At 36.7% G+C, this 72,089-nt stretch overlaps 1 protein-coding gene across 2 annotated transcripts; it reads left to right on the top strand.

Annotated features, from left to right (window-relative positions):
* Positions 1 to 51,849: 51,849 nt before the first annotated feature.
* Positions 51,850 to 63,470, top strand: Etaa1 (ETAA1 activator of ATR kinase). 2 transcript variants are annotated; one of them, XM_070004502.1, is made up of 6 exons: positions 51,850 to 52,271; positions 53,347 to 53,475; positions 53,728 to 53,804; positions 57,581 to 57,693; positions 57,943 to 59,888; positions 61,025 to 63,470. In XM_070004502.1, the coding sequence occupies exons 1-6, from the start codon at positions 51,899 to 51,901 to the stop codon at positions 61,129 to 61,131; spliced, it is 2,745 nt and encodes a 914-aa protein (XP_069860603.1). In that variant the 5' UTR covers positions 51,850 to 51,898; the 3' UTR covers positions 61,132 to 63,470. The 2 variants fall into 2 exon arrangements, with proteins under 2 accessions (XP_069860603.1, XP_069860604.1); XM_070004503.1 differs by lacking the exon at positions 51,850 to 52,271 and adding an exon at positions 52,565 to 52,798.
* The last annotated feature ends 8,619 nt before the right edge of the window (positions 63,471 to 72,089 follow it).

Here is a 72,089-nt window from a genome sequence, read left to right as displayed (position 1 = left end):
TAATGCATTCTCAGGAAGAACAGACAACAAGAAGTTGCATTAGTTTTCAGTGCAGATGTTAAGGCTGCCAGTAGAAGCATATGCAGCTCTTCCAAACAGAGCAGAGGCCTAGGTTGAGCAATATTATAGAAGGACAGGAAGATAGCATGCATATATATATATATAGGCTCTACCTCATCAAAAGAGTGTCATTAGCCCTTACCTACCTGTGAGCCAGAAGATTTGACAAAGGCTCCATGAGAGAGATGAGCTACACTGGAGAAGAATGTGTAGGGATTCAAAAGATCATTCATATAAGATATGTCATGTGAATAAAGCTATTTTGGGAGTTCACAGGGTTTGTTTGAGGGCAAAGGATTATCTCTGAGGGGTAGAAGAAAAGAACTGATGCTGAGAATGAGGAATGGTGAATACCAAGTTTGGATGGACAACAGTGGCCTATGACTATAATCCTAGCTACTTAGGAGACTGAGAACATCAGATGGTGGTTCAAGGCCAGCCCAAGGTTTTAATTCCTGAAACCCCATCTAGAAAAATAGCAAGCAAATGGCTGGAGGTGTGACTCAAATGGTAGTCTAGTCCCTGAATTCAGTTCCAGGAAGGAAGAAAGGAAGGAAGGAAGGAAGGAAGGAAGGAAGGAAGGAAGGAAGGAAGGAAGGAAGGAAGGAAGGAAGGAAGGAAACAAGGAAGGAAGGAAGGAAGGGAGGGAGGGAGGGAGGGAGGGAGGGAGAAGAACTTAGCCTATGAATAGATCACTTTAAAAAATCCTCTTTCAGAAAGCCTGACAAGACCTATTGTCACTAACCAATGGAAAGATAATTGGCATCATCACTTAGAGACTGAATATTGGCAGTGAACCCAGTCATAATGCAGATAGTTTTCAAGGTATGGAGAATAACCTGGAGAATGGTTCAGGAAACTATATAAGAAGAGTTAGATAGAAAATAGTAAGACAGGCTTTCTGATAATAATTGGATAATAATACTCCTAATAATAATAATTCTGATAATAATTTTGGATGTTTTGAAGCAAGATTTTGTTAGGACAATCTCTTGGAACTGGCTCTAGACTAGAAAGGGCATTGGACACAAAGGAGGAGGCAACAATGCTTGATAAGAAATGTACTCATCATCTTGCCTATGTAATTGAAACCCCTCTATACGGTATTTTCACAATAAATTTTTTAAAAAGGGCATTGGACAACAAGAGATAGGGAACTTTAGATCTGGCATGGCCAATACCTGGCTCAAGACCCACTTCTCAGGGCTACAGTTACTGTACAGGGAAAACAATGGACTGCCTGCCTTCTGAGTGCCCTTTGAACAATGTGGACACACAATACTTCATCAAGGACTTAAATGATCTGCTGGTCAGACATTCCCTGAAGTCAGGGGCAACCATACTTAGAAACACATTTAATGGTCTGAGTATATTCAACAGCAAAACTAATACACAGCCTTTCCATTGAATTCTCAAAGACAACTAGGGATGAAGTATATGAAGATACTACCCAATTTTTTTCCACATTACAAGTGAGGAGAGGACATATAGTTTGCCTCAAAGTACCCAGGTAATTAGTGCCAGAACTGGTATTCAAAAGGGAGCTATAAGCTGCAAGAAAACTTTATACTTCCTGAAAGTCTTGCCTTTCTAACCACGATGGTGCTGTGCCAGAAAACCCATAGGAAGGCGTTAGATGGAGTATACTCTTTGAGGGAGCTGGTGGTAAGAGGCCCCCATCTCAATGAATGGTTGTAGGCCTTGTGTTATGAAGTTCTCTCAGAACTTGTTCAAGGTCATATATTTGATGGGAATGTGCTTGCAAATGACAGGCTTCAGAACCTTTCTATCTCTAGGACCTCTAGGCTATAGAGATTTTCCCTTTTGGTTTTTCCAGGTATTAATGGCTCATATCAGCTAACACACCTTAATTTTCTATTTCCCCTCCTCCACCCACTCCCTATTATCTACCCCCAGCCAAATCTAGCTTTGGGAAAGAACGTGAACAAGTAGATACAGCTAGCCTGCATGCTGAAATCAAGCCCAGTCTATCTGCTTTTAGCATACATTGACAAGCCAAGAACACTTTTACTTCCTGGATGTTTCACCTTGAAGATCCAGGAAAGAATCAAGAGTGATTCTTTAGGGATCATAATCGTGACCAAAGACCATCCCCCTCCCCAAAATGCTAATTCATTTTCTCTAATGCTTGCATGACAGTGTAAGGTCACTCCTAAAACATGTCAGCTGCTCTTCAAACTGATCGGGGTACGTGTCATTAGAGACTCTGCTTAAAAGCCCCAAGTACTTCTCACTCTGACCAGAGTGTCAGAGGTAAAAAGTCCACCAGGGTTTTTATGTGCTGATCCAGCCCCTCTGCAGCCCCCACACCCTCCAGATGGTGACTTGTCTATGTTTGAGACACTCTCAGAAGATGTTCAAATGCTTATTGCAAAGATGACATACTCTCCTTGCAGCTCATTTTGCTAAATTAAAAACATTAAACATTAGTGTCTCTTGAGGTGCTTTTTCCCCTTTCAAACGTTATTTCTCTGAATTAAAATGTGTTTATATAATTTTAGATAAGAATTAAACAGTCCTTTCGTTCTTTCTTTTTTTTTTTTCACCTGCCAGAGGATGTCTGAGTGCACCGACAGGCTTTCTGTGAGCTGGAGGTCCCCAGGGTTACCAGCGTAATTCTTTTTACTCTGGGGTACTCAAGCACAGAATTGCCTACAATCAATTTGCTTTCAGATCCTGGCATTAAACTCACTGTATATAAAAGTATCACAAGTATTTTCAATATAATTCTAAGTAGCAGTGATTTAAAAGGCTTTTTATTGTAATGAAAAAAATTACAAGGCATAGTAAAAGGCTGTACAGCTTGTTTGACTGAGTCTAATCAAACACATGTAAAGGTCTCCATAACCTCAAAAATGGGTAAAAATGACTTAAAAATTAAGAGGGCCAATTGATAAGAGTCATTTTGAAGCCTGACAAATGGAGCAATATACCAAACAATATTTTGACCTTCTAGCTTTTCACAATATAGAATAAGCCATAATTTAACTTAGTGTTGTAGGGAGAACATGCAGTTATAGATATAAAAATATAGGTATTGATATAACCATAATCTTCTAAGTATACAGCTACAAAAGGGCTTCTAATAGCGTATTCATCATTGGTTGTTGAGAGTAAAGATGATGTTTATTATTGTTGTTTGATTAGAAGGCAAGAAGATATCCATCTATACCATTAATATTGTGTAATCAGGGAATACACAATATACCCAGATATACTGTGCATATTATGTATACTCTGATATACACAACAACCCAAAACCTGAATATGACTAATAAACATTTATTGAATAAATGACAAAATACTGAATTCACACACAGTCTTTTATTCTATACTATTTGAATTGAATCTTTGTCACTTTGTTCTATAATAAAGCAAACAGAAAACAGGCAAGTGTCAATCAGTGGCTTGATCACTCTTTGATATCCTCAGTCCTCTCCACACTACAAAATCATCTCTCCCACCTTAGCCCTCAACCTTCAAAGTCCTCCAAGTGTCTATGCAAATACAAGACCTGTTTCCCACTACCAAATGCATATAATGGAACCTCAAAGACTTCACAAGATCAGTGCTGATTTCGTTATTTTATTCACTAATGGGGTGGAAGAAATAGAGTTGCTAGATAACATATATAAGAAGTTTCACATAAATCTTGAAGAATGCTTTAGTATAAGAATGTCCCAGGTATTGCAATGAGCACACTTATACTATAAGTTACTCATGGTTTCTCTGAAACTCTAATATGACTGGGCACCGTGTCTATTTTCCTTGATAAATTTGGCAATGAAAAGGAAAGAAAATGTGATAACTAACTACCAAATGGTTCTATGCTTGTATATACTGGTAAAATGGGCAAGAAGCAATGGCACAATTACCTTTTATCCAGTGGGGATCAACTTCTCATGGTTCACCAAAATAATGTTTTTAAAGAAGTTTAATCTTGTAGTTGTGATGCATGCAATGTACTTTTAGAGACAATGATACTTATTACATGTAGACAGAGAAAAGAGATAAAAAATGAAGCAAAGACAAAAAAAAAATCAGTGCATTTTTACATTAACAGCTCCGCTTAAGAAGTTATCTTATGCATGTACATAGCTGTAGACATATAATCATAGAAAACACAGATAAAGAATATTTCTCAGGGCTGGAAAGGTGGGTCAGTGGTAGAGTGCTTGCCTTGCAATGCATGAGGCCCTGGGTTCGATTCCTCAGCACCACATAAGCAAAAAAAAAAAAAAAAGCCGGCAGTGGCGCTGTGGCTCAAATGGTAGAGCGCTAGCCTTTTGCTGAAGAGCTGAGGGACAGCGCCCAGGCCCAGAGTTCAGACCCCATGACCAGACCCAAAAGAAAAAAGAAAAAAAAAAAAGAATATTTCTCAGAAAGGCTTGGCTTGGGATAAAATATCAACTCTGTTTCTGAAGTATGAAAGAAATTTAGTGCTTATGAAAGGTGGCAGATTGATTGAATGATTATTAATACTTACAAGGCTTTTGAACGCAGGCTGGGTCTTCATGGCCTAAGGGAGAAGTGACCTGTCTTGAAGCTTCAGGTTACAAGATGTTTAAGAACAAGACGACATATGAAGTTGCCAAGCAGTCAAATGAGATATGTATTCAATGACGTGTGACAAAACAAGATAGCACAAAAATTCATAATCTATAAAACAAAAATTAGATCTTTCTCTATTTTAAGGGTCTCCTTGATGTCCAGATCTCAGGAAAAGCCCTGCAGAGAAGAACGAGTTTCCCTGTGATTAGATTCTGGTCTGGCAGGGCTGTTTAGAGAGGGCTTTCTGTAAAGACACAATCACCGAAGCATGGTTGAGGACAAGAGTATAGGCCCTTTTTTCCCAATAAAGTGCCAAACTGTAAATATGATACTTCTAAAGTCCTTCTAAAGGAGCATAGACTACTTTTAGCCACGTATATTATAAATACAATCAAAGAGGCAGGAAAGGTAATATAGATTGAACCACTATGGATCAGAACTCTACTAGGAGAAATAGGTATGTTATTCATATTCACTCTAGTTCATACAATATCACGGTATATGATTGGCATTGAGTTTCTCATTTTATCAGTGACTAATTGCAGGGCCTAAAAGCAAGTAAATAATATTCCAAGAAGAAGTGGAGCTGTAGTACCAGCCTTAAGTGAATAAGCTGAGAAATTATGTCCAGGCCACAAGTTTAAGGCCCACAAAAAAGAAACATAACAATTATGCAAGATTACAAAATCCAAAGCTTGGTGAACCCAAGGTTTGATTCTGGTCTGGATAACTAGCATAACAACACTTCCAAATGGGGATTATGTCTTCACTACTAGGCAAAATACAGTATCTTGAGCTAGTCAAAGAAAAGTCTGGAAAGATAGTTGTTTTTTTTTTTTTTTAATTTTCATTAATGACATTTTCTTATACAAAATGTGAAAAAGTGATTCACAACCTGAAAGAAAACCAAGAAAAGATGTTTCTTACTCTCATGAAACTCTTTCCAGTAGCTCTTGGGGTATTGATATTTCCAAAATAAAGTATAAGACACAGTAATATGGAAGTTATATAGCCTGTTTTGTCACCCAAAGTAAAAGCAGTAAGTTAATAAAGGAAAAAAATAAATTCTGTTAAATTTAACTTCAAGGATTAGACTTTTCCTAAAATTTACAGCCAAATAAAAAGAAACCATAAAATAGAAATTTTGGGTCACAGCACAAAATTAACTTCAGAACAGATAGTCACAGGCTATAAAAGCTTGCCTTCCAAAGCCCAGTAACCCAGATAAAAATCACAACCTCCTCTCTTACTAGTTATGTGATCTTGGCAAACTCCATAGCTCCACTGTGCCACTCTCCTTCTCAATAAAATAAATATAATCATAGAATCTACCTCACGGGAGTGTTGTCAAGATTAAAATGTGAAACTCCATGTGACCTGTCAGACATACAGCTTGGCACCAAACAAGCTGTCAATACATATCCGCTACTATTTTTTATCATCATGGCTATGTTTGATTAAAAATGAATATGCTGATGAAAAATGAAAAGTTTCACAATCATTTCTCTATTTCTTCCAAAGTTAGGGTTCCTGCACACCAAATATCCTAAATTTTTCATTCTAAATAAATATTAAACCACTCACAGATTAAAAAGCTGCCTCTTAACACACTTTTCTGTGTTAAGACTAAGCATATTTGGACTATTCTGTTACATAAGATGCTGTGTGACAGCAAAGATATCAGCAGACTTGCAGATAAAGGAATCAAGAAAAGGATCTTGGTTGTGGTATTACAATCCTGTAATCTAACACTCAAGAAACCAAGGCAAATCTGCCAGGATTATCCTAGAGTATACTAATTATTACAAATGAGGGAAAACATGGGACTTATGTTTCTTTGGGTCTGGCTTACTTCACATAATATGATTTTTGTCAATTCTTCCCATTTCCTTACAAATGGGGTGGTATCATTCTTTCTTATGGAAGCATAGAGTCCTATTGTATGTATATAGATAGATAGATAGATAGATAGATAGATAGATAGATAGATAGATAGATAGATAGATAGATAGATAGATAGATAGATAGATAGATAGATAGATAGATAGATAGATATATTTTCTTCTACTGAGGGACAAAATGTCTTGGAGTTCCAAGACATGGATATAAGAGGTTTGCCTTTGTTGTTGTTGTTTTTAATGTACTATGTTATTTCTTTTTCCTTTTGTGTTTTCCCCTATGGTTTATCCCCTGTTGTTATTGTATTTGGTTTTTGGAACCCTAGGTGTTGTATATACATTTATCTAAATTAGGGAAGGGAAGTGGAACAACAACATGGTGAGACAAGGACAGAGCGGGAACCAACACAACAGTGAAACTCCCAAGACAATATGTTGGAAATGATCTGTACCACTTGGGTGGGGGGTTGGGGAAGGGAAAGTGGGAGAAAAACAAGGGAGGGGGTACTATGTTCGACAAGAAATGTACTCACTACCTTATTCATGTAACTGTTTCCCCTTTTAATTTTTTTTTCAAGAAAGAAACCAAGGCAGAGAGACTCGGAGGCATGGCTCAAGTGATAGAGAATTTATCTAGAGATAGGCCCTGAGTTCAGTCCCTAGTACTTCATTTTAGAAAAAGCAGGGGAAGGGAGGCAGGAAGGCAGGAAGGCAGGAAGGAAGGAAGGAAGGAAAGACGAGGAGAGGGAACAAGAGGCAGAGGGGAGGGGAGAGGGGAGGGAAGGGAGAAGAAAGAAAAAGAGGAAAAAAATCCTACTGTCACTAAAACCCTCTAATACAGATGAGTGGAGACTATTTGGGGGGTTATCAGTGTTATTCTGAAATGGAGTCTACAATTCTGTGTGTGAAAGTATACATGTGCAAGTGTGTGTGTGTGTGTGTGCATTTTTTCAGGAAAAATGCATGCGATCAATCTATAGAGGTATATGAAACATAATGTCTAAACTTAGATGTTTTAATACCCATTACTATTGAGTGTGCTGTGCTTCAGCCCTAAAAGGCAGGTGCTGATGTGATCTGGCGCAGCCCAGAACCACTGACACTCCTGTGTGGAAAGCAAAGCCCCTAGGGATCCCACTGCGCGAGCCACCAAGACCCAGACCCAGGCATGCTGCATTATTTCCTGCTATGGAAATTTACAGGCTATTTTCCCAACCTTCCCCTGAGCTCAGATATTGAGGTTAAAATGTACCTACTGAGTAGGTAATGCATTTGGTATTAAGGATCCATCACGTGCGTATGTCTTCTGAGCATAATGGCTCCTTTGGAGCTATTATAGGTATGCTGTGAATAGATATTAAGGATAATACACAAAGAGTAGCTGAAGGAAAGCCCATATTAACTACAGTCAGACTTTTAACATTATTCAAAACTAGGCTTTTTTTTTTAATTCCTTGGGTTTAATACCTCTATACTTTGTAAACTGAGCGCTTTTCAAAGTGAGATCCAAATTCCTACAGAGCTGTCTTTCCATGAGCTTTGATCTTTGCAGAGCACCTATCTTGTGTTTCCGTAATTGCTCTGGTTTAACAAGGCCTCCTAGCACGTGAAGGGAGAAAATCCTTTTATTAAGGCTATAAACCTAACTGACCACAGTGATGGAATGTGAAGTTTGGGGGTAGCCTTTAACTCCCCAGGAAAAAGGGGTAAAAAATTGTGAACTGGAGGGGAAAAAAATTCTTTATGTGAAGACAACATGAACTACTTCTTAAACATGTTTCTGGTATCCCAGGTGGTGGGAGATGACCCTGTGGTCTGCTGAAAGGTTTGATCTTTGTTATGTATTGTGAATACCCATTTCAATAGTGGGGTGAAAGCTGAGGAAGTTATGGCTGAAATTTTGTCTAAAGATGACAGCTCTAGGTTTCAAGTTGCACAAAGCAGTCTGAAGGATTAAACTAACAAAGCCTGCTCGAAAGTATTGAGTTTCCAAAAGTGTAATCTTCCTACCGGTGATTCACACTCCTAGGATGGGGAGGACTCCTCATTTATTCTGACTTTGCCGTATTAATCTTACTTTACAAATACATGTGGTGATTTATATCATGTTTAATTAACTGATGGAGGGCTCCAGTGGTAAAAATGGCATCACATTAAGCTGTGTCCGTATGGCAAATTCGCATCACATCCTTAGCCTTGCAAGAACAAAATATCCCGAGAGTCACTAATGACAGGATGTAGGAATTGAAATCAGGTCCCTCCTGTTGTTTGAGAATCCAGGGAGGGTGCCTGCCATATGCCTGTCACTTCCAGGGGGGGTGGAAATGACAGGATAAAAGAAAGGAAGGCTCCAGTTCCTCCAATATGTTCAAGTCTCCAATGAAATGATCATGCTGCAGTATTGTACAGAGGCCAAAATCCACATGAAAGTACGTCTCAAACTTCGAAGAGAGCTTAATGAGAGGGTTTTGTGGTGTTTCTTTGGGATGCACTTTGTGTTTTGTTCCTAAGATGGCTGTTCCAGCCTTTTGAGAAGAGATAGGTGAGAATGCTGTGGTTTTGAGATGAACTGAACCAGCAGAAAAATAAGTAAAAATAAAAGAGTACCTTTGCCTAATAAAATGTATGCATGCTGTGATGCCACAGGAAGCAAATTGGGTTTGACGGCTGAAAACCACACATTGGGATACTGGTTTCAAAGTAACATTTTTGGAAATGGGAGGTTGTCTAATTTTTCCCCTCCAAAAAAAAAAAAATGTCATGATTATTTATGACATTTGAAGAAAAAAAGATGGAAATCAATTACTGATTTCAATTGAAAATTTGAAATAGACTTAAAAGTGTATTAGTAAGATGGAAAGATAGAACCTTATTAGGAGAATTAAAAATCCAATTCTTTCCTTAATAAGATGATTAGCATATTTATGCAGGGTTTTTCAGTTTTTCATTATTTGCATGTTTTAAAGTATTATTAGCATATACCTTTATCTTATATCCTGACATTTTTTTCTACTTGTACTTTATCACAAATGAATCATGCTACGACATTTTTTTATTGACTGCATAATTTTTCATGAAATGAAGATGGTCATCTTTTTCTAACTATAATTTCATTGTAAACAATTAAAATACTTTGAAATACTCGCTACTATTAATCATATTTTATACATATGGCATACTCCATATTTTGAATTATTTCTTTCAGAAAGACTCTCCACACCTGTACATTTCTTTAAATAGTGTATCTGTAAGGAAAGTTTTCTTCTGAGGGAAAGCAGAAAGTAAAACACTCCATGAAAGTATCGCTGTCTAGGAAAACCTTACGTGACATCCACATACAACCAAACAGCAATGAGAAAAGCATTAGATTTTTACTGTTTTCTTCCTAAAAGGTGTATTCTTCTCTAAAATAGGCTCACAGTAATCGTGAAGTACATCCAGATTTTCCTCCTTTGTTTTACTCATCATTGCCATTTCAATCTGAAAGAAAAAGGTGCTTTCAATTAAAGTTTTAAAATTTACAATGGTTGTCTACAGAATATTACAGACATTCTACAAAGATGTCTGCAGAATATTATAAATAGACTATTAAGCCACATACAGTTCACTTTCTTAATGGTCCTAATAATAATAATTGTAGATGATTTCATGGCATTTCAGAATATGATGAATTGGAAACATTAGGCAATATATTTTAACCTGAACCATTTGGCTGTTTGCAAGGAATTCAAAGTTTTCAACGATGTTATGTAGCTACACACGCAGCTTGTAAAAGGAATAATCGTGCTTATTTTTTAACTTCCTGAAATCATTTAAATTACAGCCATTCAGAAATATTTCACTGGAGAATAGTAAGTGTTAAAACACAGTCTGCTGCGGTATTTTTTGATTATTGGGGTCACTTCTTAATGTTCTAGGTTTTCTTAATCTTTTTTAGTTTTCTGATATTATATAAAATTAAAATGATTATTTGCAGCCTAGTTTATCTGATTTATTCAACTTGCTCTATGATTTCTTGAACTCGAATTCAAGGTTGTATTCAGATTCAAATGAAATACTTTCAGGATTTGGGAAACCCAGAAGTGTATTTCTCTGGAGAATTTGTTCCAGATAATATTATTCTGGGGCTGAGATATCATAACATCTTTTGCTTTCCAAATATGTGCTTTCCAGTGAGATGTTTCCTTTGCAGAATTTAAAAGCATTCCCTATGAGGCATGGGAAGGCGATGCAATTAATGTGAATTTGTACTAGAGTGACAGTAAAAAGTCTAGGCTTGTTTGATTGTTGACTAGTTTTGTCTTTAAATAATGGTCTTCTTTTGGCATTTAATGTATATTTGTTCGCAGTAACCATAATTTATGAATATTTTAGCACATGTGTACTCAGTGGGGTGGATTATCATACTGATATAAATAGAATTAATGAGCAGTCAACCTGCCACATGCCATGACATACGACAGGGCAGTTAGATCACAGAAATAATTCTGTGGTTTCATAATAAAGCTTTTTCCTTTCTTCAACTTCTTAACACTACTAACAGTTTTATTTTCTCTTTCTTTTGGAGTATGGGTCTTTCACTGTGAAAGGAAACTCAGGTTTTACTGTAAGTGTCTACCTTTTGGCACTCAGCAACTATATTTCTTGCTTTCTTAAAACAAAGTAAATATATTTAGAGAAACCAACTGCATTCAGCCAAACTTGGGGGGGCTAAGTCAAGGATAGATAAGCATTTTATAGATCTCAACTAGAAAATAAATGCTATATTCTTTTCTTCTGTTCATTTTTCATGTCCAATTGCTGAAGATCCTTACAAGGAAAAATAAACTTCCTAAATGGTTCTATGTTATAAAACAGATCTGATGGGCATATTGCCTGGATAAAATTATTCAGGGGGAAAAAAAACATCTTCTTAGCCAGTTATCTGCTTTCCTCAAACACAAAGCAACAATCTGTTAAGCGTGTCTAATAAGATTATTTTTTAAAGGAATAAACACAGTGCTATAAAGGCACCTCTTCAAACTGTAGATATGGGAGTAGACATTGAGCATGCAAAATCTTCCATTTAACCCTGCTTCTATTTGACAAAGAATTATTTTTGTGAAGAGGCAAATTGAAATTTAAGTTCCACCTTTATTTTCTGTTATTCTTTTTGCAGCTTGATTATGGGCAAAAGTAGGGGGAAATAATAAAGCTGGCATGTGTATTCTCTTCTCCAGATGATCTGGCAGGAGGACAGACTTGGCAAAGAAATCCTACTATGACTTTTTTTTTTAACAAACACAGATGGCAAGGTTGCAGCCTTTAGTCTTGTATCTCTGTTTTCAAAGGGAATATGTTAAGTCTTTTGCCACTACCACCCTTCTACTGCTACCCTCATAGCTGTCTCCCTCCCAGATCCTATGCTCTGTCCTAGAAAAGGGCAATCACCAGGATGATCTAAGGAAGGGACAGAACAGGACACCAGGCTCCTGGTCATTTGTAAGAGGAGGGCACTACCCTGTGCAAGGATAGAGACTGATGAGCTTCCTTCCCGAGTGGTTCCCCTGGGGAAATGCAGCCCTTTCAGCGGCAAAGTCAATGGGCACCACCTAGTGCTCTTTCCATGCAAAGGCTGTGTGGTTGCAGACATGAACAGGCATGTGTGGGGTGGCTGACCTTTGCAAAAGAAAAAAAATGAAAGGAGTCAGTTGACTTCAACCTCTTTACCTCAAAAAGAGGGGGGAGGGGGGAGGAAAGGATAGGAAAGGAAAAGAAAAGAAAAAAGAAAAGATCAAGTGACAATCTTAAGACAAATGAATTCAATCCTTCCAGATTAAGAATGTTCTTGGAGCTACTTTCTTTTTCCTTCAGGAAAAAAAAAAAAAAAAGAATTGTTGATCTATTCATAGGAAACAACCTCTTTACTTATCACGATGTTGACTTTCTTCACATCATTCTGTGTCTCTTCATTTACTTTGTAGTTAATTTGTAAGAATTACTAAGAATTTTCATTTGGACCAAAGTGATGAGGGGACTGAACTACCAGTGTAACCCTACCCTCAAAATCTATTCTAACAAGGAGTCTCTCTGGAGTTTTCCAACACAACAAATAGCTTTTATGAAAAATGATGTGCAGCACAAAATCTTTTGCAGTGCAATAAGATCAAGTTAACCACTCATGCCTCTAGGAAAGAAAAAAAACTGGAAGTTTTATCTGATTGGCAAAATGGACCCAGATATCAGTTCAAGGATTGAGTACACTTTGATGAAATTTCACAGCAATGAAGTCTGATTATCTGAATGATTGCTTAAGCCTTTTAAAATATAACTCGAGAAGAACTAGAGGTTTTTGTTGTTTTGTTTTTTGTTTTTGCTTTTGATAACAGATGGTCTTCTAAAGAATAACACTAGCCATTTCATACTGTTTTCTTTTTCTATAACATTTTGCTCAGAATTACACGGTTGCTTTCTAAAGAAAACATAATGACATATTGCTTCAATGCTAAAAGCTAGATCATTCTGCAATAAAATTAGAGACCTCTGTGTAGGGAAGGTAGAAGACAGAAATAGGAAGAAGAGAAATGGGTTAACAAGGCTCTGCTGTTCCTCCAGACACAAGCTGACAGGTTTTGAGTTTATTATGGGACTGCTTATCTATTAGCTATCACACAGATTCCAGATAGAATACAGACTGTGAAGAAGCAGATAAAAACTATTATAACTACTCTTAATTGAGAGCAACTTGTACCAAACAACTTGGACATAAGAGAATAACGGAGACAAAGCTAAGATTCTGAACTTTTCTGTTGGCCTACAGCAAAAGACGGCCTGGACACCACTTACAGTACTTTGCAATTACATTATAGGCTGACTAAAGATCTGAAGCTGTTTGATTGCTCTAATTTAGGATAGTAAACAAATAATTTATTTAAATGAAATTTAAAATTCTTGGTGAAGGAGGAAAATAAATGTTACAAGGAAGCATTTTTTTGGTCTAGAAGAAAATAAATGTACAGGTAATAAAATATCCACCTCTAGGTCAAGATTAAACAGGAGATCTAGTTCTAACAGGTTGAAGATGCACACAAATTGATCAATCTACGTCATCAGGTGTGTTGAAGCCCATGTTTTGTTTTGTTTTCCCAAATACATACCCACAGAATGATGGGAAGAGTAGTTGTCTTAATTTCTTAATTACCTTTTAAATGAAAATAGTGTTATGTTCTGGATTCAAGTTTATTTCCCCAGTCCTTAATATCATCACCATTCTGGTTAGTTTGTTAAAGGGAAAAAGGAAATACTTTCTCTTCTTTCCCTTCCTGCCCTCTACTGCCAACCCTCCCCCTCTTTTTCCTCCTCCCTGCCTCTCTCTGAATGCAATAGTTCACAGTGAAACCCTGTGGTAATGACAGCCCTGAAGTGATAATGTACTTTCCTGCCTGCCTGTTAACAGTAACACTTGATCCCGCCATGGGTGCCAGCTCAGTGGCAGAAAGATGCTTTCATATTGTCTCAAGGGAAAAGGGCCCCGTTCAATTTACTGCCTTGACTACCTCAGCAGTTTTCCTAAGTTCTGGAACATCAAGGGACATTTCATTAAACAAGTGGAGGGTGGGCTGGGAAGGAAGAGGAAGAAGAAAGGAGAAAAGGAAAGAGGGAAAGCAGGGTGGGAGGGAGGGAGAGAAGGAGTCAAGCCAGTCTCTTTTTCTGCTCAATACCAGGTCTGCGAACTCAAACATGTTTTGTTGTTTTATGTCTGGGAATCATAGGAGCATTCTGCCCAGTAAATAGGAGGAGTAACATCAAATAAACACTGTGGACTTGGAGAACATCGAGCTACTCATTCTTAGGGAAACATGGACTGTCTGAAATAAGCAATGGATTATCACCTGGAAATAAATATAATTTCTTCTTCCCCTTAGTTCAGCTCTGACAGTTGACCTCCTCCAGTGACTTGTGCTCCAGTGGTGGGAGGGTACCTGAGTACCCAGCTACTCAGCATCCCGGGGTGTGGCCACTACCCTCATTTCCTGGCTTGGATGGATGGTCCCTCATCCTGCTGAGGTAACAATTGAAAACAATCAATAATTCCACCTAAATACCTGATTTTCTTTTTTGTTTGTTCTTTCTGATTTTCTTGAGAATAAGGCCAGAGTGATTTCTTGGCTGGGAGAAGGCCAGGAGACATTTTTTGTTGTAGCTTAAATAAAAGTGATTTTTCTTGCTTCAGAAGCTAGGTCATTTACTATTCTCTTGGTGTTTCAAGCTTGAATGAAGAGATAATATATGAGCTTATTTCTGATCATTTGATAATGTCAACATTGCTTCCCTCTATGGTCACTTAAGTTTAAGTCCACGCAGAGAAGGTGAGCAGCCTGTAGTCAAGGTTTGAAAGGATTTGTATTGAGCACCTGTTGTGTGAGAGAAACAGCTCTCTACAGTTTTTTTTTTGTTTGTTTTTTTTTTTGGGTCAGTCGTGGGGCTTGAACTCTGGGCCTGGGCCCTGTCCCTCAGCTCTTCAGTTCAAGGCTAGTGCTCTACCACTTGAGCAACGGTGCCACTTCCAGTTTACTGAGTGATTTATTGAAGACAAGAGTCTCACGGACTTTCCTGCCTGGGCGGGCTTTGAACCACAATCCTCAGATCTCAGCCTCCCGATTAGCTAAGATTACAAGTGTTAGCCACTGGCGCTTGGCTCAGTTGCTGCTTTCTGAGCTTTTTTCTTTCTTTCTTTGTTGGTCGTGGGGCCTGGGCCCTGTCCCTCAGCTCTTCAGCTCATGGCTAGCACTCTACCACTTAAGCCACAGTGCCACTTCTGGCTTTTTCTGCATATATGGTGCTGAGGATCAAACCCAGGGCCTCATGAATGCAGGGCAAGCACTTGACCACTGAGCTACCTTCCCAGCCCTGCTTTCTGAACTTTAAATATAATTCAGATAATTCTCATCTCACTTTATGAAATAGGTAAATATTGTTACTCCCACTTTACAGCCAGAATACCTTCATCTTCTTTATCACAAATTTCCCAGTCTGAAATGTTATTATATATCTCAGAGGATGAATGAGATTCCCACTATGACTCAGGAGATTTGCATTTCTATGGTTTGCCTAAATGAAATCTAAAAGCTTACATCATCTTATAGCATGGATTTGAAGAATCTGACTGGCTTTTCAGTAATCAATCATAGAATTTCAAATGTTTTTTGAAAACTTCCAGAATATCCAATGGCACATTGGCATGCATTTCTCTTCACATCAAAATCTAAAAATTAGCATTGATAGAATGTTCTTATTTAATTACTCTTATTTAATATACTTCATTCAAATCTCACCAAGTACTTCAATAATGTGTTTATGGTAAAAGGAAAAATGATGTTGTGGATTATGCATTTCATTCAGTTTTCATTTCCTTTTAGTTTGCTTTATTTGCAAGCAGTTTCTTAGTTTTTCCCTGACAGACTGCTTTTAGTGTTAGTCTTTAGCAAACATAACAAAGAGAATAAACATCATTCCAAAGCCAGTGCGTTTGCATGGATGATGTAAAGGTAAGGTTTCTGTTGCCCTTGAAGACTTTTTTTCTGTTCTCTTAGAAATTCTGGTCCACATTACAGAATATAAAGAATTCTTTGGGAAACCAGGTACATCATTGGTTTATTACCAATCAACTCATCAGTTGCTAATAAATAGCTAGAAAGACTATCCCAAAATACCCAAAACATTGCTAAGATCATTAAAAAAGAATTATTAGAGGAGGAGGAGGGAAGCCTACAAAAACACTAACTTCAGTAACTGCATACTTAGGTGCAAATCTTAGTACTTCAATGCAAACAATTAGAAGAAAAGTACTTAAAATTGGTTAAAGGTTCAATATTTTTGAGAAAATGTGCAAAACTTGATTAATAAGTAAGAAAATGAAGACATCCAGATCAATTCGCTTATCTTTTTTATTAACATTTAAATTAACCTATTAAAACAAACTACATATTTAAAATTCTACTGAAGCCTGGAAAATTCATTTTCTTTCACAAGGCACATTGCGGGGTTTTAATATTTTAATCTCTCTGATTGCATCTGAAGAGTGATAAGGTGATTTAACAAGGTTGAGTGATTCCAGAAAGGTGGGGGCAAGTGTATCTTAGGAGTTTATCTGTTTCTGGAGGGCCAGTAAAATACTTTCTGAAAGTTTTCAATGTGTTCTATCACACAAAGGAGAAGCTACCTGTCAGCAGGATTACTGGCCACCATTGAAGCCTAACTTGTCACTGATACTCCCTCCTCCTCTCTCTCTTGTTTTATGGGGGGGAAATGTAAGAGGAAGAAATTAGAAAAGAGAATATTTCCAAATGACCTGGGGCATGGAAGTAGGTATCTTCAAGCTTCAAAGTTTGCCTCATTTAAGAACCTCTTTCTTGAGTTGATGTGTGGGTGGGTGGGTGTGCACGTGTGCGTGGATGCCAGTCCTGGGCTTCAACTCAGGGACTGCTGGGCTCTTGTTAGCATTCCCTCCACCTCAGGTCCTCGGCCCTTCCCACTACACTCCCTGGAGCTGCTTCAGCTTTCCACCCAGACCTGAACTCCAACCCGGACTTTCCCAGGTGCTCCTGCCAGTTTCTCTGGGATAGAAGGGCCTTCCCTCTCTCCACCCAGACCTAGCTGCTCATGCAGAGTACCTCCCACCCCTAGCCCTGGTGTTACAAGGATGCCCCTGGATAGGGACAGGTGCCATTTTGCTCCCTCTCCATGGGAGAGATGGCCCCCCTGATAAACTTCCTTCTCCTGTATAAGACCACTGTAGTCTTCTGAGATGGCTGTTTACAGGCTCTGTTCCCAACCACTTGTTTGCTCAAGGCTAGCACTCTACCAGTTGAGCCACAGTTCCACTTCTAGCTTTTTTGGTAGTTTAGTGGAGATACAACTCTGCCCAGGATGGCTTTGAACCACCAGCCTCAGCTGTCTGCCTCCTAAGTAGATAGGTTTACAGACATGTGCCATCGGTGCCTGGTAAATTAATGTTTTTACACCTACTTAAAAATAAATTCCCCAGGACTGGGTATGTGGCTTAGTGGTAGCATGCATGAAGCCCTGGGTTAGATTCCTCAGTAACACATAAATAGAAAAAGCTGGAAGTGGCACTGTGACTCAAGAGGTAGAGTGCTAGCCTTGAGCAAAAAAAAAAAAAAAAAAAACTCAGAGGGACAGCGCCCAGGCCCTGAGTTTAAGTCCCAGGACTGGCAAAAATAAAATAAAATAAAATAAAAATAAATGCCCCAGTAGTACAATCACTAACTACAATTATTTCCCTGTTTTCAGTAGTGCAACAGATTAGAACTCTTCTTTTCCCACTATAGCATTATAATGCTACAGCAAGACAAAAATCACTTGTTCATTTGAATGCAGCTCTGATTATATGCCAGTCTGGTTGCAAAAGCCCATTCATATGGGAGAAGAATAAAAGGCCACCAGTTCTTCGGAAGGAGCATGAAAGGTTCGGTGTTTACCAGATGAAATGAAGGGGAAGATAAGGGAATAATTTGCTCCTGGGAAAGGATGATGACTTCTGGGGTCTTTCATAAGAAAAGTCATTTGCAGGATTATTGGTGGAGAGTTAAGAAGTTGAAATGGAAAGCCTCTTAAAATGGCAATGTGGTTAGACTACCTAGGGAGTTCTTAACGTGTAAATTCTCAGAAAAGGGTGGTACTTAAAGAAGAGATAGACTGACTGCTTGAAGCAATGAAACAGGAAGTAGGTGACAAAGAGTTGTAATTGCCTGTGCCTTTGGAGGAAAAGCATGAAGAAAACCAGTCATCCTCCAGCTTCAGAATAGAGATACAAAATCAAGAAATTCCCAAAAAGGAAACAGTCTTCTCTGTAGATTACTGAAAGGCTGAAACACACTAATAGTTAAAATGCTGATTAATACAAAGTCGCCCATTTTATCTAGTTTCAAATGATACTTTTGGCAAAATCAATACACATAGTAATGTAAGCATTAGACATGGCAGAAGTAATGTTTGTGCTTGGATCCTCATAATAAAAACTAACCTTTCTGTGTTTAAAGCACACAGAATGCAAAGTTCTCTGGAATATTTGGGTCACCCTAAAACTCACAGACTGAAATCCTAACTCCTAAAGTACTATATGAATAAATAGTACTATGAAGTGGGGCTTCTGGGACCCTCATAAGAGCGGGTCATGACTTCTCATGACTCATTAACAAAGGATGAGAAGGGAGTCCTCATGAATCATATTCGGCTTTGTAAGAAAGGACAGAAGAAAGGCTACTTTCCCTCACTATAGTGTGAGGTTACAACAAGAAATCAGACGCCTGTAAATGATGAAGAGGGTCCTCATCAAGAATCCAACTACAGCAAAATCTTTATCTCCAATTTCCTGTGTTGTTTAGGTATGTGTTGTTTATGTTACTCATGCTATAGTATTCTGCAGCCCAAACTGTCTAAGCCATTGAAATTATATTGTCAGTCCATAGAAAGGAAAGTTTTCTGTAACACACTTGCTAATGTCATGTGAAACAAAAACTCTGGTCTAAACCATAATAATGATAATAATAATAATAATAATAATAATAATAAAAGTTTGGGCCAGATGCTAGTTCATGCCTATAATCCTAGCAACTAGAGGCTGAGATCTGAGAACTGTGGTTTAAAGCCATCGCAGGCAGGACAGTCCATGAGGCTCTTATCTCTAATTAACCACAAAAAATTCTGGAAGTGAAGCTGTGACTCAAGTGGTAGAGGGCCAGCCTTGAGCAAAACTAGTTTAGGAACAGTGACCAGGCTCTGTGTTTGAACCCTAGGATCAGCATACACACACACACACACACACACACACACACACACAAACACACACACACACAAACACAAATCTATACAAGAGGTTTATTCATAATTACCCACACTGGAAAGAACCCAAATATTCCACATTCAGGGAATAAACTAACCATGGTCTGTCTATAAAATGGAATAGTTTCAAGAAAAAAATAAACTATTGACATGAAACAATGTGAGATGAATTCCATATGCATAAGCAAAAGGGGATAGATGAAAATCTACATAATGAATAACTCCATGTATATGGCATTCTGAAACTGTAGAATTAAAGTGCCAAACAATGGTTTGTCATAGTTGCCCTAAGTCAGAAGTATGGGAAGAATTGACTACAACAAAGTAATAAGAGGATATTGTGAGGGTGATAGAATTATTCTTGTCTATTCATTGGGTTGGTGAACTTCTTCAGTGTATTAATCAGCAAGTTGTTTATCAAGCATTTTGTCATAGCAACAAAAAAGGGATTAACACAAAGAAACTCTAGTGGAGAACCTGATCCTTGACTCCTCTAATTTCTGATGACTGTTGGCATCTCTTGGTTTATAAAAGCATTACCCTAATCACATTCCTTTCTTTTTTCTGGGTGAAATCTCCTTTGTCTCCCACTTATAATAGTGCCTGTGGTTATATTTGGATCATTTGTGAATAATCCAAAATAATCATATTTTAATATCTTTAAGTTCATCTCTCCTAAAATTATTTGCTTTATAAGCTAATATGCACTAACTCCAAGGGCTTTGATACAGATATTTGGGGAAAGGGAAGCCATCATTCAACCTACTATGTCAAATAGAATGTGTTGTCTGCACAGGAAACTCTAACTTACTGATATTGTTTAATTTTCTAAAGTCAGTGATTAACATATAGATGTTTGTATTTTGAGTATCAGAAAATTTAAAAAATAGAGTACTTATGGTAGAATGAGTAGCTTGCAGAAGGAGAAAAAAATACAAGGCAAATCTGGGCTGTGGTGTAAAGACCCAAATGCCTGGAATATTAGGTGTATTGAAGTGTATTGTGAAAAAAATGGGTTATAGCCAAATGATGAAGCACCTAGATTTCCTTATAGAGAGATTTGGCATTTTTTACGAGTTTTGGGGATCCAGCAAATTTTTTTGTGTAGTGAGAATTCAACTAGTATATTCAATACTTGTTTAAGGATGCATAGATGAGGTAGTATTTATATTAGGTCATGAATAATATAAGCACTTTATGTTAGATCATTTGATCTTTGTAGTAACTCTAAGGAATAGGCTTTGTTATTATAACTATTTCACAAAGGAGGAAACTGAGGCACAAATGGTATGCCCATGGTCAGGTCTTTCCAGAGGTTTTATTTTAACCATTTGTTGTACTACAGGAGAAAAATCAGTGTGAAAATGGAAATCAAGAATTCAGGCAAGAAGTGGTGCTGTGGCTCAAGTGATAGAACACTAGCCTTGAGTTGAAGAGCTCAGGTACAGCACCCAGGCCCAGAGTTCAAGCCCCACAACTGACAAAAAAAAAAAAAAAAAGAAAAAAGAATTCAGGCAAGAAATTTAAAAGAGAAAAATAAATGATAATGATGAAGAACAGAAAGCGAGGAGGAATATTCTGGAGAGTACAGAAGTGGTAGACTAGAGACCAATATTCCAAAAGGAAACACAGATACCTCCATGTGCTCCCTTCACAAACACAGTATAAAGTCTGATGTCACCACACAAAACAGATCCACTGATAGCTCAGCTTCTTTTAGATTCCCATCCTTTTGGGCAAAATACCCATCATTCAAATCACCTCGCAGACCAAAAGATAAATGTCAAAATTACACTCAAATAGTACAGTTCTGTTTCCCCCCCACAAACACATATTTTTCCTTTAAACAACACATCCATTTTATATAGTCCCTATGACACTTCTGAGAGTTAGAGACTTTTTTTTACTATTGCAATAAAGTAGGGTAATAAACATATATTTTTGAATTTTGCAGTATTATATATGATACCTGAGATTAGACTCGTGTCCCTTTTTTCATAAAAGTGGACCATTTTCTTTTGAGCCATTCCAAAGATACTGCTTTATATCACTGTAGTTGCAGATGATTATTTTTTATTATTGTAGTCAAAAAGTGGGAAACCAGACATAAGATTCTATACCCTTTCCCCAATGCAAACCTGCAACAATAGCAGTCCAGTTCCCCAAAACACTGTGTTTCCGTTCCAACTGGCTGTTAATTACTAACTCACAGTGAGAGCGTCACCCTGCTCTCCTTTCAGCACGCTGTTGGCCAAGTGTCTCTGGCAATAATCTCTCAACACATAAGCACCGTTCCCTTTCATCACATTATTTAATCAATAAAGTAATGTCCTCGCACCAGCCAGGCGCAGAGCCATCTTGTCACAAGTGCTAAATAAATGAAACAAACACCAATCCTGCTCTACAACCTCTCCATTAATAAACATGAATGGGGATGTCTTTAATACAAAATCCATTCACTCCGACGATTAAAACTGCACAGACAAGCACATTCAAGAAACTCAAAGAAGAATTTTTTATGGTGGAGAGATTAAACAGAATCCCACTAGGCCAGGGCCACCCTTGAGTGGGTGAGGGTATACCAGCCCTTCCACACTTCCTCAGTCCTCTGTTCCCAAAAGTAGTATCGCTTCATCCACTTGCAGGCTCTGCGGGAAGCAACTGTACCATGACAGTGTCTGTCTCCTGATCAGCCTATGCAAGAATATCAGGTGAGCTTTAGGATGACCCATTTCTATCTCTCTTTGCCAAGAGCTCTGTGCTATGGTAGTATTGGGGCTTCCAGTTATAAAATTTGGGTTGCAGCTCATCTTCTCCCGCCTCATTGTTATAAAGCTAGAGAAGAAAAAGGCAAGTTTTGTGTCCCACTCTCCCATAACTATAAATTACATGGGCCCATCAAGGAAAGGAGTCATGCATTTACTGTGTATCTCTACAGTCTAACAGATTCTGGCACCTTCTAGGTTTCTGAGGGAAGTTAAGGGGATAGATTGCCTCTTCATCCAGCATCAAGACTCACCATCTTAAGAAGCTAACACTGATTAAGCAGTGACCATGCACTCTTCTAATAGGAAGTCATTTAATCCTCTCCTTCTACAGATAAAGTAACTAAGGCTTGAAGAAGTGAAAGTCAGTTATGCAGAATTCCCAGAGGGATGACAGCAAAGATATCCTCCTTTGTGTCTTTTAAGACTTTTGTTTCCAATGCAAGTCTTGGAAGTTTCAAGGTTTGTTTTTTGTTTTGTCGATTTTTTTTTAATTTGGGAGAGATGGACTAAAGGAGAGGTATATAACTTTTTTTTTCTGGGCTGTGTTGGGTAAATCAATTCTCAGCAACAGCAGCAGCAGCAACATTGCTATCAGAATTTTAAGTGCAAACCAGGAAGTCCCAGACCCCTTGGTATTCCATGCCAGCAACCATGTATTTGCAATAAAAATCATTCAGTAAACATTCTACTTTTTCTAAAAAATAAAAAAAATCTCACCCCATTAATAATATTTCCATGGGTGGCTTCCTCTATCCAACTCCTCCTCCCTCGAAGCTCAACTCCAGGTGAGACCTTCCTACCTTGTCCCAAGTGCAGGAGAATTTCTCTTCCTGGGTCATACACAACACCATTGCATGAAGGGCTCCTGTATTAAAAAAATATGTATCAAGAATTATGAAAGAACTATGAAAGGAAGCTATAGTGTATCACCCCTTGAAGTGGAATATTTTAAATCATAAATGTACTCAGCCATTTCCACTATCCCTTCTCCTTTATGTCTTGGTTATGGGCCACATTATCTTCCTTCTAAGACCCTTTACCTCCATCTCTCCTTTCCTCTGAATACTGACCAATGCCTAAAAAAGCTTTGTTACCTTCTGAGATATCTAATTCTTGTTACTTAGTGATGGGTACCAGTCTTCCCAATATCCAGATGCCTTTGGGGGCATGGTCACTTAAAACAAAAACAAAAATCCTCTTTTGATTTGGGGTAGCCATTTTAAAACATGGTCACCTTCTGGCATAATGTTTTATTTATACTGCACAATTTCTACATTGTTAGAAGATGAACAGAGCATTATCAATACAATGCAAACCCTCAGCACTGTAGATGATAACCGCTATACTACCGTGAAACAAGGTCTAACAATGGGCTTGGAGGAAGTAAATATTCTTTCCCTAAAGAAAACACAAATAGTTCTTTCTAAACTATTTGATAAGTTAGTGTCACCTGGGATGAACATCACTCTTAGTTCTAATCACCAAATATTTGCCAAGTTAATTAATAATTACTGTTCCTTCCCAAAGGAAACAAAAGAAGACAAGAAAACCTCAGGTACAGTAAGATTACTTTATTTTCTCTTTAAGAGCAAAAACTTTAATAATTGCCCTGAGTCTGTTTTAGCAGAAATTAGGCACTTGGTTTTCATTAGCAAAGGCATTCAGAGATATTTCTCCTAATGAAAATCTAAAACCAGGCCTTTAAAAGGGCTTAGAGATAGTGATGATTCTTTAGTACTTCAGCCCTACGGGACATGTTGATCATTCATTTTATAGGTCAAGCACAAGTGCATTTATTAATGTATGCTCTGATCTAACCCACATTGCAGGATTCACTTCACAGTGGCTGATCAATGATACCAAAATTAATGGATTCATCAGGGCTGCCTGTGGAGACACCCTCGTCATTTATATTGCATTTCGTCCAAATAGTAATTGGGCATGTAATCTGTGCAGTCTCTAAGTGGACTCCCGAAAAGGAACCTACATCAGAAGGAAGTATGGAGATTTTTTTTATTATCTCGAAGACTTTGGTTCATCAGTTACTCCTGTACAGAATCTTGACAAGGATTTCTCCCATGCTCAAATCCCTTCTGTCCTTACAAACCTTTCAGTCAAAGGTTATCATCTGTATCATGCCTTTCTTTTCTTTGACCATAAAATTTTCCTTTACTACTCTATTGATCCAGTGCTCTGAAGTCTTCAACAGTCTGCTAGCTGCCAAATGTCACCACCTGCAGTAGAATGGGTAGCATCTGGTATCACTGACCAAGAGCTTCTACCTGAAACTATGCTAGACCAAAGGCATTGCCATTCCCAGATATTCTTCTTATCTTTCTGATAAGAATTTATAAGTTTTTATTGGATTTTTTTTTGCAACTCTGGGATTTGAACTCAGAGCCTCATGCTTGCTGGGCTAGCTTGCTCAGTTGTTACTGTATCAGTTGAGACACTCCTCCAGCCTTGCTTTTTGGTAGTTATTTTGCAGATAGAGTCCTATGGAATTTTCTTCCTCGGCTGGCTGTGCACCACAATCTTTCAGATCTCAACCTCCTGAGGATGAGCCCCCAGTGCCCAGCTTTTCTGTTGGGTCACTTTTTCCTGGCTTGATAAATCTTCCTCTGAGATTTTCCCTCTCTTCTCAGCTTTTTTACCCTCAATGTTGGCAATCTACTTCTTCTAGTAGCTTCTACAATCCTATCTATGAATATATTTCAAATGTAAACGCTACTAAAGATGAAAAGAATATCATAACGTAGTATAAATTATTACTCCAAGTCCATTAACAACACCAAATACAAAAGAACTAAATTCTCCACATGAAACAACTTTGTGAAGATAAAAATAGATTGATTATAATCTTTCAATTAGAATGAAGCAAAAACAAACAAAATCACCCACAAGTACTTAAAAGAAGGACATCTAATACATAGACATGGGAAGATTGAAAATAGAGGAAGTAAAAAAGATATCTGCCTCCCCCTCCCACCAGAAAAAGACTTGTTTTCAAATACAGCAGACAAAATGCAAGTTAGTGAAAAAGCTATCTTGAAATAAAGAAGCCATTATATTGCAAAGCATCCAAACTTACTATAAGACATAATTGCTGATTTGAATATATCTAGTAACATAAGCTCAAGAAAAATAAAAACAGAGCATGGTGTGGTGGTATCTGTTATCCTAATACTGTAGCAGCTGAGGCCAAAGTAACTGAGGCTAATCAAGGCCTCATCATGAGAGACAGTCTGAGAGAGAGAAAGAGTGTGTGTGTGTGTGTGTGTGTGTGTGAGTGAGAGAGAGAGAGAGAGAGAGAGAGAGAGAGAGAGAGAGAGAGTGAGAGAGAGAAAGAAAGAAAAAGAGAAAGAGAAAGAGAGGAGAGAGATAGACAGAACAAAAATCAATTGATTGGCAAAATAAATAATTGTATAATGCCTCAATCATAGTGAGAGATGTGTACTTTTAGTTAGTAAAAAGTCAAGGACAAAATACCTCACTATGTTGCATCAAATTTTGAAGATAAAATTGCATCTATCAATTAAAGAATATACATTTTTCTTCATAGGCCCATGGAAATATTTGCAGAAGTTGATCTACCTACTAGAACATAAAGATAATTTCAAGAAGATTGTAAATTCAAGACCAGCCTAGACTACATATGACTCTGGGACCAGCCTGTGCTACATAGAGAAAAGCTGCTTCAAAAGAAAGAGGAAAAACAACTTCCCCAAATTATGCAGCCCTTAAGCCAGAAGTCAAAAATTGTCAGAGAAATCCTGATTTTTAGACCAAATTATCAGCCATGACCCATGGACATTCCCAGGACCACCAGTTATCCATTCTTTACAAGATACATTTCACCAAAATTTATTTTAACACAATGTGGAATATTAAAAACAAAAGTACACATCTTCCCCTAAGATAATCATATTTAACATTACAGGTTGCATTTTTAAAAATTAAAGTTGGCATATTTCTGCTGGTATGATTTGATAGATTAAGTTAGACAAGGGCTTAGATCTTTAACTACACCAAACCTGTTTGTGAGTTTTGGCACTCTGCATTTTAGGTGTGTTATGAAGATGACAATGTGCCAGTCATCCAAGCTGTCAAAGGCTTGCTAAAAGCTGTTCAGAGCCAAACTCATTTGCACTCAGATGAACACCTCTAGAGAAGTAATCACTTAAATACCTACAGTTTCACGTGCCATTCATAGCTAGTAAAACAAATTTTACAAGCACAAAATAATTATTTTCCAAACTGCTCAACTAATTCCATAAAATAACTCAAGATAAAGAACTACAGGAGATATTAGTGTTATAATTGTAGTGCTACAAGCATTACCATTAAAGCATTGGCTTTGGACATGTATTCAATTACATGGTTTCAAACTTACTTCTCAAACAACTTAATATGTTTTTGAAACTCGGTATTTTAAAATATGTTCTCCTTTTGGCAGAAAAACAAACCACTATCACATATTTCTACTGAAAGTTTAATAAATGTTGAAATATATCAAAGATGTGTATCAAAATGGGGTGGGGTTTTTTGAGTGAAGTTTTTGTTTTGTTTTCATGTCCTGGGGCTTGAATTCGGGGCCTGGGTATTTTCCCCAAGCTTTTATTCTCAAGGTTGGCATTCTTCCACTTGAGCCAGACCTCTACTTCCAGCTTTTTGGTGGTTAATTGGGGATAAAAGTCTCTGGGACTTTCTGCCCAGGCTGGCTTCAAGGCAATTCTCGGATCTCAACCTTCTGAGAAGCTAAGCTTACAGGCATGAGCCACTTGCACCTAGCTTCAAAATGACTGAGTACCTGAGACTGGAGAGTATATTCTAACCAGAGAATAACCCAGTGATGATCATTTATGCAGTTATTCTCACTAGGGATTTGTGAGGCTATTTGTATTATATTTTGGTTATACTTTTCTGTATTTTTATGAGTGAATATATATGCTATGGTGTTCTTTTGAAATTTGGGGATCTGTGATGATCTTAGAGAGCATAAATAGCCTAAGCTAATTCAACATGGCAACATACATAGCGCACACACACACACACACACACACACACACACACACACACACACTTTGGACAGAAATAAAGGACCTTACAGGATAAAAGTATCTTTTTTTCAGTACTTGATATTGAAATTGGGTCTTTGCTCTTGCTAGATAAGCTTTCTACCACTTGACCCATATCCTCAGTCCTTTTGCTTTTGGTTTTTCAGATATAGTCCCATATTATTGTCTAGGATGATTTCAGATCATAATTCTTCTACCTATACCTCTCAAGTATCTGTGATTACAGGCACTTACCAACTCACCAAGCCATTTTAAATTTTTAATTAATTCATTAACCTTTACCACTTCTTAATATATTCATCAGTGCATACAAAACTGTACAGAGGAAGTCAACAATCAAAAAATGGCAGCTAAAACAACATTTTATATTTAACACTCATTCATAAAATACAATGTGCCACTCACTGGCTCTGAAAGCATCTGAATAAAAGTAATACATGTTTAGTCCATTTGTATTTTATTACCCAGAGAAAACTACCTGTCTCTTTCTTAGAGTATGTATGTTGGAATGTGGGGAGTTCATTCTCATTGAAGACCTCATTGTGGTTTTAGCATTTTGAAAATTTTTGCCTGCCTATAAAAAAAATCAATAAATAAATTGTAACCTAACATGGCCACATCGCCTGATAATTTAAAGGATCTCCAAAGTGTATATACAAGATAAAGAGTGCATATGGACTTACAGAAAAAGGGACAACTGATCTAGGAGCCAATGCTGTTAGTAAAGGTGCATATGGACCAGATAACAACTGGTAACCTCGATGTGGAGAACGTATGCCTCAGAGCACAGTTTTCTCGGTAAGGTTTTCACCTTATTGATCAGGCATGAGAAGGTAGAGATTGCTGCCACATTCTACTTTTTTAGCCTGAACATGGGCGCTAGGGAGTGCTTGTGGAAAAAGCAGCACATTGGGACAGATGTGGTTTTTTTTATCTCTGTCATGGAGGTTAGGTTGAAGACCAAGGGGAAAACGCATTTACTCTGGGATAGAGGTTTTATTGGCAGAGTGAAGAGTGTTATAAGAAGCAGAATAGTAACAGGCGGATGGAAAATGAGAAGGCACAGAAGAGAGAAAGCAATAGAAAGAACAGATGACCTGACAGGCTGCGTTTCAAGGACAGCTAAGTTTTTGAGAAGATAGAAGTTTGGTGCAATTGGCTGGCTTTGAGAGTCCACTTGGAATCTCATGGCAAAATGGAGCATCTCCTGCATAGGCTCAGGTATCAGATATTCTCATAAGCCTGATCTGAGTCATGCTAGTCCCAGCATAGACCTACTGTCTTGGCCTCATATAGGCCACATGACATTTTCCTACCACACAAACAAGGGAATAGACCTTTTAGGCACTCAACACACTCAAAGCAAAGTAAAGGCCTCAGCCAGGGAACTGTTCCCAATATTTTATTTCTTTTGATCTTTCATTCAATTGTACACATACTTCATCTTTACAAAAGAATTGTTTATGCATGTCTTATAAGTTTGAAAGAAAAAATTGTGTTTTATACCCAAGTGTAAGGTCCACACTGGGAAGGCTGGGCAGACTCCTCCCTCCTCTTGGCTAAGTCTCCAGCCAGTAACTGTGTCATCTAGGTAACTGGCACCTTCCCCCATTCATCCCCACACCCACCCCACCCTTATGCCTTCCTTCCAACTGGGGGAGAGTCCCAGGCCCTGCATTGGCATCCAGTGTGGCCACACCTCCTCCCCCTACACCTGGCTACTTAATTAAACCTACCCATTTAATTTAGCTTACACTAGGCAAGCCTTACTTTGAATGAATTGCAAAACTGTAAATATGACTATCAAGATGAAACTATACAAATCAATAATCAATAATCAATCATAAGTCAATAGGAAAAATTCCAATTGTTCTACAGCTTCAAAGTTTTTCTTGAAACTTTTACTAATACTTACAGATGTATAGGAAAATAAAGAATAATAAAACATTTATTTAGGGTATTTTAAAGCACTTAAAATATTAGAAAATTAGTGTGCTTTTTTAAAATATTTATCAAAAGTTATTTGAATAGTGGTTGCATTTTTCTTCTTGTCATATAGAATTCATTAATGAAAAAATGTCTTTTCATGCCTTGGTGAATTCCTATATCACAAAATACCTCTGAAAGTTTCTGCAATGTGAAATTATTCATGAATGTAACTTACTCTGGGACCTTTCTATCTTTGTAGCTACAACTCCTTTTTTCTATTTATGATGCTAAGTACCCCTGAATAAAGTCCTTCTAGCCTCTTAATATATAGTAGCATGAGTATTCAATGGATAGTGATTTCCTCTATAACCCTATCTACATTCATTTTGAGCTGCATCTCTAACCTTGTCATTTTTCATTTCATTGCCTCACTTTCTTCTTTATGGATCAGTTCCTTCTTCCAATCATCTATTTCTGTGAAGTGTAATATGGACTTATCACTAAGAAACAAGGAAGCAACACAATTGCACACTCTCCTGTCTGTGCATGAACAGAATAACAGATGTACAGACTTGTCTCTGATAGATTTGAAAGATGACACGTTATTGGTCACTGGTTATGAGGTACATATATTATACTTACGACAAAGAGGTAGAAGTAAAGTTTTTATTTTGTTTAGTTACTCAGTCAATATATTGGGTAACTGAAATTTGAATCATGTCATTAGTTAGCTGATACCACCTAAATCATAGCAACTGAAATCTAGCTCTATCAGACTGCAATGAAAAGACTTTATTTGGAAAGCAGAGATGATAGAACTTTTGGAGAAATGGGATAGAGGGAGTAAAAATGTCTTCTCTTTCAGAAAACATATCATATATGAAATTTTACACTTGTTATTGACATAGATTACTCAATGCTGCCTGCCTCTCCTGGATAAATAACTTCCATGAAGGCAAACACCACCACACTTATCTTGATTTGCTATTGTACAATTGAAGCCTCACTTTTCTAAGTAGTATTTCTTTATGTCTCACAGCAACCTTAGGAGATACATATTACTAAACTCATTTTGCAGACAAGAAATCCAAAGCTGAGAGAAGTCATTTATCCTTGCTTCAAACAATACATGACAGATCAAGATTCAAGTTGTTACGGTCTGATTTCAAACCAGAACTCTTTTGTTGAGCCATTGAATTTACCCTAACAGAGTCTAGTCTATAAAGCATAGGCTATAAAGCCTTGCCCTATGCAGCCTAGCACAATGGTTTTATTAATGTGATAAAAATATAAATGAGCGGGGCGCCGGTGGCTCACGCTTGTAATCCTAGCTACTCAGGAGGCTGAGATCTGAGGATCAAAGTTCAAAGCTAGCCCAAGCAGGAAAGTCTGTGAAACTCTTATCTCCAATAAACAACTCAAAAACCAGAAGTGACACTGTGGCTCAAGCAGTAGAGGCTGCCCTAAGCTGAAGAGCTCAGGGACAACACTCAAGCCCAGAGTTCAAGGTCACAACTGACCAAAAAATAAAAAATAAAAATAAAAAAATATATGTATATATATATATATAAATTAAAGGAAGAATGAAACAAATTTGATACGTTTAAAACTATTGTCCACATAAATATCTTGTTTCCATTTAAGCTTTAGGACATTTTTTTATTGCTACTACTTTATCCAACAAAATACTTTACCCCAGTTTCATGGAGATGGTTGGCCATGTCAATGACCAACTCTACCTCTAAATTGGCATTGATTTCTGACCTACCCCAAACCTAGGTATTCCTGCAAATCTGTAGGTGAATGTTGACTCTCTTCTTGTGAGATTTGCATGCCACTCATCACTCAGACCTCTGTGCACAGGTCTACCAGTCTTGGCACCACTGAAAGTGGCACATAATCTTGACAAGTTTATTTATGAATTATTGAAGACTTTTGTTACTATAGCAATAAGGTAAGAAATATCAAATTAATCTGTTCCAGTCTTCTATTTCAAGTAGGTACTAAACTCAAAAAAAAAAAAACAAAAAACACAAAGCCTGATAACTACAATGATTAAAGCTAAAAACATACCCTACGCTTGAGGGAAATTCCTAATATCTCCATGAAGAAGGACCAATTAAAAGGAAATTTTTAATTTTTTTTATTGTGAAGATACTGTACAGAGAGGTTACAGTTACATGAGCAAGATAATGAGTACATTTCTTATCAAGCATTGTTGCCTCCTGCTTTGTTTTTCCCCTACCATCCCTTCCCTCCCACCTCCTCAACTACACCTTCCTCTCTCTCCCCACCCTCCCCCCCGCCACCTCTGCCTAAATAGAAAAGTTCATTTTTCAACATACCATCTTGTACATCTCATTGATGCAATGGGTCAACCTGTATCCCTATTTAAACAATTTGTTTTTTCCCTTTCCCTCCACAAATGATACAAACATCAAATACAGTGAAAACAGGGGCTATACCGTGGGGGAGGGACATACAAAGCAACAAAAAAATCACATGGTACCTTATAAATACATTAGAAACAATAGCAAGAAAGAAAAAAAAACACTTGTGTCCTTATCTTGGGGTTCATTTTGCTTAACATCATCTTATCTGGCCTTTTCTGCTTGTCATATATATATATATATATATATATATATATATATATATATATATATATATATATACACACACTAGTTATTGCAAATAAGGGAAACCATGGGACCTATGTTTCTTTGGGCCTGGCCTACTTCACTTAATATAATGCCCCTCAGTAGATGAATGGATCAAGAAAAAAAAAAAAATATATATATATATATAATGGAATTCTATGCTTCTATCAGAAAGAATGACATCGTCCCATTTGTTAGGAAATGGAAAGACTTGGAAATTTTAAATTTCTCAAGCTGTCATCTATGAACCAGATCCTTAAGGAAAGGCACCTGGAAGAAAAGACCAATGCACATCACTGACCACACCCTACTTAATGTATACCAGTGCACTTATCAGAAATCCACCTCCAAAAGAATTATTTTCTCATCTATTAACAACTTTCTTATCCTTCCAAACTTACAAACCTTTTTTTTATACATAGTATCTAGTCAACACTTTCTTAGAATGCTTTAGCACCAATAATCAAAAGGACAAGGAAAATTTGGGGCAAATGTGTTAATCCCATTGAAATAATGAAGGCTGTTTTGACATTTAAAATAGTCTAGCAGAATACAAAGTCATTGCTATGTTATTATCCTACTAATCAAAAAATGCACTTAGAAGACAACAGCCAACCATCTCAATTATGGGACATTTTCACCTTCTACTTTTCCACATTTTGATATGATGTATGTTTTTACAAGTGTATATTTTCTTGAAAACTAAAAATATGTTTAAACATTATAACTTGGTCATCTTCAAAGGATGTGCCACCAGACTCTAAATCATTATATCTATATATATCTTATTATTATTATAGCCTAAAGTATCTTTACAAATATCTGTATAATACTGTCCTCTAAAGCAACTAAAAAATGTGATTATTCTTAATCTTGAGGTGAGCATAAAACTACAGTCATAACATCAATTATTTTATAGTCATTTTATAACAAAGAATCAAAATTAAAACTCTCAACAAGAGTAAACAAATTTATAATACTTTGGAATGAAAACAAAAGAAGATACTTCCTTCTAAGGAGGAGATTTCTCCTATTTATATTGTCTATAAGATATATTTTAAAATTAATTTTAGAGTTGTTCTAAATCTGTTTGAGGCATAGTAATCAAGAAGCCTGTCAAAAACAGAGGTTCCTTTATATTTTCCAATAAGAAATATGTGTTCTCAATATTAGCTGAGAAGTACATGTATTATATAAACCTAAATGAGTATGATGATTGTTCACTTAGTAAGATTTGAGAGGATTTACTATGTGCATATTACAGAACCCAGTGTATTCCTAGAGAATGAGCATGTATTTTGTTCAGAGTTCTTAAAAATCTTTGTGATTAAATAGACACATGACTCTACACTGTGGTTTTCTCAGGAGTGTGGCTATACTAGACTCATCCCTCTCTCTCTCTCTCTCTCTCTCTCTCTCTCTCTCTTTCTCTCTCTCTCTCTCTCTCACTCGCTCGCTCGCTTGCTCTCTACATATATATATATATATATATATATATATATATATATATATATATATATATATATATATATATATAAAATCTCCAGCCAACCCCCAAACTCTTGTATCCTTTACCTTTCCCAAACTCATGTCATTCTTCAGGAGTTGGAGTTCTCTGGTATAGGATGAGGATATTCATTCTAACACCACTTAGAATTTTCCTTTAAAAGTAAAAGAGTTGTTTGTTCCTTCATGCAATTCAGCACTAAAAACAATCCTGCCTTCAAAATGTTTGTGCTGGTTATATGTACAAAGATGACAGATGAACAGCTTTATCTTCAAGGAAAAATTTGCTCCTTTCCACTGGAATGCAGTAAAGGGATTTTTGCTTTTAAAGATCTAAATTCTTAAGTATGGACAGAAGAAGAGAGAAAGCAATTTCAACACTATGGAAGAGGGAAAGCAGATGGAATTGTGGCAAACCATTCAGAGGAGTAGAAAGAGATAGGTCCTAAATTGGCAAAAGGGAAGCTAGTGTATTTGTAGAACCTCCCACAGATTCAGGTGTCAGAAGGTCCAAGTATTTTCAGAAATGGGGGCCTAGTATTAAGAAAGTAGTAAGAGCAGTGTCAGAAACAGAGACCAGATCTTCTCCTTTCTTTGTGTCATCAGTCAGAACATTGGCAGTTTGTTCTCTGAAGATTTACATTAGTCTGATACTCTCTCAAACATACCAAGATTCCCAGACAGCTTGAAGAAACTTTATAACATGAATAACTGAGACCAGGAAAACAGGAAAAACACTTGGACCAGAAAGTAAAGGCTATAGGGGAAAGAACAATAATTCTAGAGAGACAAGAGCAATTAATAAGACAATATGAGAAAGAACATTGAAAGGATAAAGGAATGATTTTAAATAAAAAATTATGGTGAAATAAACTTTAGAAACTATTTAGAAAATATTAGAAAGGGGAGAAAAATGAAAAAGAGAAAGAAAGGAGAGTGCTTTGTGTTTGAAGACTATTTTCATTAATAAATGATGGTACATTTATAAAGTGTAAATTGCACTACAAGGCTTACAAAATAACCATTAACAATTGTTCCATGCACTTTTTCCTACCGCTTCTTAGTGATTTCATCAGCAATCATTTTGTTTATAAAAACTATTTTGTTAACTAGGAATCCATGGAACATTCCTAGATATAATAAAGACTGTGCATGACAAACCTACAGCCAGCATTATACTTAATGGTGAAAAACTAAAGCCATTTCCTCTAAATTCAGGAATGAGACAAGGATGTCCACTGTCTCCACTCCTCTTCAATTTAGTATTAGAATGCCTAGCTACAGCAATAAGACAAGATGCAAACATAAAAGGGATCCAAATAGGGAAAGATGAAGTAAAATTCTCCCTCTTTGCAGATGACATGATCTTGTATTTAAGGAACCCCATGGACTCCACTGCCAAGTCACTCGAGCTGATCTGAAACTTTGGCAAAGTAGCAAGGTATAAAATTAACAATCAAAAATCAATGGCTTTCATGTATGTCAATAAGGAGAAGTGCATGGGCTGAAATCAGGAAAACAAGTCCTTTTGTAATAGCCCCACAAAAAATAAAATGCCTAAAAGTTAACATAACTAAAGAAGTGAAGGACCTCTATGATGAAAACTTAAAAATTCTGAAAAAGGAAATTAAAGCAGAACTAAAGAAGTAGAAAAACCTCCCATGCTCCTGGACTGAGAGGAATAACATCATGAAAATGCAATACTGCCAAAGGCTATCTACAAATTCAATGCGATATCAATCAATATCCCAACCTCATTCTTCAAGGAAATAGAAGATGCAATCCAAAAATTCATATGCAACAATAAAAGACCCTGAATAGTAAAAACAATCCTTAGCAGAAAGAACAGTGCTGGAGGAATATCAATGCCAAATTTCAAACTCTACTACAAAGCCATAGTAATCAAAACAGCTTGGTACTGGCACAAGAACAGACCTGAGGACCAATGGAATAGAACTGAAGATCCAGAAATGAACACACAGACCTATTGCCACCTAATCTTCAACAAGAGGGCTAAAAAATAGAATGGAAGAAAAACAGTCTCTTCAGTAAATGGTGCTGGCAAAATTGGCTAATCACCTGTAGAAAACTAAAGCTAGATCCTTATTTATCACCCTGCACCAAAATCAACTTCAAATGGATCAAAGACCTTAAAGTCAAAACAGATACCCTGAAAGCATTACAGGAAGGAATAGGAGAAACTCTGGGGCTTCTTGGCACAGGCTAAAATTTTCTTAACAAAGACCCAGAATTACAACAAATCAAAGAAAGGTTGGACAAATGGGATTTCATGAAGCTGCAGAGCTTCTGCATGGCAAAGGATATAACTAGTAAGATCAATAGAAAGCCCATGGATTAGGAGACTATCTTTACTAGCCATATAACAGACAAAGGCCTTATATCTAAAATATACTTAGAACTCAAAAAATTAAACCCTCCAACAACAAATCCTCAAAGAAACAACCACCTGATTAATAAGTGGGCTAAATACTTAAAGAGAGACTTCTCTGAATGGCCAATAAGACACATGAAGAAATGATCAACTTCTCAAGCCATACAAGAAATGCAAATCAAAACAACATTGAGATTCCACCTCACCCTAATTAGAGTGGTTACAATCAAGAAATCTAATTACAAAAGACACTGGAGGGGATGTGGCCAAAAGGGAACCCTACTGCATTGTTGGTGGGAGGGTAAACTTGTTCAACCACTTTGGAAAGCAGTCTGGAAGTTCCTCAAAAGACTCCACTTAGAGCTCCCCTATGACCTAGCAATCCCACTTTTGGGCACTTACCCAAATGATCACAAACAAGCTACCAACACAACTATGTTTATTGCACCATTATTCACCATAGCTAAGATATGGAACCAATCCAGATGACCCTCAGTAGATGAATGGATCAAGAAAATGTGATGTGTGTGTGTGTGTGTGTGTGTGTGTGTGTGTGTGTGTGTGTGTGTGTGTGTGTGTGTGTATGTATGTATTAGAATTCTATGCCTCCATCAGAAAGAATGACACCTCCCCATTTGTTAGGAAATGGAAAGACTTGGAAAAAATTATATTAAGTGAAGTAAGCCAGACCCAAAGAAACATAGGTCCCATGGTTTCCTTATTTTCAATAACTAGTATATGTCTAGAATAATCTTACCAGACAAGCAAAAAAGGTCAAAAGTTAAGTACATATGACCATATAAGATGATGCTAAGGGAAATGAACCCCAAGATAGGGACACAGAGGTTTTTTTCTTTGAGGCTGTTGTTTTCAATATACTATGTGATTTTTTTTGTTTCTTTTGTATGCTTTTCCCCCATGCTATAACCACCCCCCACCCCATTGTCACTGTATTTGATTCTGGTGCCCTGCATCTTGTATATACATTTATTTAATTTGGGGAAGGGAAACAAGGATACAGGTTGACCCATTGTAACAATGAGATGTAGAAGACACTATGTTGAAAACTTTACAACTTGGGGCAAGAGGGGGAGGGAGGAGTTGGGGAGGTTGGGAGGGAAGGGATAGTAGGGGAAAAACAAAGGAGGGGGTAACTGCTGGATAGGAAATGTACTCATTACCTTATTCATGTAACTGTAACCCCTCTGTATAGTATGTTTACAATAAAAACTAGTTTGTTAGACATTTAACTGACTATACATTTAAGCAAAGTTTATGTTATGTTTAGATACATCATTTGGAGTATTATTTGATTATCTCCTCTTATGAAGTTGAGCACCTTACTTTTTTATGTTCATGCTTTTCCTTCTCAATGATTCCAATATAGTAATCTTTATTTTTAGTTTCAATTAATACTCATATCTTTGGAAATATCACTCACAACTGAACTGTCCATTGTGCTATGATTATATTTCCTTTCTTATTTTTTCACCTAAGATAGTTATTGCCATCTTTTTTGTTGAGGTCAGTTTATACACTGTAATATATACTTGTCCTCATGAGTGTAAGATTTGTGAATTGACAGAACCACACAGCTATCACCACAAAGCCAGTTTTTTGGAAATTTTCCATCATCCCCAAGAGCTCCCTTGTGCCTGTGTGAAGTCAATCTTGCTTTCATGCCTAGCCCCAGGCAATCTCATCTGTTTTCTGTCTCTATAAATATGCCTTTTCTGCAAAGTTCATATCAATGAAATCATGCAATATGTAGTCTTCTGTGTCTGGATTCTTTCACTTAGCATAATATTTTGAGATTCATCATGTCATAGTGTGTATCTGTAGTTTGTTCCTTTTTACTGATGAAAAGTGTTCTATTTTATGAATATACAACACTTTGTTAATCCATTTGTTAGTTGCTAGATGTTTGTTGCGATGTTTTCCACCTTCTATAAACATTACTGCTCTGAAGATAAGTGTGCAAGTGTTTATGTAGACATAAGTTTATATAGACATGAGTTTTCATTTCCTTTGTGAAGATATGTAACTGTGGATTATCTAAGTTGTGTCAGTCCGTTTATGTTTAACTTTTCTAATAAGCTGCTACCTCATTTTCTAAAGTACTTGTCTCACTTTATAGTCACACAAACAAGCTGAGAGTTCCAGTTGCTCCACATTTTTGCACATTTGACATTGTCAGTTTGTCAATCTGAAACCATTTGTGATGGTTCATTTTTTGCCATGACAACAGAATGCTGCAGAATGAATAATGTAAAAGCAATAGAATTTTACTTTGCTCACAGTTGCATAAGTTAGGAAGTCTAAGAACTTCATGCCAGTCCCTAGTGAGGGCCTTCTGGCTTCATTGCAACATGGTCATAGAGCAAGGAAAAAGAAAAAAAAAATGGATCCAAACCTCCCTTTGCTATAGCTAAACAATTCCTATGATAACTACCTCATAACCCAAGATAATGGCATTAATACATTCACAAAGACAAAGGCATAAGACAAATAGGGTCTTTAGTCCTTAATTTACTCTTTTGCTTTTGGCCAGGCACCAGTGGCTCATACCTGCAATCCTAGCTATTCAGAAGGCTGAGATCTGATGACTGTGATTCAAAGCCAGCCTAGAAAGGAAAGTCTGTGAAACTCATATCTCCACTTAATCACCAAAAGAGTTGAAAGTAGGGGCTCAAGTACTAGCCTTAGGAAAAAAGCTTAGGGACAGTGTCAAGGCCCAGATTGAAGCCAGGGCCTAGCAAAGGCCAAGTATTTCCTCTATGAGTGCGTTCTACCTCTGGCCCATAAAATAAGACAAAGATGGGGCTGGGAAGGTGGCTCAAGTGGTAGAGCACTAGCCTTGAGCTGAAGAGCTGAGGGACAGCGCCCAGGCCCAGAGTTCAGGCCCCACTACTGGACCCAAAAATTAAAAAGATAAGACAAAAATATAAAGATGGTATAAAGAAAATCAAGCAGAATTTCTGGAGCCAAATAAAAGTAAAACCAAAATTGAAATTTAGAAAATACCTTCAGAATTTCAAAAGCAGGCTTAGGTAGAGAGAAATTAGCAAATTTTAAGACAAGCAATTTGAAATGACACAGACAAAAAAATAGTGAAGATTTTTTTAAAAAGCCTGTAGGAATTACATGGTACCATCAATGACACCTGCGAACACACACAAAGAAGAAGAGTAGGAAAAAAGCATAAAGAAATTATGGTATAAAATTTTTTACAAATTACAAGAGGGAAATGAATATCTAGATTTATGAAGTTTTTAAAGGATCTCAACTAGGGATACCAAAGATTCTTTGATTTCAAAAAATATTATGCATGATCAATTTATTTATATAAATTTATTGATTATATCAATTTATTATATTATAAAATATATAATAATTTTATCTCTCTCCTTCTCTCCCTCCCTCCCCCTCTCTCTTTCTCAATCTCATTTAGCTCATGTAATGTTTTCTTGATTTCATTTAATTACCTATGTTCTTTGAATTTACTTATCTTTATAACAGTTGTTTTGAATCCTTTGTTAGGAAATTCATGGATCTCTTTCCCTAAGGAAAGACTGATGGGATTTGTTCTTCTGATTGTGTCATGATTTTGTGATTCTTCGGGTTCTTTGTAGCTTTATGTTAGTGTCTGACTATAAGACAGAGCTATGTCTTCCTGTCTTTATGGGGAAAGACTTTTAACTATCAGTTGAGCTAGAAATCCTGGACCTTTGTTTCTGACTGCCTTAAGTGGCTTATCTCTATTCCCCACTTTTAAGAATCTATTATCTCTTCTTCCCTCTGGCTCCTAATGATGTTACTTCATTTAGAGCAATGGATGTGATAAGGTGGAAACTGATCCCTCAGAGAGTTCACTAAAAGCCTCAGGATGCTGAATGCCCACTTTTCCATCTCTACTTGAAGAGAGACCTCATTTCTATGCCTTCTCTAGGATTCAATGGACCAAGCCTGTTGCAGGAAGGCATCTGTCCTCTTGGTACCTGCCATCTCCTCACTATATCAATTCTTTCAGCTTTCTGTGTGAAGAGACAAAATATGGTCCTCAAGAAGCATACTGAAAAATCACAAAGAGCTCGAATAACCAGGACTTTGGACATTCACCTCATTTCCCATGGTCACCACAGTGAGATGTTACAACACATTCCAGTGCTGAGTTGTATTATCCTGGGAAGAATGATTGATATGGATAAGCTCAAAGTGATCTTTTCAACGATTTCAACATGTCTGAGCTGAGGTTTTGCTTATCCAGGTTACTACAACCCCTTAACTGGATTCTGGAATTCTCATAAAAGTACACCATGTTTCCTATATCACTGTTAAAGTATTTCTCTGAGAGAAGAAAGCCTGAATTTTCCTCTTGAAGAAACTCAAGTCTTCGTTTAAATGTTTCAAAGTAACAAAAAGTAAAAGAACATAGACTACTTTTAAGATATTGCATAAATAACCACTTTAGTAATGTAAGAAAAGCAGGAAATAGAAAGTAATGATCTCTGAGGTTTTTTGGTTTTTTTTTTTTTTTTTTTCAGGTAAGGGGTAGGTTTATTCATCATTCAGGCTGGTACCAGGACATCTTGGTCCTCCACGTGGTGGGGAAAGGCCTGGGAAAGAGAGAGAGCTGGGGAAAAGAGCTAAGAGAGAGCTAGAAAAGAGAGAAAATAGCTAGAAAAGAGAAGAGCTAGAGAAGAGCTAGAAAAGAGCAGAGAGAGGGAGTCTGGGCCTGGGCTAGGCCTTATGTAGGGTATGGGCGGAGAAAGGTGTGGCCACATCAAATTCAGATGTGACCAATCTTTGAGTTTTTTAAGACATGGACTAGAAAATAAAAAGAGAAATCAGATCAAGCCATGGTAGTTATTTTGAGTACCCCTCAGACCAGAGGTTCCTGAAACTGGTGGAAATATTTGTTGTGTTACTATGATTACAAATCATCACTCTTGATTCCTCCTTTTTTTTTTTTTTTTTTAATGAGTTGTGGGACTTGAACTCTGGGGATGGGCCCTGTTTCTGAGCTCTTCATCTCAAAGCTAGGGCTCTACCACTTGAGCCACAGCACCACTTCCGGTTTTCTGAGTGGCTTATTAGAGATCAGAGTCTCACGGACTTTTCTACACAGGCTGGCTTTGAACCCTGATCCTCAGATCTCAGCCCCCTGAGTAGCTAGGATTACAGTCATGAGCCACCAGTGGCCTGCCATGATTCCTCCTTCATAGAGAACTGGAAGGAGAGTAACTCTGGGATGGGTGTTATCGAGGCCAAATCGGGGAACTGGCTGTGTTTGCCTTGGTAGTGCCATCACTGAGTGAGTAGAACTGAGGATTCCAAGGGAGATTGCAGTGACAGGCATGGGAACTGAGAGGCATGGGTTAACTATACACTCTTTCTGAGTATGGGTGGGGCCATGTGCCTGTGGAGTCCTGTTACCCCATTTTCTACTATGCTCCAGCAAGACTCCTTCATCTTATTCATGGTTATATCCCTGGGCAGAGCCAGAGCCCGGCAGAAAACAGATAAGGCTATAATGCAATTACTGTCCTTTAATAAATCTAATAAAAAGAGATTGTGACAAATATAGAGGTGATATTCATGTGTGTATTCTATGCTCAATTCTATGCTAATAAATTTGACAATCTCAATGACAAGGAAGAAATTGAAAATCTATAAAGAAAATTTTAAGTTATCACAAAATAACTTCCCCCAAAAGACTACAGAATCAGATAATAGGTAACTAGATTCATATTATGGATAAAATATTTAAATCTTTGGAACCTCCATAACTTCCACACAGCACAAACTATTCTATGATATAACAAAAGAAGGAAATCTTCCATGTGTACTAAGTATTAGTCTAGGGAATAAGAATCTTAGAGTTTCCTAAATTTGATGTCCTTTTTCCAAACCTAGTTCTCTCACAGATAAAAAGAGAATAAAGTACAAATTTAATTCAATTGTTATGAAACTTAAATGGGGTAATATGTGTAAATCTCATTCTAGTAGAGTTCCAGAGATCCACAATATATACACAGCAAGATTATTTTTAAGCTAGAATAATAATGATATTTTGAAAGTTGTTAAATATGCCAGATGCCAGTGGCTGACACCTGTAATCCTGGCTACTCAGTGGGGTTAAATCTGAAGATTGTGATGAAGGTAGCCTGGGCAGAAAAGTTCATATACTTTTAATTCCAATAATCTGCAAAATGTCAGATTGGAGGCATTATTCACATAGTAGAGTGACAGCTGAGAAAGTGAGCTGAATATTAGTCCCTGTTTCAAAACTTTCTACCAGAAAAATAAACTGTTAAATGTAACTCTGAAATTGATTATGTATCATTTTAACAAAAATGACATAAAATCTAGAAAACATATGCGATCAAATTCAGTACTCTATAAAAAGGCATATATGCAATGGCAATTTAGTATTAGAAGCTCTGCCAGTGCAATGAGTCCAGTCATATCAGTCACCAAGTCAGAAAAATCATGCCATATTTAAAGTATCTTGCTCCTAATATTCACTTGTTAGTGGGCAGGGGAATAAGATATCCCCTTCTATTGTCAGAGGAAAATGCAGAACTGGAAAACAGTTAAAGCAAACAATAAAAAATATGTTTTGTCAACATTTACAATATTATAAAAGGGACCTCAATATAAAACTCAACACAATTCTACAAACAACATAGTTGAGTGAATTTATAATAGTGGATAGGAAATTTCTAAGAGAAATATCAATGGTGAGGAAGAAAAAGAAATTTTGGTGGTTTGTTTTTATGTCCCTGAGTTATTCTCAGATCATATAAAAACATGAGGAAGAAAAACAAGTTGCAAAGTAGGAACACCAATGCATTTAACAGTCTAAAGTTTTAGAAGACAAACACATTCAAATTTAAAATGCAAGTGACACACTTAAACTTTTTTTGATAAAATACAACAAAAGATTGATATTTCCCTATACAAATACTAGTAATAAAAAAGTTTCAATAACAAATAAAAATGCTCATAACATAATAGGGTATCAGATAAAAACTAGTTACACATTAAGATATACTATGTATATCTACACAAATGAGTATACATAAGATGTACTCTGTATATTAGTCTATGTATCTGCGTGCCTAACACATGAATAATATATATAGGCATATCCATCAGCCATATACAAAGGTAAATATTCCAATATAAACAAGAGTTATCTCTGAATTACTATATTTGACTAAATCTCTTTTTCATGACTTCCAACTTTTCTATAATGAATACAGATTATGCTTAAAATGATAAAAATATACAAACTATCATATGTCATATCAAAGGGAAAAGGCACTTTCCTCTCCTTTTTCACACTCAATATGTAACACTTCTATAATCAGATATATAGAGTTTTCTCTCTACACACCAAGCAAAGCAGACACCAACTAGGCATCCTATAATTCAACTTAGCTCTAACACTGTCCAACTGAACAACACAGCACCAGATCCCATCGTTTAAGGGATTAGACCCACAAGATTACTTCCAACTTCGAACCCCAATAGCAAGCCTCAAGTTGTGATCTGGGCTTCAGGCCAACCAACTATAATCAGTGCCCATGCTTTTCTCCTTGGATCTGATAATTTGCTAGAATATCTTAATAGAACTCCCCTTATTTATACTTGCTAGTTTATTATAAAGAAGATTACAAAGGGTACAGATGAATAGGAAGACGAGGAGATGGTAGGACAAAGTACAGAGGAGAGCTCAGAGTCTCCTTGCACTGTCTGGTGCTGCACTTGCTCATCTCCCAATGTTCAGCTACCAGAGCACATAAAAGCTTATTATTCAAGAATGCTTGTTTTTCATGTTGTTTTGTTTTGGTTGTTATGTTGTTTTGTAGTGCTCAGGATGTACCCTTGGGTCACTTGTGCTTCCAACCAAAGTGGATTTTAACATTATTCTTCTACTCACAAAGAGAAGTGAATAACCTAAACATCTTCCACTTTGCTACAGTGGTTTCCAGGAGAATGTCTTGGAAATTAATTATTTTAGCTGCCTAAACCCTAACTAACCTATTAGAACACTATGGACCTTAACAGAAGCTGTCATGGTTTAGCGTAAATAGCAGCAAAAGGCAATGTCCATGAACCAGATCCATGACAAGCTTTTGATGAATAATCATGAGAAATCAGAATAGGATTGTCTTATTACAACATATATATACATATATGTTGTATATGTGTATATATATGTTGTATATGTATTTATATATAAATATATGTTTGTATATGTTTGTATGTTTATATATAAATATATTTATATAATATTTATATGTGTACATATAAATATATATTTATGTTATATATATTTATATATATAAAGAAGCCAGTAGAGGCTGCAACACACACACACACACACACACACACACACACACACACACACAAAGAAGCCAGAAGATAAGAGGCTGCAGATTCAACTCAGTAGTACAGCACATGCCTAGCAAAAGCAAGGTGTAGGTTCAATCCCCAGCATTACCAAAGTCTATAAATAAATAAGCTAGATTCTGGTCAAGTAGGGACAAGTAGAATAATAATTTTCATTTGCTGATTATTTATTCTGTGTCAGGCACTATGCTAAATTCTATGCATACATAATCTCTTTAACCCTTAAAATACACCAGGGTAATTAAGGGATATTATTCACACTTATATTAAGATAAATGAGAAACAAGAGCAATTAGGAAATTTGTCCTAGATCACACAAACAATTAATAAACTAGGATTTGAATTGCCTATGTACCTCTAAAGCCAATGCCTTGTTCTAGTACCTTCTTCTCAAGTCTAGAGATTCAGAATCATTGAGACATTGAGAAAACCTGGAAAATGCCTCATTCGTTCTTTATCGTTTCTCAATGGTCCATTAACTAAATGCTCATGCTATCCACCTGTTTTCTAGCTGATGATTAGCAGCATCCATTCAGAATTAGCATTCCAGTTTGAGTATTACTCATAGAATCTCTCTATATACAAGAATCTGTTCTGTGTGTAAGCAGAAACTGAGGAAAGCCATGTCTGTATCTTGACTCTAGCAGAAGAAACACAGCAGCAATACAAAAACCAACTATTTTGGGGCTGGAAGGTGGCTCAGTGGTAGAGCGCTTGCCTTGCATGCATGAGGCCCTGGGTTCGATTCCCCAGCACCACATATGCAAAAAGAAAAAAAAGCCGGAAGTGGCGCTGTGGCTCAAGTGGTAGAGCGCTAGCCTTGAGCTGAAGAGCTGAGGGACAACACTCAGGCCCAGAGTTCAGGCCCCACGACTGGACCCCCCCCCAAAAAAAAAAATATTTTTCTCATCCCCATTGAAACTGACCAAAAATTCCAGTGATAAGAATGTGAGATCATGTCCTTTGAACTTTCAATTATCTTCTCTGATTTCCAATGTCTAATCATTATCTTGAATAAATAATTTCAGTGGACCTGATCTCCTGAAAGTTTGAGAACATTTCAAAACAAATGTCTTCATACCATCTTTGGAAATTACTAGATTTCACGCTTAAGAAACTCAGCAGAGGGGCATCCCTCAAAATGATAATTAAAGAGAATAAAGAACTCTGCCCAATTTGTAGTGAACTTTATAAGATTCCTATCACTGTGACAAAATATGTGATATAATCAGCGCAACAGAAGAAATACTAGGTTTTTCTCACAGTATTAGAGTTGGCTGATTTCAACCAGTATTTTGTTGCATCTTAGACTATAGTAAGGCATATCAAGAAAGGAGTTTAGGGAAGAGGAAGACATTTCATCTTGGCCAGTAAGTAAAACAGAAAGAAGCTGTGTTCCAAATATCACCTTCAAAGGCAATTCCCAAAAGACAGAACATCATGGTATGGAGCACTAGTAGAGCAAATGTGCTTACTTCATGGCAGCCAGAAAACAGAGTGCAACAGATATAGAGTCCGAATATTCTCCTTCAGGGAACTTTCAATGATTCACCTCCTAAATCTTCTACCACCTCTCAATTGCACCAAACTCAGAACAAAGCCTTAGAAAAAAGGGGCCTTTAGGGGAGATTACTAAAATTAACACAAAGTAGAGGACATAGAAGTAAAATAAAAATTGGAAAATTTAAAAGTAACATGACATTTTAAAACAAAGAAAAAAAGAATTTTAATTATTTGTAAATTAGCAATTAACTATTAGAGTATATGTAGATTCAGAACTCCTCTTGCCAGACACCAGTGGCTCATGCCTGTAACTGTAGCTACTCAGGAGGCTGAGATCTGAGGATCGCCATTCAAAGCCAACCTGGGCAAGAAAGTCCATGAGACTGTTATCTCCAATTAACCACCAGAAAACTGGACGTGGCACTGTGGCTCAATGTGGTAGAGCACTGGCCTTGAGCTGAAGAGCTCAGGGATAGTGCTCAGGCCCCGAGTAAGCCCCACAACTGACCAAAAAAAAAAAAAAAAAAAAAAAAGAATCTCTTCTTGTGAATGACTTAAGTAAAACCTAAGCCTACTGAAAACAAAAACCTAATTGTAAATCATGAATATTATATAATTTCCTTTTCTGTAAGAAATAGGTCCTAAGAAAATTATTCATAAATAGAAAATTGCCACAAGTTTAAACTTTGGTCTGTGCAGTGTCAATTAATTCATATGTCAAACATAGGTCAATTATTTTAATACCAGCAACAGAAAAAAATCTATTGGATACAAAATTTTTTGGTCTTTGTAACAGGAATAATATTTTTTTCTTCCTTTAAAATAAGCTTATTACAGATTTTCTTATATAGCTCACTTATACACCAAAAAAAACAACACAAAATCCACAAAGGATCAGCTTAAATAGAAAACACATTTTTCTTCCTAACATTGCCTAAAGCAATAACACAGGTCAGAACATGACATGTGTGTGTGTATATGTGTGTACACATGAATGCACATGTGCACTCATGTATTTATGAACAACTCATGTTACCTTCTTTTCTTGGAGGATTTTTGCTTTTGTAGAAATTAAATACAATCCGAGAACTAATTCTGCTAGATATATGTACCAAACACAAAAAATGTTTGATATTAGCTTGAAATCTTACAAACACTTAGCAATTGCAGAGTAATAATGAGCCAGGTATTGTGTCATGTGCTTATAGTCTCAGTTCTAAAGTTGGGGTTGGGAAGAAGAGATTGAAGGATGAAAGTTTGAGGCCAGCCTAGTCTAAAGTGAGTGAGAGCTTATCTCAAAAACAAGCCAGGTTGCCCATGTAATTGTAACCCCTCTGTACGGTATTTTCACAATATTAAAAAAAGAAAGCCAGGCATGGTGGTGCAAGCCTATAGTTCTAGTTATAAAAGAAATGAAAGTAGGAGAATTGAAGCTCAAGGATGATCCAGGAAGAAGTATGAGACTCTATCTGAAAAGTAAACTAAACCCAAAATAACTTGTTTACCTTAAATAATGAGATGCTTACTTAGTCAGCACAAAGCTCACGATCGCCAATACAATACAATGGCTGTCAGAAAAATAATTTAAAAAGTGTAAAACTTATTATCTAAAAGTTTTAAAACTTACTGTGCAATATTACCTTAAACTTTCTTCTATTTATGTATTCACATTAGGCTAGAATAAATATCAATATTTCACTATAAATATGATCTAAATGAAAAATTGTTGAAATTAAGACCTAAGCCTTTTGCTAAGCAGAAGCTCCTCACTTACTTTTATCCCTTAGCATACTAGACACAAAGAAAAGAAAAGAAAATTGAAAAAAAATATTTGAGCTGGGCACTCGTGGTTCATACCTGTAATCTTAGAGACTCAGGAGGCTAAGCACTGAAGATCATAGTTTGAAGTCAGCACAGGCAGGAAAGGCCATGAGAGTCTCATCTCCAACAAACTACTCAGAAAAATCTGTAAGTGTCACTGTGGCTCAACCGATAAAGCCAGAGTATTAGCCCTGAGCAAAAGAAACTGAAGGACTGTGCCCAAGCCCTGAGTTCAAGGCCCAGGACAGGCACTAAGCAATAGGGAAAAAAAAAATCTGAAGTTTATCATTCTTACTAATCACTTCCTTCTAGAAAATGTAAATATATATTTTCCTAAATTTGATCTCAAAATATTTTTGTACCATAGGAAGCTGGAAATACAACTTTATTAAACAACTAATAGGAATTGATTGGTAATCTATGCAACAGATTAATACCAAGAACTCAGCATACAACACCAACCCTACTAACTACACACATGGAGGTCACAATGTTATCAGGGAAGCAAGGTCGGCATAGCTCCAGTAATTAGTGAACAATGTAAGACTAAATGTTATATAAAACAAACTACAGGTAAGGTAGAAGTTCAGAAGAAAAGAGGCATTAATCATTGTGGGCCAAAATTACTAGAGGAACTGCAGAAGCTCACCTGTTAACTTTTGCACGGCCATAAATAGCCTTGGATCTTGTTATTATACCATTTGTGACTCAGTGGTTCTGGGACAAACCTGAGGCCATTCTAAGCAATTCTCAAGTGATGCACAAGTTCTTTAGCTGCACACCACACTTTGAACAGTGAAGATAAGATCAAAGGGAGGGTTTAAACACAAAAAGTAGCAGGCAAAGAGACACACCTATTGGTGCACTTAGAAGCCATGTGAACACTTAGAAAAAGTAGTTCCATGGTAAAATAAATACACCTACATTTTCCATGAGTTTCTTGCCAATGAGATGACAAGTCCCCAAATCCTGCTTTCTCTAACATTGTCACCTGGATTATTAATGCTACACTAGACCAAAAGAGTCCTTTTATATCCATGTGAAATACACTAATCATTTTTTTTTCCAGTAGACTGCAAGATAGGAAAAGCTCTGTTGAAATGAAAATTTTCTTATGTTGGGAACTGAATTAAAATGAGTAATGTTCATTTTCTAATAAGGGCTTTGCAATCTAGTTGACTTCTTTTCTATTTATTATTTTACAAATTGCTCCAAAAATTATTTAAAACTTTAATATGTTTTAAATTCTGGTATGTCATTCCTAAACAATCAAGGACATTTTCAACTCCAGCCACAATATCCTGGTTAAATAACCACTCTCTAAAGAACTATTCACATCTGGGACATTTCAGGCATTCCTAGACAAGCATTTAGCTTGGCTAACCTAAGTACTATTAAGAGTTGTAAAATTTTTTTAAGATTTTACTTTTACTTCAAAATAAAGAAATTTATAATTGTCTGAGGCAGTGTTTGAAAGTGTTTTTAGTTAAACTTATGGTGACAGAGTGAAAGATTGGATCCTGCTGCTTGAAGAAGAGTCAAGGACAAACTTTAAAATCAATCCATCTTCCTGGTATTCATAAAAGAAAAAAACACACACAGATGATTGTGAAATTCTATTATGGCCAGGGGAAAGAAAGTTATTAACCCTAGATGAGATATTTTGGGGTGGCTCGTGGTTTCCTACTTTTTTTTTCTCTTCCTACAAGGTTTCACATAAGCAGGAATGGAAACAGCTTTTTCAAATTGCCTTTATGAAACTCACAATCATTATTTCTGGATAGACATAGGCAGATGGGATTTTTGGTTCCGGAAATGATCAATGAGGAGGTTGAGCTCACTGCTAAGCAGTGCCTGCAAAAAGTTCAATATTCAGAAATCAGTCCTGTTCTAAAACTGGTAACCTACTCCACTCCAGTCTTCCTCGTGAACATCACAGGATAAACTACTGGGCTGAATTCTTGGCAGGTGCCCCTTTATGGTGAGGAGCTGCCTTTTCAAGCAACAAGATAATTTCTCGGCTCCAGTAACGTGCCCCAGGCTTTATCTTCAACATTTACACCTTGGCTTCATTTCTTAAGTCTAAAATCTACACTATAGGACTCTCTTAAGACTAGATCTAAGTTCAACAACTGAACTGAAACAAGACTGATCCAGTTGGAGGCCAGCAAGGGAAGTAAATAGGTTGGCATAGAAGGTAGAGAACTGAAGAAACAAAATAAAGGTTGAATTGGAATCCAGAAATATAAGCTACAAAAAAACTTCTTATTTCATATAAGAAATATAAATATAATACATAGGTCAGCTATAAATAGAAAAAGATTTCATATGCCAGCAGTGCAATTTGTGTAACATTCAAAAGTGTCACTAAAATAGTTTCACTTGACTCCATCTTGGTATTCTATTACATTCTATTTTGACATTTATGAAGTATTATTCCTATAATTTGTCATTAATTAAACCTTCCTAAGTCGTTCATAATTAGGTGTGGTGTTCTAAGTTCACAACAACCCTAGTGCCAAAGAGTGGCAAACAACATTTAAAAACAAAGTTTTATGTAGCTAACATTTCTCTACCTAAATTCAAGACTCTAACAACAACAAAACACCCAAGTGCTAGTTGTTCACATCTGTTATCCTAGCTACTCAGGAGTCTGAGATCTGAGGATCATAGTTCAAAGCCAGTTTGTGCAGAAAAGTCTGTCAGATTCTTTTGTTGTTGTTGTTCTGGTCGGTTGTGGAGCTTGAACTCTGGACCTGGGCGCTGTCCTTGAGCTCTTCAGCTCAAGGCTAGCACTGTACCACTTGAGCCACAACATCATTTCTGGGTTTCTGGTGGTTAATTGGAGATAAGAGTCTCACCGACGTTCCTGCCAGGGCTGGCTTTGAACCTTGATCCTCAGATCTCAGCCTCCTGAGTAGCTAGGATTACAGGCGTGAGCCACAAGCACCCAGCTATGTGAGACTCATCTTCAATTAACTACCAAGAAGCTGCAAGTGCAGATATGGCTCAAGTAGTAGAGTAGAAAAGCTAAGAGACAACCCAGGCTCCAAGTGTCAATACTGGCACAAAAAATTTTAAAAGAAGGAAAAGGAGAAGAAGGAAGAAGGAAGGAGAAGAAAGAAGAAGGAAGGAGGAGGAGGAGAAAGAGAGTCACACCTCTACTTCTGGACTTTTTTTTCTGATGAATTGGACATTTCAACATTTCTGTCTGCCTGGCATGGAACCATGATCCTCAAATCTTAGCCCCCTGAGTAGCTATGATTACAGGTGTGAACTACTGACACCCAACTTAGTTTTTAATTTTTTTAGTAAAAAGAATACAGACTTACTAATATTATCTAGCCCAAGGAAAGGAAGTATACTCAAAGCATATAATGAAGCAGAAAAGTCAAGGGCTGGCATTACCACAGAGCCATCTGCAGACACTGTAACTGAATGGTTGGTTGCTTGGGTTTCAAGGCACTCAGCATCAACACATGTTGATTCCAATGGTCTGTAATCTATCTGCCTAATTCTACTTCTTCCTGTTTGGGATTCAGCATGCTCATCATTGTTTCTAGCCCTTCCTGGTTTTGCACACACGGCAAATTCTTAGTTCCTATCTTCAAGGGAGAAGAGGATTTGGCTCCTAAAGTCAAGTGCCCACATCCAATCCAATCATTTCTTCCTGTGCAAGATCACCCATCTGTACTCCATTACTAGACAGCATAAAGCAGTTATTCTGTTGACATTTAGGATGGATACTAGTAAGACTTTTGGAAAAAAAAAATTCTCTCCCAGTTCTGTACCTTGTGGGAGTTGGAACTCTGTAAACAAAATGCAAATATGATCATATATTTTGTTGTGGTGTTTGCTTGACACAGCCATTCATCCAGTAGCCAATACCATTGTAATATCAGGAGGCCATGGCTTGAAGAGAAGATCCTTAGTCACACCCTATATCTAATTTTTGTGATTATCACCTCCAAGTTCATTAATTATTTATTTATGTAATATACATGTCTTAGTTGGGCTCATGAAAAAGTTTTTAGCCATATTTATCTCATGCTATTGTAAAACACAACCGAGAGGGGAAGGTTGACTCTGTATCCATTAATTTGTAGTGATATTTACATGCATAAACCATAGCACCTACAAAGAATTGCTTTGTTCCTCCTGAGGCATACCTGGTATTGCCTCAACAAATCCCCCAAGTCCACAAGATCGGAATGAAAGGAACGAGTGACTTCAGTTGCAAATTCAGTAAAGATCCGCTATTGTGTAGTGTCCCTTTCTCCTCACGTGACCTGGGCCGGGGCGGCGGAGGGGGGGGGCAGCGGGGGAGGGGGCGGCCACCCCCCGCCACTCCCACATGTCTATCTAACCCTAGTGACTCCAGACCCCCTCGGTAGTGCAGTCTGGTCCCAGGGGCGGAAGGGAGCCCGCCCAGGCCCCGCCTCTCCTCCGGATGCAGCCAATCAGCAGCAGGCTCTTGCGCGCGCGTCCTAACCGGCCAAGATGGCGGCGTCCGTTGGCGCCTAGTCCCGTCTGTACTGTTGCTACTTCATTTCTGCTGTTGCAAAAATATGATCCGAACGGCCGGTGGAGGGTGGACATCGGAAGGATGAGTCGGCGGCGGAAATATGGGGACAGCCCCTCCCTCAAGAACACGCCTCGCCCAACGGTGGCGGCTGAAGACGGCAGCTGGGTGGCCGAGCCCCGGCGGCGGCGCCTGCGATCGTCCCGGGGCTCGGGGCTCAGCCCGGCGGGAGCGGCGCCGCCCGGGTGTGCGGTGGCCGCCGCCGCCGCCGCCGCTCGCTGCGGCCCGGGCCAGGCCGAGGGTGAGGCGAGGGCCGCGGGTGCCCGGGCCCGGCGCGGCCGCCCCACAGCACGGCCGTGCCCCGCCGAGTCGGGGGGGGGGGCGGCGGGAGGGCGGGGCCTGCGCCACCCCGGGTCCCAGCGTGACCCCCTGCGGCCCCCACGGCCTCGGCGTGACCCCACGCCGCCCACCCCCCCCCCATCGTGAGCACGGCGGGGCCAGGCTTCCGCTCGTGGCTACCGGGGGATGAGTTGCGTGGGGGAGCGCGGGGGGGTTCGGGGCGGCGGACCCCCTCACCGGTGACCCCCCCCCTCACCGGTGACCCCACACCCGAAGGTGGCCTGGGGCTCCGTGGTTCCCGTTGGCTTCTCGTGCCCCGGCCTGCTGCGGAACGGGGCTGGGGTGAAGGTGAAGCTGGGACTTGTGTCTTCACGGTGTGGTCCCGCCCCGTCCCGAGAAACCGGAAGTGCCGGGGTGTCCCGTTCTCCGAGTGGGGACGCTTAGGGCCCTGTTCATCCTCCGGGGTGTGTGGTGGTCCACTTAAATGCAGTAAGAACAGAACTGGAGGGGGGGGGGGCAAGCCTTTGCCTAGCGTATGGCTCTGGTGACATGCCTTTAATCTACACCCATAAAGGGAACTTGGGTTTGCTCATGTACGTGTGTGTGTATACACCCACACAGACACACCTGCATATCCATGTGTATCTATACATTTAAAATGATTCTAGACAAAAACTAAAACAGGGAAAGGATCACGAATTCCTTTTGGAAGCAGTGTAGGTTGGATAGGGTTCGTGAAAGGGGGCTAAAAGATCTTTACAAGGACTGTTAAGATACATTGTATTTCTGAAATGTTACCCATAAGTGGTTAGGTTGTATCATACATTAATCGGGCTACCAAATTACATATGCTTTCTATTTACAGTGTTAAAGGTTAAGGCAGATTTTAAGGTAAAATAACTGTTGTTAATTTTCTTGAGGCGTAAACGTTGGCCTATAAGAGGTAATCTAATTTAAGCTCTTAGGTGACTAACGTTAGAGTATCATATAGTCATGTTTTAAAATGCAGTAATTGTTATTTTAATCATTTTATATAGAAAGATATGAAACGCCAGGGAGAGTGCTTAAAGTGGATATATTACCTTGTACCTTCAATTCTCCAACGGATCCAGATGGACAGAACGATATCTTTTGGGATCAGAATTCTCCATTGACAAAACAGTTAGGTAATTTGTTATCCATAGTTTTATGTGCATACATTTTTGATACCTGATTAAGATTTAACTGTAAGATTTCAGATGAGTATCTTCAGCAACTTTTATACAGAATACTTTTTGACTGCTATTTTATCTCTGATAATACATGCGATCAGTGCATAGTTATATGAGTGCCACTAATTAAAATCATTTTCTAAAAAGTGACATAATTTAAATTTGGGGGGGCTCTGGAATTTATAGAAATGTCTTTTGTTTCTTTAGGTAAAGGAAGAAGAAAACAGATTTACATCACAGATACTGATGAGATATCACATATTGTTAATCGTATTGCTCCTCAGGTAAATGTCACTAGGTTTATAGTTTATTTTAAAACAGTAAAAAAAGTTGTGTGAACTACTTGTCTGTTCATTTATATAAAAAATATGTTTTGCTTTGAATAATTCTCTTTCAAATACAGGACAACAAAGCTGACTTACCTTTTCTGTTTCTGAAGAGCATGTTTTGAGAAAAGGGACTTTATATAAAACTGGCACTTGCGTAATCCCTCCAATTGGTTCTAGAACCCCCATGGATTTTAAAACCTGAAGATACTGAAACACCCTATGTGAAACTATAGTTTTTGTATGTAACCTATGCATATCCTCCCATACTCTTTATTATTTTGCAGTTTTGGGAATCAAACCCAGGGTATCACACATGCTAAGTCAAGAGCTCTACCATTAAGCTGTATATCCTAGCCCTGCCCATATGCTTGAAGACAGCTTTATATTGCTTATACATGATGCAGCGTAAATAGTTACTATGTTGTACTGTTTAGAGAATACTAACCAGGAAAGTTTGTACATGTTGTGTGCAGATTTGAACGATTCTGAGTATTTTCAGTCTGTGGTAGGTTGAATCCTTGGATATGGAACATGCAGATACAGAGTATCAGATTCATGTATTTTCCTACGTTTTAGATTTTTTTTTTTACAGTAGTGATTTTTGATAGAGCTTAAAGCTTATTTTTGTCTTTAATGTTATACGTGTAAGCATTGTTAACATGGTATTTTTGTTATTAATAACAGTAACAATACTTTGGTCATGCTTTTGTTATTAGCGTGTACTTACTATGTATAGTACAACATTTCCTTATTGAAAATGCTCTTCTTAATATTCCCTAACTTACAGAATCACCAAGAAATGCATTAAATTGGTAAAAGTCCTAAATATAGACATCGTCTTCATAGCTTCTGTTGAGAGACTCTAGGCAAATCACTTAACTCTTAAACCTCAGTTCATTCAGCCATAAACTATTACCTTATTGTTTTCATTGTATTATTATATAGATTAAAAATATAATGTAAGATTAATTATGACAGTTTATTTGCTGTAATACAACCATCTTCAAAACATTTTTTTCATTTCATTTCTCATTTTTTATTTCATTTCTTGAATTTAAGATAGCAGTATGTTTGTCATTTAATACAAAGAAATCTAGTAACTAATATTTATCATATGAAGCCTGTTATTCTTACAAAGCATGAAACTGTGCTGAGCTTTTCTTTCTTTTTTTTTCTTTTTTCCTTATTTAGAAATACATTACATCTGAAATACATCTAAAAATACAGTACATCTGATTTTTGCTTAAGTGTCTTCTCTGAAGAAATTGTGGCGTTTTCCTTTACATGTTCTTAGGATAGTTAATATCTGGTGACCATAAACAGGATGGCACTGGTTATGAGAAATTACAATATCCAGTAGAGAAGACAGGAATGAAATGTTTCTTAGCTATAAAATATACAAGAATTACAACTTGCACAGCCAAAACAACTCTCTTGCTGCTAGCTTTACATCCCATTCTTGACATGTCATAAACATTCATTTTATGTACATTTCATTAGTTAAGTAGCATTTGTGATATACTACTTACTCCGTAAGTTAACAGTAGATCTTCATTAATTGTGGGTTTCATATGAAAGAAGCATAATAAAATGTGTTTGGGTAGGCCAACCTAAATAGTGATAAAAAAAAACAAAAAAAAACGTAGATAGTTAAGTAAATTGTTAGATCCTTTACCTACAAAGAATAGCTCACATGAAGAAATGGCAACAGTACCCAAGTCATGACTTCTATACAATTTTAAAAGGAAAAAAAATGAAATTAGTTGTTTGTAAATAGTACCTTCAGCTGAGCACTTTTGCATCATGTAAATCTTTGGCAGTAATACAGCTTTTATGTATTTGTTATTTGGTGGTACTGAGTTTGAACTCAGCCTCATACTTGCTAGGCATGCCTCTCTATTAGCCACTCTGTTACTCTGTTTCTACTTGCATTAGCTACCTTTTTTTTTTCTTTTTTTTTGTCAGTTGTGGGGCTCGAACTCTGGGCCTAGGCGCTGTCCCTGCGCTCTTCAGCTCAAGGCGAGGCGAGCACTCTACCTATTGAGCCAACAGCACCACTTCTGGTTCTCTAGTGGTTTATTGGAGATCAGAGTCTCACGGACTTTTCTGCCCAGGCTGGCTTTGAACCACCATCCTCAGATCTCAGCCTCCTGAGTAGCTACTGGCACCTGGTTATATTGGCTACCTTTCATATAGAGTCTTGGTTTTTCTTGAATTTTTGTCTGTTTTTAGTGCTCTTGTTGGCCAAGACCATGATCTTCCCATTTGTGCTTCCTGGGATAACAAGGTCTCACCACCACTCTTACCAATAATACTTTTCCTGTATCTGGGATGACAAGCCTAGGTCTTTGTGCTTAGACATTGCTTGAAATAGAGTCCTTTTTATTTATTTATTTATTTTGCCTGAGGTAGCTTTGAACATGAATTCTCTAGATCTTTGCCTCTTAAGTAGCTAGAATTATAGGCATGAGCCTGTAGTGCCCAGGCCTACAAGCTTTTTGGAAAGTTTGTCATGTTCTCACAATGACAAATATTTGTGTTGTTTATTTTTAGGTAAGTGCTATCTTTAAATCCGTATTCAGTTCCCCTTTCAAAGATGGGATTTAAAAAAAAAATCTGTACATCTATTTTAGATAGTCATTACCACTGCAGTAACAATTTTATGGATTGTTACTTTTTTTAGATGATATATATCTCTTTTCTCCCCACATAGTATACACTTCAGATGAATTGAAATAAATATGTTTAGATAGTTTAAACAGCACCTAGATTGTAGTTTGAAATCAATCTGTTATGTAGTTACTGATAAATTTAAATTAAAACACAAGCCATATACAAAAATACATAGGACTCGTGTCATAATTTAATTTTCTGAAATTGAATGGATTTAAAATTACTTAAAAGTGAAAAGACTCCATTCAATAGTTAATGTTTTCTTTAATTCCAGATTGTTGTTGAAACACAAAATACTGAGTCCAAAATAGAAATTACTGATTTTATTGAATATATTGAGAAACCAAAGTCAAGTATTTCCAGTGAAAATTAAGGAAACAGCTTGTTGATTCATAGAGGATTTTGAAGTAATCGAATTAATAGGGTTCTTTTCACCATCTAGTAGATAAATACAAAAAGGAATTTTCTTTGTGTCCAGCATAGTATTTTAGAGGTGTTCTTAAACTTTATTGTGGCAATTGAAGAAAGTAATTTTTCTTTAGTAAATTCCTCCATACACAAATAGTATTAAATACACATTTCATGAGTAATTTATTATTATTTTTTTTCTTGCAGTCCTGAAATTGAACTGTGGGTCTAGGCTCTACCCTTAGTTTCTTTTTGCTCAAGGCTAGTGCTTTACCACTTAACCCACAGAGCCACTTGTTTATTTCTGAGTAGTTTATTGGATGTAAGAGTCTCATGGACTTTCCTGCCCTGGCTGGCTTCTAACTATAATCCTCATATCTCAGCCTCCTGAGTACCTAGGATTATAGGTGTGAACCACTGGCACTGGGGTGAATAATTTAGTTTTAAAACCTTCATTTTGAATATTTTGTATTGCCTGAAACTTAAATGGCTTGCATAACCACTTATCAGTGTTTTTTAGTCTCTCATTGGTTTTGAGTATATTGACTAGCATCATCAGAATTTATTGCTTTAGAAAAATAATTCACAGTAGGTTTAATTTTCTTATTTTGCTTTTGAATCCTGGTGCTTTTTTCTTCTCTCTTGCAAAGGATGAAAAACCAATAACAGACTCCATGCTGGGTATGTGGATTGGTGAAACTGCTATTCCTTGTACTCCTTGTGTAGCAAAAGAAAAATCAAGAGGAAAAATCAGCTGCACAAAGTGAGTTTAGACCTTTCACTTTTTGTGAGTTTCACTAAAGCCAATAATTTAATAACAATGTTTTGATTTTGTGAATACATCAAAATAGTAAAATTTTCTTGGCTTTACCATGTGAACTTTTGGAGTTAGAATAATTGTGTTAAAATTTTGGGAGTTCTAACAGGATCAAAATATATTAAATAACAACTGAATATTTATAATTAGTCCTAGAGCATTTCTTAGTTACAATTTTTACATATTGTTTAATAGGTTAAGAACAAAAAATCGAGAAAAAGAACTTATGAAATTAGCCAAACAATTTGACAAAAATATGGAAGAGCTAGATGTGATTCAAGAGCAAAGCAAAAAGAATCATGATTTTATACAGCCAGCTTCTGAAATGGAGACATTATATAAACGTGAAGATCATATGAAGTCATTATGTGGTACAATTCCCAAAGCAGATAATGCTATAATAAAGAAAGCAGTAAATGAAAACATCAGGATACCTGTGGAAAATGATCAAAATAGCAGTCAGAAGCCATTTGACCAAAATGCTGAAGCAGCCTTAAATGCCATTTTTGATGGTTCTACTCAGAAATGTAGTGGGCAGTTGAGCCAAGATATGTCAGAGGCTCTTGTGAACAATAATATTACTTGTGGAAAGCAATGTGCTTCGAGAGAAGAAAAAATTACTAATGAAATGTTGGTCAAAGAAAAACTGCTAAATAAAATCCCAGTATCACTTATTTCTAAGGTAGATGTTCCCAAAATGACAAAATCATATGTGACTCCCTCTTCTGAGGATCCAAAAGTTTCTAATAAATACACTGGTGTGTATACTGCTAGTGATTTTGAGGATGATTGGGAAAGTTTACTGGGTAATGAACCTTGTGTTATGCAGAATGTTGAGATGCTTGAACTCTTCCCTTCTAAAACTGCCCAGGTTACCGATTCTAAGGGAACTTGTACTTTTATTAGTAAAAATGATAAAACTATGGCAAGAAGGAATATAAATCTGGATGCCAGATTAAAAGATTCAAAATTATTACAAAACCTTCCTTCAAAGACACATAACAGAGAACTAATAGAGTCTGGCAAAAATAGATTTTTACTAAATCCAAACAATCAAGACAAAATTCAAGATTGTGCAGTTGCATCTACTCTGAGCCAAGTAAAAGAACATGGAGCCACTAACTACTCTTCTAATGGACATGCTTCTGAAAAGAAGTCTGCTTTGAACACAAGATACCCTAGTGAACAGAAAAACATTTTTAATCATTCATTTAAAGAACCTATTGATTCTTTTGGCTCTGCAGCTTTGAATAATGAAACTAATATTAGTCACCCAAATCAGACTAACACATCATCAAAGCTGAGTTCTTTCTTTGATGATTGGAATGACCCATCTCTTACCAATGAGCTTATTAAAGCATGTCATCAGTTAGAAACTACCTGGGAAGCAGATGATGTGGATGATGATTTGTTATATCAAGCATGTGATGATATTGAAAGATTAAGTCAGCAACAAGAGATAATAAAGGACAACAAGATGTCAGAAAGTATTAAAATCAATAATAGTTCCAGACATGGTGCCAGAAACATGTCTGTTACATCTAAACCAGGCAATCATTTGGTGCCGTCAAAACATTTGGGCAGCATGTCAGTGCAAACCTCTTCAGTGAACAATTTGCAAATAAATAAATCAATGAAAATGGAGAAAAGGGAAATTTGTGTAAATTCTCCATATTTATTGAATGCCACAAATCTGACTAGGTGCTCTGAGAACTTAAAAAACAATTATGAGATCAATAATCTGTGTGGCTCTTGGAGTAACACTGGTATTCCAATACAAGTGGATAATTCCAAATCAGGTCATACCAATAGTTCAACTTGGAATGTGAGTTCAGATCATACAGGGACAGAAATTTCTACTAATAAAAAATGGAATACTAAGCAGCTATCTCATTGGACCATAACAGATGAAGCTTATAATGGCATTAACAAACCTGCAAGATCATCAAAGTTTACATTTACAAAGAAGAAAAACTCTCAGATTCCTTCTCAATTTAATCAAAATTGTATAGCACAAAGTATGTCTGCTACCAAAACTACACAGAGTTTGGAGAAAAGGAAAACTGTCAACTCATTACTTGGAGAGCCTGATTGGCAGCAGACGTTGGAACTTTCTGGAACTTTGAAACATTCTCCCAAAGGTATGTATGAATTAATTTTCTTTAGGATGTATCATCTCAGAGATGATTAAACCAGTTTTTCTTGTGTATTTCAATGTAAAAACTATTCTGTGTTGTTTATCTAGAATTCTTAAAGTGATTCTTGCTAAATAATTTGCCATAGTATGCAGTTAATGTCTTATGTTTTTCAAAACTTTCCAGCCTTTGCAATGAAGTGTTCTTTAAGTGTTTGTTGAATGATTTATGAGTTATTTCCTGGAAAATTATATATTAGATGTGTGTATTGAAGTGTTTGATTTTAATATTGTATGTGTTATCATTTTTAAAACTAATTTTTCTTAACTTCAAAAGGCTATATGAGGATACAATTGAATATGTTCATCTCAGTGTTGATCAGTCACCTTCCCATTATTCTCCATCCTGTTTCCCCTACCACGAGACTCATTTCATATTTCCTATTTCTTTTATCACACACACATACACATACACACACATATTGAGTATTCTTTCTATATTTGTCCCCTATTCCCTTTTTCACTCATCTAACCTCTGTTACTATCCCCATTTCAGCTTCTTGATAATTTATTTTGTTAAAATATCTGTTATTTAAAAACTTCAGGAATATTCAACCTACTTTCAGTGGATAGTCAAGCATAATTTTTAACAAAATGGAATTTCACTTTCATGCTAGTGTTAGGGCTTGAACTCAGGGCCTTGAGTTCTTGCTTAGCTTTTTTGCTCAAGGCTGGCACTTTACCACTTAAGTCATACCTTCACTTCCAACTTTTTGCTGATTAATCTGCGATAAGTATCTCAACTTGATCTGATGAGGCTGGCTTTGAACCTTAGATCTCAGCTTCTCTAGTAGCTAGAATTATAGGTATGAGCTACAAACTCCCAATAAAATTGACTTTTATCATAAAAAAAGTTTATCAAATAGTAACCAATCTATCAGGTTAGGGGATGTGGGTTGACCCTGAAGCGTTTTATCTGTATGTATGTATTTTATCTATATGGATGTATTTGGATTCTGTGATTCAGTACACAAACCAATATGGCAAATCTGGGTAAGAAAAAAACAAAAGTTATATCGCATGTTAAAAATGAGTATATTGACAACAAAATTAATACATGCTTTTATTTTGTTTAATTTTTAGAGGAAGAGGAGAAAAATAGAAAGTATTCTCCTGAAGAAATTCAGAGGAAAAGACAAGAAGCCCTGGGTCGGAGAATGGCCAAGTCACAGGCATCATCTGTAAACTGAGCTCCCACTTAATTTCTTTAATGAAATATTGATTGGAAGACTTTTGTTGATGACTATCTATGATAGGAAATACTTTATTTTTTTCTGGATTTCTCTATGAGAAATGTAATGCTGACTTTATAAAGTTTGGACTTTATTATTTAATAAATCAGTATTTACAATGAAAATGAAAGCTAAATTCCTTGGATATATACGTGAAAGCAATTATATGTAAGTTTTGGAAATTCAGACAAATTAACAATTATGTACTGAGATTATACAGAAGAGAGTTTTTAAAATATGATTTGCAAAGTATCATCAAAAAATAGATAATATGCTTAATTTTCTTTTTTTTTTAATTTAATTTTATTTGTGAACATACTGTAACAGAGGAGTTACAATTACATGGGCAGGATAATGCGTACATTTCTTACCAAGCATTGTTTACCCTTTGTTTACCCTTCACATCCCTTCCCAGCCTCCCCCCTCCCCCCCAATCCCAATCCTTCTCCTCCCCCCCCTCCCCTCCGCACCGACTTTGTAAAGCTCATTTTGGACATGACAACTTGTACTTCTCATTGTTGCAACAGGTCCACCTGTATCCTTAAACAACTGGTTTTTCCCCATCTCCTCCACAAGTTATACTGACATCAAATATGTGAAAGCAGGGGTTATACTGTGGGGGAGGGACATACAAAGCAACAAAGAGATAATCTTATAAATGCGTTAGAAACACATGCATGAAAGAAAAAAACATTAAAATACACATCTAAGGGTTCATTTTCCTGACATCACATTATCTGACCTTTTCCGCTTGACTCCTACATATATATGCTTAAGTTTCTGCTTTAATGTTTTTCCCCTATATAAAATCTCAACCAAATTAGGAAAGACTATTTTTATAGTTTTATTTTCAGTAACTGTTGCTATTATATTTGTACATTATTGAATTTTAAATTAATATTTTTCTAGTAAATTCTTGGTAAGAACTTAAGTTTATTAGTATGCAAATTTATATTTTCAATTTCTAGTCAGAAGATTAATTTCTAAAATGTAATACTGTTTTTGAAAACTGGGTTTAGAGAAAATACTGATGTAAAATACCTAGTTTAGAAAAGGAAGATAAAATATAAGATATCTAGTTGAGAAGTAGTAGATTAGCTATATAGTAGAATCATTAACATTTAGACTTAGCAAAAACTTCAGATATTATCTGAACCAATTTCTGAATTGTGTGGGTGAGAACACATTTTGATTTTTTTTCAAAGTAATAGCAGTTAAAGCTGTATTGTATTAGAATAATGTTTCTGAACACCTAGATAATTAAACCATTTGCTTCCACGTATTAATGCATAAAATATTTTGATGGAATATTAATTATTTTATAGAAGAATTATAAAACCACATTAATAGCTATTGAACATTTGCTCACTATTTCTTGCTTTATTTAAAGGATTAGTATTTCCAGGATTCAGCATGGGAGTCTCTTTAGTTTTTCTGTAACTGCAATTTTCCTTTTAATTAATTCTCTTCAAACCTTTTTCTTTCTTGCCTATTTAGAGGAGCCCATAATAGAAGTCTTAACTAGAGGGCATTAATAAGTATGCTGTATTCTTTCTAAATGGCTTAGAGAAGTATATGAAACACTATGGAATGGTGGTTCCCACTATTCAGATTATCTTAGACTATGATAATGAGATAGTCTTTGCCTGTTAGGCATGTGCATCATGAAAATTGTATTTTCATATACACAGTAGAAGAATAGATTTAGGTAACATTCTTTTTCTAAGAATGAATAATACAAAACTGAAATAATGCAGATAAGTTTTTATTTGGAAGAAAAATTGAAATGCCTATAACCTGTGTCTCCTAAAAGTAATCCTTGCTGCTTGGTATGTTAATTTATTCAGAATGGGATCATGATTATCATTTTTCCCAGGATCGTCATTATCATTTGTGGGATTCAAACACAAAGAAACACCAAATTTGTCCTTTCCTCAGAACTCATAAGTGATTTTATGTAGCTGTTACTTTCATTGTGTATCTATTTTTTTTTTCTTGTTGGATCTAGGGCTTGAACTTGGCCTCAGCCCTGTCCCTGAGCTCCTTTTGCTCAAGGCTATAGCACTGTACCATATGAGTTACCACTTGCAGCTTTTTCTGAGATTAATTGGAGATAAGAGTCTCATAAACTTTCCTGCCCCTGCTGGCTTCGAACCATGAGCCACCAGTGCCCAGCTCATTGTGGGCTTTTTTAAAGTTCATTGCCAAATAAGGGAAAAATTATAATTAGTGGACTTATGTAATATTGTTAAATATTTAATTTACAAGGCATAGTTTTAAGCATTCTAAACATATTGATATAGTTAATGCATTTACTTCTCAAAACAATAAAGCAGAAGTGGGAAACCTTTTTTTTCTTTTTTTTTTTTTTTTGCCAAAGCCATTTGGATACTTACAACATTTATACAAAATTATCATTACAGGCAGGCTGGCTACAGCAGCCAATGTAAACCTTACATAAGTGTTCCATAGCATAATGCATGCTATTTACAGCCCACAGGCCTGTGGGCTGGATGTTTCCCACCCCTGAATGAAATAATACTTTTAACCCTATCAAGTAGCTTTCTCTGAATCACACAATTGCAATTTTTTAAAATAAGTTTATTAATTCAGGAGTTTTTTTTTTAAAGTGGAGCACAAATCCAAGTATGAATACCTAAAGTGACTTGGATCTAAGATTTCTTAATAGTTTAAAAAGAAAAAAAAATCTTATTGATTTTGCAGTTAGCTATGTTCTCTTATAGCAAGATAGGCGTCTGTCAGAAGAAAGAAGAGTGAGTCCCATGGTAGGGCTTGTAAGAGTGGTCCTGGGTTTTGGAATGCTCTCTGTGGAGCTTTGAGAGGCTGGCCAGAGGTTCATGGATCAGCTAGATTCAACATAGTAGCTGTGACTCCAAAGCGGTGGGCAGTGATTGTGGTATGCAGCATCAGCTGGACATGCTGTCTGTGGTTGGTTGGTGTAGTGGCCATAGGTGAGGGCAGCCTTTATACCCTGGCAGGCTGTTGGCACCATAGGGTTTTGCTTTGTACTCTGATACTAATGCCTTTAATAACTAGTGAGTGAAGTAGTTCAAAGGGTCTAAGGAGTTAAGGGCCAAGGATTGCCTTGTTGGGGTGTACTCAAGTATGAAGGGAAAAAATACATTGTGATCCATTGAATATACTGTCATCTATGCACACAACTCAAAAGAATCTATAGGACTTAACTATTGTATAGGGAAGGATTCTTTGTGCAAAAAAATCTCACGAGTCTTAATTTTATATAACCATATGAGAACTCGATAAGTATGTGGTTGTTGATTTTAAGTTTCAGTTGGCTGAATAATGTACTTAACTGCTGATATATTAGTTCTGGATTTGATGAGTATTTTTTTTTCCTGTCGGTTGTGGGGCTTGAACTCTGGGCCTGGTGCTGTTCCTCAGCTCTTCAGCTCAAAGCTAGGGCTCTACCACTTGAGCCACAGCGCCACTTCCAGTTTTCTGGAGTCTCACAGACTTTAGTGCCCAAGATGGCTTTGAACTATAATCCTCAGATCTCAGCCTCCTGAGTAGCTAGGATTACAGATGTGAGCCACTGGTGTCTGGCTGAGTTTGACGAGTATTTCCAGAAAAGACTGTCATTTGAATTAGCAAGATCAGTCCCTATCTAATTTGATGGTATCATCCAATGAATTGATGGCCTTAACAATACTAAAAAAAGAGAAAAGGCAAATTCTTTCTTCTGTTAGAATGCCTTTCTCCCATCCTTAACCATCTACTACTCCAGATTCTCCGGACTTTGGGATCCAGGACTTGCATAAGCAGTGTTCGCATCCATTTTTTTCAATCCACATTTCTCATTTTCAATTCACATTCCTTTTTTTTTTTTGGAAGTAGGCATTAAACTCAGAGCCTTGGTTTTGCTAGGAAGGTTCTCAACCACTTGAGCCTCATCCCTAGTCCTGTTTAGTTATAATGCCTCAGAGCAGGGAAAGAGTAAAAGCTAAAGTAAAAGCTGAAGCCTTAGAATAAGAGCAACCAAGGATACAGTCTGATTCTAAGACTAAAGACCAGAAGCCCTCCCACCCCCTAAAAATTCACTGATCTGAGTCCACATTGTGGAGTCTGATCCATGGAATATAGCAACAGCCAAAAGATGTCCTACTCTCAAAGAGCTTGAACAAGCTGGTAGGTTTCTCATTTTTTGTTTCACCAGATCCCCAGTCTAATGGCTGATGCTGCTTATATTTCAAAGCAGGTCTTTCATTCTGACTCGTATGACAGTAGTCTGTGAAAATACCTTCAGACACACCCAGAAGTGTGCTTTGCCAATACCAATTTTCTAGATATTTTTTTCTGTGCAGTTGACAACCAAGATTGATCAGCATGTGCATTTTATAACAATTACAGTGTGAAGTACAAATTTTATATCTTGTGCAGTCCACCTGTTAACATGTGAACTACTAATGCAAATCACAAGGAATGACAAATAGTGTCATTTCTTTGAAAATTCATCAGTGATTGATTACTGTCTACCTATAATTCATTTTATACCCTGAAAGCAAACCTTTCATTTCTCCTAGTGAGAAATCTATATGGCAGATAATATATATGGGCAATTGAAATGAAATTAAACAATAAACAAAAGTACAATGAAATTCCAACATAATTTCTAACATTAGAAAACAAAATCAAAGCCAATATAAATGGGAGTGATTAGAAGAAAATGTTGGGAATGTTGTCACCTTTTGAAATTCAGCGGTCAAGTCTTATTAAGGAAAATTTATCAACCTGAGGGGGGAAAAGTGTTGGGAATTAAGAGAATGAAGTAACACTAGCTGAAGAGAACCAAAACCTTCACATCAGAGGATTTCTTGTCTATTTAATGACATTAAAAGCATAAAAGTTTAGGGCTTATGGATAAGGCTCAGTGGTAAAATACTTGCCTGAGGCCCTGGGTTTAATCCCTATTATTGCAAAAATGGGGGAGAAGATCAAAACTTAAATGTTTGAACTAGATCCAAACTAGGGTTTGCTCATGATGACATAGAAAAGATCCTTACCACATTGTAATTTACATGAAGAAAAAGGCAAGTATCAAACGACAATTTTTTTTCACATAATAGTCAACATTTCTCCTAATATTTTATTATACTAAATTACTAGTTTTTAAACATTCTCACTGACCCTGAGAGCTTTAGTTTTTTAAAGGTCATAGAACAAGCATAAATTTTACTCTAGATACTAAGGATACTTTATATGGCTTCTGCTTTCACCATTTTTATGATTCTGCATTTCTTTTCAAGGAATCAACTACCTATATATATACTGTGGTAAACTTACACTGTGCATAAAGAGGTATGACAAATAGACTGATAAATTGAAGACCTATGAGCCTTAAAACCAACTACCTCATAACCCAGAAAATAAGATAGGATAATAAAAAGTAATTCTAGAAAAGGCAGGAACTGAGGGAGACAAAGGACAACTAATGTATATAGAAAACCAATAGCAATATAATAAACTTTACCATACAAGCATAGGACATAAGTGTAAACATCCCCATTATAATTCAGAAATGATTTAGGTTGTAATCAAAAGACTCAACTTCAGTCAAACATGGCAAGTGTCACAGACTACTTGTACACAAAGGAAGATGGTTATGAGGGCAGTAGGTAGTATAATCTATGGTACTATCATCATATGTTCAGTGTATTGCTTACCAAAAGGTCATATCAGTGATTATGTGCTACCTACAAGAAATGCAGAAAAGAAGGACATAAAGATAATACGATTTTATTCTGATAGAACTATTGCCTGGCTATATCAATAAGTTTTTTTTATCAAAGATTAATTTTAGAGATAAGATTCATAATGATGAAGTCAACAAAGAATATAAAATAACAAGCAAGGCATGGTGGCAGGCATCATGATCAGAATTGCATTTTGAGACTATCCCAGTCAAAATGGCAGCTAAAGGAATTTTTTTTTAAAAGGAGCTAGAGACATTCACAAGTGGCAGAGCCCTTGCCTAGCATGAACAGCAAGGTTATGGGCTCAATTCTGAGTACAAAAAAATACATGACTTAAATGATTGTATACCTAATGAGAGCTTCAAAACATAAATACTGCAAAGAGAAATGATGTCAATTATGATCTGATATTTGAATTCCTCCTTATTACCTGGTAGTGAAGGGGAAAAAGAAGATCAACAAGGGTTAAATAGACCTTAGTATCACTATTACCTCATTTGACGTGGATAATAACTACACCACCAACAAGAGAAAGCACATTTTTATGCATACAGGCAACATATACAAAATAGACCATATTTTCAGGGCAGGGTACCCCTCAAATGGTAGAGACCTTTGCTAGGCAAGTATGGAACAGTAAATTCAAACTCCAAAAATAGAAGCCATATATTAGATCATGAAACAAATTCAATTAAGTCTCAAGTCACACAAAGTATGTTATATACTCTCAAAGTATGTTCTTTACTACAAATTATATAGAATGACAAGGAAAAATTACAAGCAATACAGCTAATTCTGCAAAATAGATGGAAGTGGAAAATTCCTTGAAAGTCACAAATTACCAACTTCCCAAGAAGAAAAAAATCCCAATTGCCCAATATAAATTACTGATGTAATTAAACACCTTCCCACAAAACAACAACAACAAAAAAAAACCTCTAACTTCTCTGAAGGTATTTTACTAAACATTTTGGGCAGAAAGAATCTCTTCAAGAGAGTTAAAGACTGACCTTTTTCATCTCATCCTATCAGGTAGCATTAGCCTGATACCAAAATCTTTAAAACATAAAACTAGTCATGTGCTGGTGGCTCACTGAGGAAGCTCAGATCTGAAAAGCTAGCCTTAGAAGACACATTTATCCCTAATTAACCAGCAAAAAGTTGCAATTGGAGGCATGAGTCAAGAAGTAAAAAAAAAACAAAAACCCTAGAGTAATGGACCTATCCCTAGTATAGGGAAAGAAAGAAAAAAGGAAAACTGCAGATCAGTATTCCTTATAAGTTCAGTTACAAGATGTGCTAACAAAGTCCAAAATTTTAGCAAATTATACCCAACATTATGTTAAAGAGTAATTATCATGACCAAATAGCAGAAATAAACAACAATACAATTGTCAAATATGATTAACCTCAAGAATGCAGAGGTTTAACTTGAAACAATGAATTTCACTACATTAACAAAACTATGATTACTTAATAAAATAGGAGGGAACTTCTAAAAGTGATAAAGGGAACTTAAGAACAAAGTACAGGTAAACAGGATACATAACTTAAGATCAAGTTCAAGTCAGAAATGTCATTGGAAATAATAAAGCTAGAGAGACAGCATCTGATTTCAAAACTTATTGTAAAACCACAGTAATTAGAAATTGACTAGTGTCATAAAAATAGACCAATAGATCAATAAGGTATATGTAGGAAATGAGATTCTGCACTTTATATGGGAGTAAAAGGTATCATAAGCCTAAATATATACAAAACCAAGAAACTGTTGTGACCTTGAGTTCACCAAAGACTTTTCCCCCCTAAAGCTATGATCCTGAAAGCATTCTCAATGAAAGAACTAATTGGTGAGTGAGAGTTTATCAATATTGAGATGCCTGTGCTTTAAAAGAGGTAAGTGAGGGTTTGTCAAAATTAGGATGACTCAGGCTGGGAAGGTAGTTCAGTGGTAGAGTGCTTGCCTTGCACACATGAGGCCCTGGGTTTGATTCCTCAGCACCACATAAGCAAAAAGAAAAAAGCCGGAAGTGGGGCTGTGGCTCAAGTGGTAGAGTGCTAGACTTGAACTGAAGAGCTGAGGGACAGGCCCAGGCCCAGAGTTAAGGCCCCATGACCGGATCCTCCCCCCCCTGAAAAAAAAAATTAGGATGACTCTTCTTTAACAAAAACCACTGGGATTTTCAACAAGGGTAAATATTTCAATGGAAGGGAAAATATTTTTTAACAATTGTACTGGGACAAAATAGTCACGTGTAAAATAAGTTAAACTCATACATATAAATTAAATTTGATCATAGAACTTCACAAGGTATAAATCTACCAGAAGAAAACATTGGAGTAAATCTTGATAATTTTTACTTAGAAAAAAATTGTCTTCAGCTATAACAGTAAAAGTACAAGTGACAAAAGAAAAGAATTTCATCAAAATCAAAAACTTTATGCCTCAAAAATGCCATACAAAAAGTGAACAAACAACCCTTAGAGTGGGAAATAAATATTTTCAAGTTTCATACTAATTAAGAACTTGTATCCAGAATGGATATAATACCTTCAGAACTGAACCATAAAACAGAAAGCTGTCCAATTTTTTTTAATGGACAAAGATTTTTAACAGACACTTCATCAAAGAATACATAATATATCTAGTAAGTATTTCAAATATTGTTTAGTATTACTTATTGGGGAAATACTCACTAAAACTACAATGAGGTATCATTACAGCAGGCACGTGGGAAGTGTAGATATGATCATGGTCCTAGGCAAAAAACATGAGACCCAATCAGAAAAATAACCTATAGCAAAAGGGTTTGTGGGTCCTCAAGTTACAGTAGAGCAGCAAGTGCAAAGCCCTGAGCTCAAAAACTCTCTTATCCAGGAGCAGTATTTAAATACACAGTACATACATCCTTAATATCAACAACAACTACCATAAGAAAATATTTTCTAAAATGTCTTTATGTGTTTCTTTTAATCTTTATTGTATTTCACCAATTATGTGACCTTGAGAAGCAATTTATATTAAGCATGCTCTCTAACACTGATTACACCCAGCCCTCATGTTATGTAGTCAATAATATATCTCAATATAATGTAATTTGTGATACCTCAAAGCATCATGCTTTAGGTTTCTGACATAGCAGGGAATGATAGGTACAATTCACCATACCCAACTTCTAGTGAAGTATCACAGACTTTTTCCCCCAGTCTGGCTTACAACTTTGATCCTCTCAATATCAGACTCTTGCTTAGCTAGGATGATATGTGTATGCCACTGTGCCTACTTATTGGTTGATAAAGTGTCTCACAAAGTTTTCTACTTGAGCTGGCCTTGAACTATGATTATCCCTAATAGCTAGGATTACAAGCATGGACTCCCTGCTTGCTTTTTTTCATGGCTAAAATTTATTTTATTGGTGATTTTGCCACTTTATAAAAGACTTTCTCCTTTTACTGTACTTTTGAATAATTTAAATATTGTGAGATTGTTCCTTATAAAATTCATTTTTAAAACTCATAATGATGCTTTTGAGGTAATATTTAATAATTTTGTTTTTTTCTTATAGTAATTGATCTGTCCAGATTTTCAATTTCTTCTTGGGTCATTTTAGACAAATTCATAAAAAAAATTATCCTAAGCAAACTATTAGCCACATAGGGTAATATAAAATAAAATTTAAATATAATTAAAATTATAAATTATAAAATAAGGAAATGAAAATACATAATTATGTTTCTTTTATTAAGTTTTTTATTGTGAAAATACTGTTCAGAGGGGTTACAGTTATATGAGCAAGGTAATGAGTACATTTCTTTTCAAGCATTGTTGCCTCCTCCTTTGTTTTTCCCCTACCATCCCTTCCCTCCCACCTCCACAACTACACTCCCCCTACCCCCCATAATTATAAATTTCTTAATATGCATAAATGATACACATTTTTCTAGGGAAAGTAGATAATAAAGAATATATTTCTTAAAAACAGCTAGAGAGCAAGGTGTGTCTCTTGAAGCCAGCTGATAGATCTTGCTTTTTGATCTAACTAGACAATATATATTGTTTAATTGGAGAGGTAAGTCCATTAATATTGAGGGTTAGGACTGAGAGGTGTTTAGTAGTTCCTGCCATGTTATCCACCTTCTTAAGTGCTGTGCCTACTGGATTCTTCCTATGATTATCTGATTCTCAGTTTCGGGGCCGTTTCTTGGCCTTTATTGTGCTCTTGTTGGTTTTTCTATGTGTAGGACATCTTTAAGTATCTTTTGTATTGCTGGTTTGGTGGAGATATACAGTTTCAATTTTTCTTTGCTGTGGAAGGTTTTTATTTGTCCTCCATTATGAAGGAGAGTTTGGCTGTGTACACTATTCTTGGTTGATATTTGTCTTTAGGGAGTGGCATAAATCATTCTGGGCTCTTCTTGCTTTCATGGTCTCTGCTGAGTAATCTATAGTGATGTGGATTTCTTTTCCTTTATAGGTGATTGTTCTTTTCTCCCTGACAGCTTTAAGGATCTTTTCCTTAGTCTCTATTGATCCTGTGCAGATTACAATGTGACTACAATGTGATGGTGGGATGTCCTGTTCTGGTCTGGTCTATTTGGGGTTCTAAAGACTTCTTGGATCTGAATGGGATTCTAAAGGCTTCTTGTATCTGAATGGGCCTATCTTTTTGGATATTTGGGAATTTCTCTGCTATTATTCAGCTAAATTGCCTAGTTCTTTAGCTTCTGTCTCTAGGCCTTATATTAGACCTTCTGATAGTGTCTTCTATCTGTTGAATGGATCTATCATATTTCTTGAATTTGTTTTGAATACTTGTATATTCTTTCTCTATAATTTCTAGGCTATCTTCAGTCCCAGAAATTCAATTTTCTGCATGGTCTAGCCTACTGTCAAGACTTTCTACTTTGTTTTTTATTTCCTTTCCTTCTAATTGGTCAGATTTGATAGCTTTAATTTCTTTGTTGAAGCTTTGTTTTACATCTTGTATGGACTTCTTTACCTCCTTGATTTAGTTTTCAGTGTTCACACTCAAACCCCTTAGTTGAGTGCCTATAGTTTCTTTCTTTTTTTTTTTTTTTTTTTTTTAATTTTGGTCATGGGGCTTGAACTCTATGCCTAGGCACTGTCCCTCAGCTCTTCAGCTCAAGGCTAGCATTCTACCACTTGAGCCACAATGCCACTTC

Source organism: Dipodomys merriami, unplaced genomic scaffold (assembly GCF_024711535.1).
Source record: "Dipodomys merriami isolate MVZ:Mamm:240054 unplaced genomic scaffold, mDipMer1.0.p SCAF_63, whole genome shotgun sequence".
In the NCBI taxonomy this organism is placed as follows: domain Eukaryota; kingdom Metazoa; phylum Chordata; class Mammalia; order Rodentia; family Heteromyidae; genus Dipodomys; species Dipodomys merriami.
This window is presented reverse-complemented; position numbering and strand designations above follow the sequence as displayed.

What these genes read in the sequence shown, in the direction of transcription:
- Etaa1 (XM_070004502.1), top strand. Translation starts at nt 51,899, where the DNA reads ATGCAGCCAATCAGCAGCAGGCTCTTGCGCGCGCGTCCTAACCGGCCA. An exon ending in TTAATCGTATTGCTCCTCAG is followed by an intron (nt 53,805 to 57,580) that starts GTAAATGTCACT and finishes TCTCTTGCAAAG; the next exon opens with GATGAAAAACCAATAACAGA. An exon ending in GGAAAAATCAGCTGCACAAA is followed by an intron (nt 57,694 to 57,942) that starts GTGAGTTTAGAC and finishes ATTGTTTAATAG; the next exon opens with GTTAAGAACAAAAAATCGAG.